Genomic DNA, 54,068 nt, shown 5'->3' with positions numbered 1-54,068 from the left:
CACTATTCTGCTGCTGGTGCAGTCACTGTGTAAATACATGACATTACTTATCCTGTACTGATCCTGAGTTACATCCTGTATTATACCCCAGAGCTGCACTCACTATTCTGCTGCTGGTGCAGTCACTGTGTACATACATGACATTACTTATCCTGTACTGATCCTGAGTTACATCCTGTATTATACCCCAGAGCTGCACTCACTATTCTGCTGCTGGTGCAGTCACTGTGTACATACATGACATTACTTATCCTGTACTGATCCTGAGTTACATCCTTATTATACCCCAGAGCTGCACTCACTATTCTGCTGCCGGTGCAGTCACTGTGTACATACATGACATTACTTATCCTGTACTGATCCTGAGTTACATCCTGTATTATACTCCAGAGCTGCACTCACTATTCTGCTGCCGGTGCAGTCACTGTGTACATACATGACATTACTTATCCTGTACTGATCCTGAGTTACATCCTGTATTATACCCCAGAGCTGCACTCACTATTCTGCTGCTGGTGCAGTCACTGTGTACATACATGACATTACTTATCCTGTACTGATCCTGAGTTACATCCTGTAGATCTTTTATTAAAATATATAAAACATAACAATAACACAAAACAGAAACCAAACATTATATACAATATATACAAAATATTTACAACTCACCTGCTGGTCCAGCCTCATTCACACCTAGCACCCGTTTTTTTTTTTTTTTTTTTTTTTTTTTTATGAATGAGAAAAACATAACACATACATCTAAATATTGCAGTCACTGTGTATATACATGACATTTACTTATCCTGTACTAATCCTGAGTTACATCCTGTATTATACTCCAGAGCTGCACTCACTATTCTGCTGCTGGTGCAGTCACTGTGTACATACATGACATTTACTTATCCTGTACTGATCCTGAGTTACATCCTGTATTATACTCCATAGCTGCACTCACTATTCTGCTGCTGGTGCAGTCACTGTACATACATGACATTACTTATCCTGTACTGATCCTGAGTTACATCCTGTATTATACCCCAGAGCTGCACTCACTATTCTTCTGCTGGTGCAGTCACTGTGTACATACATGACATTACTTATCCTGTACTGATCCTGAGTTACATCCTGTATTATACTCCAGAGCTGCACTCACTATTCTGCTGCTGGTGCAGTCACTGTGTACATACATGACATTACTTATCCTGTACTGATCCTGAGTTACATCCTGTATTATTCTCCAGAGCTGCACTCACTATTCTGCTGCTGGTGCAGTCACTGTGTACATACATGACATTACTTATCCTGTACTGATCCTGAGTTACATCCAGTATTATACTCCAGAGCTGCACTCACTATTCTGCTACTGGTGCAGTCACTGTGTACATACATGACATTTACTTATCCTGTACTAATCCTGAGTTACATCCTGTATTATACTCCAGAGCTGCATTCACTATTCAGCTGCTGGTGCAGTCACTGTGTATATACATGACATTTACTTATCCTGTACTAATCCTGAGTTACATCCTGTATTATACTCCAGAGCTGCACTCACTATTCAGCTGCTGGTGCAGTCACTGTGTATATACATGACATTTACTTATCCTGTACTGATCCTGAGTTACATCCTGTATTATACCCCAGAGCTGCACTCACTATTCTGCTGCTGGTGCAGTCACTGTGTACATACATGACATTACTTATCCTGTACTGATCCTGAGTTACATCCAGTATTATACTGCAGAGCTGCACTCACTATTCTGCTGCCGGTGCAGTCACTGTGTACATACATGACATTACTTATCCTGTACTGATCCTGAGTTACATCCTGTATTATACTCCAGAGCTGCACTCACTATTCTGCTGCTGGTGCAGTCACTGTGTACATACATGACATTACTTATCCTGTACTGATCCTGAGTTACATCCTGTATTATACTCCAGAGCTGTACTCACTATTCTGCTGCTGGTGCAATCACTGGGTACATACATGACATTACTTATCCTGTACTGATCCTGAGTTACATCCTGTATATTACTCCAGAGCTGCACTCACTATTCTGATATCACACATATTTTACAGCTCCAGTAGATCCATATAAGAAGGTCCTTGTCTGACACCTTCTGGTTATCAGTGGTACTGTGGCAAATCATTTCCTCTAAATTTTGTCATGGGGTGGAGGAGGTCTTTGTGCCTTAATAATTCTTTATTTAATAATAATTCTTTATTTATATAGCGCACACAGATTATGCAGCGCTGCACAGAGCATGTCAAATTGGTCCCTGTCCCAATGGGGCTCACAATCTAAACAACCTAACAGTATGTAGTTTGGGAGGAAACCCACGCAAATATGGAGAGAACATACAAACTCTATGCAGATGTTGACCTGGGTCAGATTCGAACCCAGGACCCCAGCGCTGCAAGGCAGAAGTGCTACCCACTCAGCCACTGTGCCTTTGTCTCCCCTTATATATGTGGAAACTTTAGCCCGAATCTTATGTTGTTAGAGCCTGTGTAATGTATAACCTAAGGCTGAATTCACACGGCCGTTCAGGGGGCGTATATATGGCCAATGTATATACGGCCGATATACACCTCCAGAGACGGCAAATGGTGCATGGCGCCCAACGGGAGCTGTACGGTGCTGCACAGGTTCAGCACCATACTGCTCCATACCCCGTGATAAGATAGGACATGTCCTATCTTTTCTCAGCATACGGCGCAATGCGCCATACATCCCTATGAGGAGGGGCGGGGGTGAGCAGCGCCTCCTCCTCTCCCCGGCGCCTCTCCTCCTCCTCTCCCCGCCATGCTACGGCCGGCAATGACGTTGTGAATGCGGCCTAAGCCTGTAGATTCACCCCTCCACATTCTATACATAGATGACGTCCTCCCGCCAGGGCCTGACCTTTTGGTGTGGAGGCAACTGGATTCCCCTGGTACCTGTGTGGTCGGCTTTGGCACGGCCTAGCACTAGTCAGGTCACCGGTGGCTTGGTCCAGGTATACAGGGAGAAGCCCCAATATAATGGAGGTTTCCCTCTGGGGGACTCCCGGTGTATGTGTGATGCAGGGGTCCCCGGGCAGATGGTGAAGGGCAGGCCCATGATGGTAGAGACAGGCAGGGATAACACGTGGAAAAGTTATAAACATCAAAACTCACAGTCTCTTAATTCCAAGAGTCCAGCACAGCATCAGGTTTTCTTCCTATCTCTCTGACCGCACTTTCAGTGTCTCCTTCTCTGGATCTCTCTCTTCCTCTCATCCTCTCAGTGTCGGGGTTCCTCAGGGCTCAGTCCTAGGTCCTCTTCTCTTCTCCCTCTAAACTGCCCCCATCGGACAAACCATCAGCAGATTTGGGTTCCAGTATCATCTCTATGCTGACGATACCCAGCTATATACATAACATCCCCCCTGCCTTACTCCAGGACACCAGTGACTGTCTCTCTGCTGTCTCTAACATCATGTCCCCTCTATTCTGACACTTAATCTTTTTAAGACTGAACTTCTTGTATTTCCTCCATCTACTAACTGTGTGAATACGGGATGCGTGGATCCACTGGACCACCACAGGAGGTGGCACCTGGTCTTCACCAGAGCCCGCTGTAATGCAGGATGAACTTGCTCCCCCTTTGCGCCCGCGATCTGAGACAGGGATTGCAGGAGCACCTGTGACACTAACTGACCCAACCCTGACCTGTCCACCACGGTCTGTGGGATCACTATAGCACCGGGGCAGTAGGCCGATGTCTTGGGGTTGTGCTGGACCCAACCTCCAAAGTTTCAAACGTGCTCTTAACCCCATCTCTTTAGGCAGATCTATAACACTCGCTACCTGCATGATATGTCACCTCTCTTTCTTTTAACCAATTCCCGCTAATCCCTCTGTCTGTTATCCAGAAAATAACAGGTACCAACCTCCCGGCTTCTCTGCAGTCACTTTCACCATGGACTTTGTATATAAGATGGAGGCATTTTTATTAATTAAATTATTTTTATTACATTTTCCCCCTCATCCTCATAGACTGTAAGCTCTTGTGTCACCCCCTCATCCTCATAGACTGTAAGCTCTTGTGTCACCCTCTCATCCTCATAGACTGTAAGCTCTTGTTTCCCCCCCTCATCCTCGTAGACTGTAAACTCTTGTGTCCCCTCCTCATCCTCATAGACCGTAAGCTCTTGTGTCCCCTCCTCATCCTCATCCTCATAGACTGTAAGCTCTTGTGTCACCCCCTCATCCTCATAGACTGTAAGCTCTTGTGTCACCCCCTCATCCTCATAGACTGTAAGCTCTTGTGTCACCCCCTCATCCTCATAGACTGTAAGCTCTTGTGTCACCCCCTCACCCTCATAGACTGTGAGCTCTTGGGTCATCCCCTCATCCTCATAGACTGTAAGCTCTTGTGTCACCCCTTCATCCTCATAGACTGTAAGCTCCTGTGTCACCTCCTCATCCTCATAGACTGTGAGCTCTTGGGTCACCCCCTCATCCTCATAGACTGTAAGCTCTTGTGTCATCCCCTCATCCTCATAGACTGTAAGCTCTTGTGCCCCCCCCCCATCCTCATAGACTGTAAGCTCTTGTGTCACCCCCTCATCCTCATAGACTGTAAGCTCTTGTGTCACCCCCTCATCCTCAGACTGTAAGCTCTTGTGCCCCCCCCTCATCCTCATAGACTGTAAGCTCTTTTGTCACCCCCTCATCCTCATAGACTGTAAGCTCTTGTGTCACCCCCTCATCCTCATAGACTGTAAGCTCTTGTGTCACCCCCTCATCCTCATAGACTGTAAGCTCTTGTGTCACTCCCTCATCCTCATAGACTGTAAGCTCTTGTGTCACCCCCTCATCCTCATAGACTGTAAGCTCTTGTGTCACCCCCTCATCCTCATAGACTGTAAGCTCTTGTGTCACCCCCTCATCCTCATAGACTGTAAGCTCTTGTGCCACCTCTCATCCTCATAGACTGTAAGCTCTTGTGTCCCCCCCTCATCCTCATAGACTGTAAGCTCTTGTGCCACCTCTCATCCTCATAGACTGTAAGCTCTTGTGTCACCCCTCATCCTCATAGACTGTAAACTCTTGTGTCACCCCCTCATCCTCATAGACTGTAAGCTCCTGTGTCCCCCCTCATCCTCATAGACTGTAAGCTCTTGTGTCACCCCTCATCCTCATAGACTGTAAGCTCTTGTGTCACCCCCTCATCCTCATAGACTGTAAGCTCTTGTGCCACCTCTCATCCTCATAGACTGTAAGCTCTTGTGTCACCCCCTCATCCTCATAGACTGTAAGCTCTTGTGTCACCCCCTCATCCTCATAGACTGTAAGCTCTTGTGTCACCCCCTCATCCTCATAGACTGTAAGCTCTTGTGTCACCCCCTCATCCTCATAGACTGTAAGCACGTGTGTCACCCCCTCATCCTCATAGACTGTAAGCTCTTGTGTCACCCCCTCATCCTCATAGACTGTAAGCTCTTGTGTCACCCCCTCATCCTCATAGACTGTAAGCTCTTGTGTCACCCCCTCATCCTCATAGACTGTAAGCTCTTGTGTCACTTCCTCATCCTCATAGACTGTGAGCTCTTGGGTCACCCCCTCATCCTCATAGACTGTAAGCTCTTGTGTCATCCCCTCATCCTCATAGACTGTAAGCTCTTGTGCCCCCCCCCCTCATCCTCATAGACTGTAAGCTCTTGTGTCACCCCCTCATCCTCATAGACTGTAAGCTCTTGTGTCACCCCCTCATCCTCAGACTGTAAGCTCTTGTGCCCCCCCATCCTCATAGACTGTAAGCTCTTGTATCACCCCCTCATCCTCATAGACTGTAAGCTCTTGTGTCACCCCCTTATCCTCATAGACTGTAAGCTCTTGTGTCACCCCCTCATCCTCATAGACTGTAAGCTCTTGTGTCACTCCCTCATCCTCATAGACTGTAAGCTCTTGTGTCACCCCCACATCCTCATAGACTGTAAACTCTTGTGTCACCCCCTCATCCTCATAGACTGTAAGCTCTTGTGTCACCCCCTCATCCTCATAGACTGTAAGCTCTTGTGCCACCTCTCATCCTCATAGACTGTAAGCTCTTGTGTCACCCCCTCATCCTCATAGACTGTAAGCTCTTGTGTCACCCCCTCATCCTCATAGACTGTAAGCTCTTGTGTCACCCCCACAGGCCTGATGGAGGAGACGCCCTCTCAGGGGAGACAGCAGCTGAAGACCTAGTGATCTGGTAGAATCCTTGCAAGGAGCCTCCTCATATAAACTTTAGCAGGAGCTCATCACAAGACATGCTGTGGTCACCAACCAATGACTGGCCTCGCTGCAGTGGAGGATTACATAGTTGTAAACATGGTAAACATTAACCCTTCCTTTCACAAGCAGATGACAAAATAGCTGCAATACCATAAATCACCATTAGATGGCAGAAAAGACTAAGGCTAAATGACCTTAAAATGATGTCCAGAGGTGCATGAACTACTTATCATATAGGAAGCTTATAGGAGCCGCCATTATAATAGCTAATCTTTAATCTTTATCTTGGTTAACCATCAACCATGGGAGGCACCGAAGATATACAGGCAGGGGGCAGGGCTGTGACTACCCCTCACACAGGATATACAGGCAGGGGGCGGGGCTGTGACTACCTCTCACACAGGATATACAGGCAGGAGGCAGGGCTGTGACTACCTCTCACACAGGATATACAGACAGGGGGTGGGGCTGTGACTACCTCTCACACAGGATATACAGGCAGGGGGTGGGGCTGTGACTTCCTCTCACACAGGATATACAGGCAGGGGGTGGGGCTGTGACTACCTCTCACACAGGATATACAGGCAGGGGGTGGGGCTGTGACTACCTCTCACACAGGATATACAGGCAGGGGGTGGGGCTGTGACTACCTCTCACACAGGATATACAGGCAGGGGGTGGGGCTGTGACTACCTCTCACACAGGATATACAGGCAGGGGGAAGGGCTGTGACTACCTCTCACACAGGATATACAGGCAGGGGGAGGGGCTGTGACTACCTCTCACACAGGATATACAGACAGGGGGTGGGGCTGTGACTACCTCTCACACAGCATATACAGGCAGGGGGTGTGGCTGTGACTACCTCTCACACAGGATATACAGGCAGGGGGCGGGGCTGTGACTACCTCTCACACAGGATATACAGGCAGGGGGAGGGGCTGTGACTACCTCTCACACAGGATATACAGGCAGGGGGTGAAGCTGTGACTACCTCTCACAGGATATACAGGCAGGGGGTGGGGCTGTGACTACCTCTCACACAGGATATACAGGCAGGGGGTGGGGCTGTGACTACCTGTCACACAGGATATACAGACAGGGGGCGGGGCTGTGACTACCTCTCACACAGGATATACAGGCAGGGGGCGGGGCTGTGACTACCTGGTGTCTATCTAGCATATATTTACTAGATTTTGTCCTGTGTCATCGTGGTTTTTACTAAGCTTCATCAAGTCCTGTTTTTGTCTCTTTCTGATCAGTTGATTTTCTCTGTGTAGACGCAGTAGTACTTGCGGTTTCCGTGCTTGTATTTGGAGAATTTGAAGAATCTGACGAGTTTTCTGAGGTTGGTGCTATAGAAGTGTCGGTGTCTGAAAATCCGGACTTTTGTTTCCCCGTGTTTGCTGTGTTTGCTTGTATTGCCTTTATTTTTAGCATAGATTTTTTAGTTCCTGGACCGTATGCAGAATTTCTCTTTCTTCTAATTTCTCGACACCATATTTAGCGCATAATCCTGGGGGTCACGTTCACATTTACTCCGTTTCTTATTTGTAATAGTATCTTAAATTTTATAAATGTTTTCTTAGATTTTCTCATCTAGCTTCTCAGGCCGTGGTCACACGCCCCCTGTGCGCTAGCGTCGCGTTATGAACGTGTGACCGCGGCCTCAAAGTCCGGTGAGGAACTATTGCTTTAATCTTTTAATAGTTTTGCGGACTTCACTCAAAACTATGGGGTACATTTACTAACGGTCTGCGGAACGCATTTCCGTTGGGTTTCACAAATTTTTCTGTTTTGCGCCACATTTAACAGAGGTTTTTGGTGCACGCATTCCAAATTTGGCACATCGGCGCCGGCTTTCACGCGACACACATCAGGGGGCATGGCCGCCAGACGATCTGACGGATTCGGACTGAGCACAGGATTTAACATCTTAAATTGTGTCGCAAGACATGCACTCACATGCACCAGGAAGAAGAAGGTGAACTCCTGGGACCTGAGCGGGGAAGCGTTACATGCAGGATATCGGGCGTACGATCTTGGTGATCCCGCCGGACTTCATCTTCGTCAGACCGTCCGGATCGGGGATCGCGCAGGGACCGGGTAAGTCAATGTGCCCCTCTGTGTTCCTGTCTTGCGATTAATATCCATTAGTTTTATAGAACAGTGTGAGGGTTGTATTCCATTGTTCCATAAATTCTGGGTTATACACCGTTGCTGGCAATGTTTTACTTCTGAGGCCCACTCAGTACCATGTTTTCTACATATGATTTTAATGTTACTGAGTCCCACCATATTTTTAACTCATTAATTAGCAGTTCTTCCCATTGGTTCATCTTAATTTTTAATAACAGAGAACCTTCTTGTTCTTGGCTGTCACTTTGTATATCAAAAATACTTCCTGCTTTATTCATTCTTATAGACCAGTCATTCATATCTGCCAGAAAGGTGAGCTGTCTAATCCAAAATCTAATCCAGAAATCCTGCTCACTGAAGTTGTAGGATTCCTGCTGCTGCGCTTGCCCCATGTGTCCAGCAGGTGTCACCGCACTCACACATCTCTGGCTGCGGGACTCCCCCTCCAGGACAGATCATAGTCCATTCCTTGGCATAGAGACAGCTGGGGCTGAGTCAATACATTCCACACATGGAGGGGGGGATTCCCCATAACATTACTCAGCTGCCCCTCACCCACAGACCTTTGTACCCTCACTAACTGCTTTATAGACTTGGCCACCAGATGGTCTCCACTTACACAATGACCCTGCGCTCCTTAACCCTCTGAATCCCTTCCCTGCAGCGAGGGCCCAGTGTAGACAGTGGGGGCCCTGCAGACATGGCTTGGGCTTGTAGAATCTTTTACTGTATTTTAAGGATGAAAATGATTTTGTTTAATCACTTGTAGCAAAGGTGAAATTCTGGCCATGACCTGTGGATGGCGCTGTCCATAGAGATGTTAGGTGTGAAGTGATATCATAGTCCCGTCTCGGGTGTCTCCTGTGTGCGGGAGGGTTCAGCCGTCTCATAACTCGTTAACCTGCAACAATAAAGCGTTATATAGCGGGAGGCGGAGATTCCCGATCCAGGTGAGAGGCCGCAGGGTCAGGGAGATAACTCCATCCACATCTCATACATTAATAGCATTTCACACTCATTTTCTTTATGTTTTATGTCATTTCCCAAATCTCTGCTTGCTGTCAGTGAAAGGGAACATTCTCGTCTCCCATTGGGACTAAAATCTGGGAAGAAAAAAATGTAAAAACGGAAAGAGAAACTGTGAGAGAAAGTGACAGTAAAGATTTATGGGCATAAAACTGGACACCGTTCCTTAGCGCCCAGGGAGGACAAGAGAATCTTCATCTGCAGAAAATCTCCACTGGAGGAAACAAAAGCTTCATGTGAAGAGGCGCAGACATTGCCCCCACCAGCTGTCATGTGCGGAGAGCAGACCCCGCCATGTCATTACACCATCTCCAGTAGGAGCACGATCATCCCAAAACATCTGATGATGTTACTGCAGCGTCACTTCTGGTTCTTCTCAGTCGCGCCGCAGGGGGGAGGAGTCGTTCTGATAAGCCACCTCCCACTAACTCTTTGCTCCTACGCAATCATCTACAAGTGAGGAGACGCCCATCTGCTGAGGAGATGTCAGGACGGATAAAAAGATGTCACACTACCATAATCTTCAGTGTAGTCCCAGAGGTTGGGCTTTGGATGCATTTCAAAAATCAACATGTGACTTGTCTGTGCTACTCAATCCTCAGCTATCAGCCCCCACCTTTGTGCTCCTGTACAGCTCCTCCCCGAATGATGTCAGCTCACCAGACTGTGACCTCGGTGCAGGAGATGTATGGGAGGTGGGGGCTGAGAGCTGAGCAGTCACATGTTGTTTTTTGAATTATATTGTAATGCAAATGCTTACAGAAGGCAGAAAGACATACGTTATATACTTGAGTATAAGCCGACCCAAGTATAAGCCGAGGTACCAAATGTACACAAAAAAAAAATTGGAAAAAATATTTACTCGAGTATAAGCCGAGTGTAGGGAATGCATTGGTCAAAGCCTGCCCCCTGTTTACAGCCAGCCAGTGCATGCCCCCCAGTATACAGCTTACCCTACCCCCGAATATATAATCTTCAGCCCCTGCCCCCAGTATACAGCCTGCAGCCCCCTGTCCACAGTATACAGCCCCTGCCCCCAGTATACAGCCTGCAATCCCCTTTCCTCCAGTATACAGCCCTTGCCCCCAGTATACAGCCTGCACCCCTGCCCCCCGGTATATAGCCTGAAGCCCCCTGTCCACAGTTTATAGCCTGCAGCCTCTGCCCCACAGTATACAGCCCCTGCCCCCAGTATACAGCCTGCAATCCCCTTTCCTCCAGTATACAGCTCCTGCCCCCAGTATACAGCCTGCACCCCTGCCCCCAGTATACAGCCTGCACCCCTGCCCCCCGGTATATAGCCTGAAGCCCCCTGTCCACAGTATATAGCCTGCACCCCTGCCCCCCGGTATATAGCCTGAAGCCCCCTGTCCACAGTATATAGCCTGCAGCCTCTGCCCCACAGTATACAGCCCCTGCCCCCCAGTGGCGTCGTTAGGTGAGTACACCTTTTTTTTTTTTTTTTAATAGCCTCGAGTATAAACCGAGTTAGGGTTTTTCAGCACATTTTTGGTGCTGAAAAACCCGGCTTATACTCGAGTATATACGGTATGTGCAATGCAGCTGTAATAGGCTTCAGCAACCTGTCTTTAGTGAAAATGAGGTCCCTGGGGACAGATTCCCTTTAACTAATCAGATAAAGATTGGTACATAAACATATCCATGCTGATATTAAATAACATTTCAAAAAGGATTGTGATTGGCTGCTACGGCTTGGGAGTTACTATAAGTGATGGGATCCTGTGTCTGTTCTATTAATAGAAGTGGCCATTTCCTCTGATCCCTCACATCCGCTCCCACATCCTCACATCCTCCTCGCCCTGAAACAGAGGGGATAATGGCAGAGAAGGACGAGAGAGCCCCCACCTGTCAGGGAACACAAAACAAGGACCACATTTATTAAAGTGTTACGGCTGCTGTGTCCGACAAGACAGAAAAATTCTGCCCCACATTTATTACTCACATGCGCCACAATTTTGCAGCATGAACAAAGTGCACCAAAAATTGGTGACACTTCCAGAGCAGTGCAGGGGGGCGCCAGATTCATGAAGGCCAGGCGCCAATATTCAATAACCTGCCACCCCCTGCACACTCCACAGGCAAACACTTGTGTGACATCGTCCTGTCCAGTTATGAATCATTACTGATCCACGTGAATCCATTTCTTCTGCTGAAAAGGAGCAGATAATAGGTAGAAATGATCCCTATAAGGATCTGTGGGTGGTGACCACAGACCATTTCTCTCTTTTGATCACTTTTGCATCTTGACATTGCTCTCACCCCTAGAGGTGCAGTCTACAACCCACAGAATTAGATCAGATAGTGCAACATGTCCAGTATGGCACATCAATACAAGCTATGACAAGAATCTGTGACTGTCAGCTCAGGGTCCAGAGAAATGGAAGAGGAGCAGATACCAGGAGACAGGCCAATTCACCAGGAGACAGGTCAATACACCAGGAGACATGGAGGATATACCAGGAGACAGGCAAGTACACCAGGAGACATGGAGAGGGGGCAGATACCAGGAGACAGGTCAGTACACCAGGAGACATGGAGGATATACCAGGAGACATGGAGAGGGGGCAGATACCAGGAGACAGGTCAGTACACCAGGAGACATGGAGGATATACCAGGAGACATGCCAGTACACCAGGAGACATGGAGGATATACCAGGAGACATGCCAGTACACCAGGAGGCATGGAGAAGGGGCATATACCAGAAGACATGCCAGTACACCAGGAGACATGGAGAGGGGGCAGATACCAGGAGACAGGTCAGTACACCAGGAGACATGGAGGATATACCAGGAGACATGGAGAGGGGGCAGATACCAGGAGACAGGTCAGTACACCAGGAGACATGGAGGATATACCAGAAGACATGCCAGTACACCAGGAGACATGGAGGATATACCAGGAGACATGCCAGTACACCAGGAGGCATGGAGAAGGGGCAGATACCAGGAGACAGGCCAGTACACCAGGAGGCATGGAGAAGGGGCAGATACCAGGAGACAGGCCAGTACACCAGGAGACATGGAGGAGGAGCAGATACCAGGAGACATGGAGAGGGGGCAGATACTAGGATACATGGAGAGGGAGCAGATACCAGGAGACATTGAGAGGGGGCAGATACCAGGAGACATTGAGAGGGTGCAGATACCAGGAGACATGGAGGAGGAGCAGGTACCAGGAGACATGGAGGGTAAGCAGGACAACAACCGAGCAGGAGGACCACTACCAAAGAGGAGCAGGTAGAGCCCTGCACAGAGAGCCTCAGCAGCCACTGATATCCATGAGGGAGGTATCAGGACCTCCACCACTTAGTGTTCTGCTTACAGCCCAACATCGTGCAGGGGGATCGGCTGTTGCCAGAGAAAACCAAGACCGTGAGATTGGACATCGGCATCTTGTGCTCTTCGTGGAGGAGAGCAGACACCATGTGTGACCAGACCCTTACCGCTGTCCCTGGACTCTCAGCCCCCCCCCCCCCGAGTCACTGATCTCATCCATTATAAATCGTTATCACTGTGATGTCATCGTGGCCTCAATGACGGAGCAGACGTTCCCGTTATGTTTTCATGATTATTATAACACAAACATGAGATCTGCCTGTGGATGATATAAGGTGCATTGTCCTGGTAATATTATAATCAGACCTGTGGGGGGCCTGGTCAGAGTTGACACCCTGTTCTTGGCGACATCACCCAAGTGCTCCGTCCCCCTACACCCGTTTGTGACAGATGACACTTTCTTCCTTGTTGAGTCCCAAGAGCTGACGATCATTTAGCTGGAGGGTCCAAGTAGAGGTGGTGCTCTCTCGGCAGCGTCCCCTTCCTCCGCTGGTAATGATGGGGGTTGGAGTCGCTAACCTTCTTCAGGGCGTGAAACTTCCAGGCCTGAGCGATCTGGATCTCCTGATAATGATAAGAAACAGTCAGAAGTCTGAGGTCATAACTTAGGATGAGACAGGCCCTGCCCGAGGCGCTCACCGGGATCAGCTCATCTTTGGCGTTTTCCCGCTCCAGCGTTGTGAGCTCGTCAGGTGACAGGAGGACAAGCCGCAGATCCCGCACCACATCCTGAGCGACCACCGACACCGGGACATCCAGCACCGCCTTACAGGATGAACATAGAGTTATATACAATCAGTGAGGCGCGAGGCACAGGTATAACCTCATGTCACCAGGGGACCTTACGGAGCTGACATACGCCCATTCCCGCACCGCCTGGATAAGGGGGACCTCATCAATCGCCAGATGATCGCTCTGCAGAATACTGACAAGTCCCAGGTCAGAGAGTTCCCGAAAACTCTGTGTCTTAATGATTTCCTGTGCGGATGACAAGAGGTCAGCGCTGAGAACACGAATCCAATCATAAGATGTCCCGCACACATCCTGTTTATACAAACCCCACCCAGGAGACAGAAGACCCCCGACCCACATCATCATCCAATTACATCACTGGCCACCATATCCTTCTGCAGCTACAACAAGCTCCTACCTCAAGTGTAAGGGTAGTCACAGCCCCGCCCCCTGCCTGTATATCAGGTGAAAGGGGTAGTCATAGCCCCGCCCCCTGTCTGTATATCCTGTGTGAGAAGTAGTCACAGACCCGCCCCCTGTCTGTATATCCTGTGTGAGAAGTAGTCACAGCCCAGCCCACTGCCTGTATATCCTGTGTGAGATGTAGACACAGCCCCGCCCCCTGAATGTATATCCTGTGTGAGAAGTAGTCACAGACCCGCCCCCTGCCTGTATATCCAGTGTGAGAAGTAGTCACAGCCCAGCCCACTGCCTGTATATCCTGTGTGAGATGTAGTCACAGCCCCGCCCCCTGAATGTATATCCTGTGTAAGAGGTAGTCACAGCCCCGCCCCCTGCCTGTATATCCTGTGTGAAAAGTAGTCACAGCCCAGCCCCCTGCCTGTATATCCTGTGTAAGAGGTAGTCACAGCCCCGCCCCCTGCCTGTATATCCTGTGTGAAAAGTAGTCACAGCCCAGCCCCACGCCTGTATATCCTGTGTGCGAAGTAGTCACAGCCCCACCCCCTGCCTGTATATCCTGTGTGAGAGGCAGTCACAGCCCCACCACCTGCCTGTATATCCTGTGTGAGAGGTAGTCACAGCCCCGCCCCCTGCCTGTATATCCTGTGTGAGAGGTAGTCACAGCCCCTCCCCCTGCCTGTATATCCTGTGTGATAGGTAGTCACAGCCCCACCCCTTGTCTGTATATCCTGTGTGAGAGGTAGTCACAGCCCCACCCCCTGCCTGTATATCCTGTGTGAGAGGTAGTCACAGCCCCACCCCCTGTCTGTATATCCTGTGTGAGAGGGAGTCACAGCCCCTCCCCCTGCCTGTATATCCTGTGTGAGAGGTAGTCACAGCCCCTCCCCCTGCCTGTATATCCTGTGTGAGAGGTAGTCACAGCCCCGCCCCCTGCCTGTATATCCTGTGTGAGAGGAAGTTACAGCTCTACCTCCTGCTGATGACATCACTGATATTATATCATAGTCAAGGATTAAGCGCTACGGATTGTTATATGGAGGCTGATCCTTATAGTGTCTTATGAGGTGGATGTGGCGCAGTATAATGTGGAGCCTCCATCTTGTGGCCTTCTCTATGACACAACTAATCACTAGCCTGAGGCATCTGCACCAGAACAAAATGGCCGCCATCTGCAGCTAATTGTTCCTTTATGTGACAAATAATACAATAAACCCAGGCTGTTTTCTTTCAGTTTTTTTTCCTTTCTATTTGCCGCTCGTGTTGTGGCTTTAAATATCGTTCACCCGGCAGATGTGAGTCGCCCGGCCTGACCCTAGAACACAATGAGACCCGACAAGAAGACAATAGGAGGGGGAGGAGGCCTAACAGATCCCTCACAGCCTGAGCTAAAGTGATAGGCCTGACCTCTAGCCTTATCCCTCACATTAAAAGAGAGCCAGGAATACTCCACAGCTGCAGAACGGGAGCGCTACATGTGAACTGCGCCCTAGTAGCCCCTCAGGTCACTTACCTGCGTATAAAGCTCTATAAACCCCAGGCACTTCTGACGCATGTCGCCCTGACCATAAGTGACTGCAGCCTGAAATACAACGAGAACACGTATGAGACTTGGATACATCAAAAATATCAACATGTCGGCTCCCCACCCCCGCCGTGACAATGGCGACCATTCACACGACTGTCCACATCTTTCTCTAGACGTGTCAGTTTTCACTGCAGTTCTGAAATTATATGTATGAATAAAACAAAAAGCTGCCCCCACAGCAAAGGATTGTGGGAGGACAGACATGGTGATACTTCTGTGGCGGAGATGTATTGGGGCTCCACCGCCGCAGTTTACAATATCTGGTAGAATTATTTTATTACATGGGAGCTGCAAGCTCCAGTACAGGGACAGGATAGGATTAGATACAAAGCTCAGCAGACCGTATCACACAGGATAGGATTAGATACAAAGCTCAGCAGACCGTATCACACAGGATAGGATTAGATACACAGCTCAGCAGACAGAATCACACAGGATAGGATTAGATACACAGCTCAGCAGACAGTATCACAAGGATAGGATCAGATACACATCTCAGCAGACAGTATCACACAGTATAGGATTAGATACACATCTCTGCAGACAGTGTCACACAGGATAGGATTAGATACACAGCTCAGCAGACAGTATCACACAGTATAGGATTAGATACACAGCTCTGCAGACAGTATCACACAGGATAGGATTATATACACAGCTCAGCAGACAGTATCACACAGGATGGGATTAGATACACAGCTCAGCAGACAGTATCACACAGTATAGGATTAGATACACAGCTCTGCAGACAGTATCACACAGGATAGGATTAGATACACACTTCTGCAGACAGTATCACACAGGATAGGATGAGATGAACAGCTCAGCAGACAGTATCACACAGTATAGGATTAGATACACAGCTCTGCAGACAGTATCACACAGGATAGGATTAGATACACAGCTCAGCAGACAGTATCACACAGGATGGGATTAGATACACAGCTCAGCAGACAGTATCACACAGTATAGGATTAGATACACAGCTCTGCAGACAGTATCACACAGTATAGGATTAGATACACACTTCTGCAGACAGTATCACACAGTATAGGATTAGATACACAGATCTGCAGACAGTATCACATACAATAGGATGGAATACAACAATCAGAAAATTTGACTTTGCACTGGATCTCAGCCACTGATCTTGTATCTTGGATGTATGGAGCCCCTGGGTGTGAGATGATCTGCAGCAGAATTCTTTATCACCCCCATCCCCACCATGTGATACAGGTCGGGGGTCATCCATCTTCTACCTGTAGAGCCTCACAGGCCAGCTCCACCGTCAGCGTCTGACCGATGAAATCCACACAGAGCTGGGAAAGGACAGAAGACAAGAGTGAGAGGTCAGGGTACACCCCTCATCATCCACCACTGCGGCCATGGAAAGTACAGTTACCCCCCACCCCCCATGCTGTTATAAAGGGGGGAGGCTTGATACACAGGTGATTTAAGTCACACAGAGATGTCTGAACTGTACAAAGACACAAAATACAGACCCACCACTAGGGGGAGCTCACTACATACAGATTATACACCATCACTAGGGGAAGCTCACTACATACAGATTATAAATCACCACTAGGGGGAGCTCACTACATACAGATTATACACCATCACTAGGGGAAGCTCACTACATACAGATTATACATCACCACTAGGGGGAGCTCACTACATACAGATTATACACCATCACTAGGGGAAGCTCACTACACACAGATTATACACCATCACTAGGAGGAGATCACTACATACAGATTATACACCACCACTAGGGGGAGCTCACTACATACAGATTATACACCACCACTAGGGGAGGCTCACTACATACAAATTATACACCATCACTAGGGGAGGCTCACTACATACAAATTATACACTCACCGGCCACTTTATTAGGTCCACCATGCTAGTAACGGGTTGGACCCCCTTTTGCCTTCAGAACTGCCTCAATTCTTCGTGGCATAGATTCAACAAGGTGCTGGAAGCTCCTCAGAGATTTTGGTCCATATTGACATGATGGCATCACACAGTTGCCGCAGATTTGTCGGCTGCACATCCATGATGCAAATCTCCCGTTCCACCACATCCCAAAGATGCTCTATTGGATTGAGATCTGGTGACTGTGGAGGCCATTTGTGTCCAGTGACCTCATTGTCATGTTCAAGAAACCAGTCTGAGATGCTTCCAGCTTTATGACATGGCGCATTATCCTGCTGAAAGTAGCTATCAGATGTTACAGGGTACATTGTGCTCATAAAGGGATGGACATGGGCAGCAACAATACTCAGGTAGGCTGTGGCGTTGTACCAAGGGGCCCAAAGACACCATGACACCACCACCACCAGCCTGAGCCGCTGATACAAGGCAGGATGGATCCATGACACCACCACCACCAGCCTGACCCGCTGATACAAGGCAGGATGGATCCATGACACCACCACCACCAGCCTGAGCCGCTGATACAAGGCAGGATGGATCCATGACACCACCACCACCAGCCTGACCCGCTGATACAAGGCAGGATGGATCCATGCTTTCATGTTGTTGACGCCAAATTCTGACCCTACCATCCGAATGTCGCAGCAGAAATCGAGACTCATCAGAGCAGGCAACGTTTTTCCAATCTTCTACTGTCCAATTTCGATGAGCTTGTGCAAATTGTAGCCTCAGTTTCCTGTTCTTAGCTGAATGGAGTGGCACCCGGTGTGGTCTTCTGCTGCTGTAGCCCATCTGCCTCAAAGTTCGATGTACTGTGCGTTCAGAGATGCTCTTCTGCCTACCTTGGTTGTAACGGGTGGCGATTTGAGTCACTGTTGCCTTTCTATCAGCTCGAACCAGTCTGCCCATTCTCCTCTGACATCAACAAGGCATTTCCGCCCACAGAACTGCCGCTCACTGGATGTTTTTTCTTTTTCAGACCATTCTCTGTAAACCCTAGAGATGGTTGTGCGTGAAAATCCCAGTAGATCAGCAGTTTCTGAAATACTCAGACCATCCCTTCTGGCACCAACAACCATGCCACGTTCAAAGGCCACAAATCACCTTTCTTCCCCATACTGATGCTCGGTTTGAACTGCAGGAGATTGTCTTGACCATGTCTACATGCCTAAATGCACTGAGTTGCCGCCATGTGATTGGCTGATTAGAAATTAAGTGTTAACGAGCAGTTGGACAGGTGTACCTAATAAAGTGGCCGGTGAGTGTACATCACCACTAGGAGGAGCTCACTACATACAGATTATACAGCCATCACTAGGAGGAGCTTACTACATACATATTATACATCACCACTAGGAGGAGATCACTACATACAGATTATACACCACCACTAGGGGGAGCTCACTACATACAGATTATACACCATCACTAGGGGGAGCTCACTACATACAGATTATACACCACCACTAGGGGGAGATCACTACATACAGATTATACACCACCACTAGGGGGAGCTCACTACATACAGATTATACACCACCACTAGGGGGAGATCACTACATACAGATTATACAGTCACCACTAGAGGGAGATCACTACATACAGATTATACACCACCACTAGGGGGAGTTCACTACATACAGATTATACGCCACCACTAGGGGGAGCTCGCTACATACAGATTATACACCACCACCACTAGGGGGAGATCACTACATACAGATTATACACCACCACTAGGAGGAGATCACTACATACAGATTATACACCACCACTAGGGGGAGATCACTACATACAGATTATACACCACCACTAGGGGGGGCTCACTACATACACATTATACACCACCACTAGGGGGAGATCACTATATACAGATTATACACCACCACTAGGGGGAGATCACTACATACAGATTATACACCACCACTAGCGGGAGCTCACTACATACAGATTATACAGCCATCACTCGGGGGAGCTCACTACGTACAGATTATACAGCCACCACTAGGGGGAGCTCACTACATACACATTATACAGCCACCACTAGGGGGAGCTCAATACATACAGATTATACCCCACCACTAGGGGGAACTCACTACATACAGATTATACAGCCACCACTAGGGGGAGCTCACTACATACAGATTATACAGCCACCACTAGGGGGAGCTCAATACATACAGATTATACCCCACCACTAGGGGGAGCTCACTACATACAGCTTATACAGCCATCACTAGGGGGAGCTCACTACATACAGATTATACAGCCACCACTAGGGGGAACTCACTACATAGATTATATACCACCACTAGGGGGAGCTCACTACATACAGATTATACAGCCACCACTAGGGGGAGATCACTACATACAAATTATACAGCCACCACTAGGGGGAGATCACTACATACAGATTATACACCACCACTAGGGGGAGCTCACTACATAGATTATATACCACCACTAGGGGGAGCTCACTACATACAGATTATACAGCCACCACTAGGGGGTACTCACTACATAGATTATATACCACCACTAGGGGGAGCTCACTACATACAGATTATACAGCCACCACTAGGGGGAGATCACTACATACAAATTATACAGCCACCACTAGGGGGAGATCACTACATACAGATTATACACCACAACTAGAAGGAAATCACTACATACAGATTATACACCACCACTAGGAGGAGCTCACTACATACAGATTATACACCACCACTAGGGGGGAGATCACTACATACAGATTATACACCACCACTAGGGGGAGATCACTACATACAGACTATACACCACCACTAGGGGGAGATCACTACATACAGATTATACACCACCACTACTAGGGGGAGATCACTACATACAGACTATACACCACCACTAGGGGGAGATCACTACATACAGATTATACAGCCACCACTAGGGGGAGATCACTACATACAGATTATACACCACCACTAGGGGGAGCTCACTACATACAGATTATACACCACCACTAGGAGGAGCTCACTACATACAGATTATACACCACCACTAGGAGGAGCTCACTACATACAGATTATACACCACCACTAGGAGGAGCTCACTACATACAGATTATACACCACCACTAGGGGGAGATCACTACATACAGACTATACACCACCACTAGGAGGAGCTTACTACATACAAGGTTTTTCCCTGTTTCTCAAATATGTGGATATATTAGTGTTTTTCTGTCGGACACATCTCATTCTTGTGAGAATTTTGACTTTCGGATACAGACGCCGCGGACAGCTCTCCCATTTTACCTTTAATCCCTTAGCCTTTAAGGTTGGATAACCCCTTTCAGAGCCATCTGCCCCTTCTACCTCTCCCGTGGGTATCCCAGGTCCTGGAAGAGACGATCTATGTATGTGATGTATTATGTTAGATGTAACTTGTGTAGATACATTGTGAGGGGCTGTTTCTGACTGGCTGCTCCCCTGGAAAGTGCCAGAGACAAAGGTGGCCTCTGCCCCAGGTCCAGGGTCTGTTCTCCTACAGATGTAGGGTCTTGGGTCTTGTGCGGAGGGGATCTACCCCCAGCAGCCTCATCATGTCTGGATGACCCCTCCCCCACACTGTATATACAACCACCGCTATACTCCCTAGACTACTGCTCCCTGGAATCAGCCATTTCACATTGACTCTCACTGGTCCGCGGAGACTGAGGAAGTATTCCCGCTCTATGGCTTCCAGTAAGGAAGTTGTACTGAGCAGGACGAGGGCTCATCCTCTGTAATGACAAGCAGCTGTGAGCAGAGGAAGTGATGATCTCATGGCAGGGAGACCCCTGACCCCTCATCCTTAATATCACATCAAAGCCTCTCAGACCTCGTGAGACATCCGGCGGAGCTGGGAATAGATCCTGCATGATGTCATGGCGGCCGCTGCTCCACATCTGCTCCGGGATCTGCTTATTGTGACGCCTCCTGCACAGTTTGTTATGTAAAAAGAAACTGGAGGAAATGTCCAGGGACAATGACATCCCCTCCGAGGGCGCTGCTGGTGAGCGGTCATACACAGCCAGACCCCCGCACATAGGAGGGGCCGCACCCCCCCTCCCCCCATCATTTGTATGGGATAAGGAAGTATCTGACACAAACAGCAATTCTCTATGACACTGATGGCAAACCTATTAGAGACCGAGTGCCCAAACAACAACTAGTACCCACTTCTTTATTGCAAAGTGCCAACATGGCAATTTCAGTAATTTCAGTAATAACTTATAGCTCCCTGCTTTCAATCGTATCAGCGTCCTGATGACACTGATACAGTAGAAAGAAATTCTGGTATCATTTTAGCTTTCCTCCAGGGTCCTCTGATCAATAAGAAACACAAGGCCTGGATTTGTAGCTCTAATGGTCACCCAGTTGTGTCCACACCATCTCTCTCCTCCTGTAGTCTCAGGTCCAGGATGTGTTTGAAAATAGAACAAAGAACAGAATATTCTGGGTTTCCTTGGACTGCAGGCGGAGGCCATGAGTCTTGTATAGCAAACTCGGGGCTAGGGTAACAGCCTGGGTGCCCACAGAGATCGCCCTAAGTGCCACCTTTGGCACCCATGTCATAGGTTCGCCACCACTGCATGTGATAGGGGTATTATATAATATAATCTATACCCTGTACTCATCCTGAAGTACATCCTGTATTATACTCCAGAGCTGCACTCACTATTCTGCTGCTGGTGCAGTCACTATGTACATACATGACATTACTTATCCTGTACTGATCCTGAGTTACATCCTGTATTATACCCCAGAGCTGCACTCACTATTCTGCTGCTGGTGCAGTCACTGTGTACATACATGACATTACTTATCCTGTACTGATCCTGAGTTACATCCTGTATTATACCCCAGAGCTGCACTCACTATTCTGCTGCTGGTGCAGTCCCTGTGTATATACATGACATTACTTATCCTGTACTGATCCTGAGTTACATCCTGTATTATACTCCAGAGCTGCACTCACTATTCTGCTGCTGGTGCAGTCACTGTGTACATACAGGACATTACTTATCCTGTACTGATCCTGAGTTACATCCTGTATTATACCCCAGAGCTGCACTCACTATTCTGCTGCTGGTGCAGTCACTGTGTACATACATGACATTACTTATCCTGTACTGATCCTGAGTTACATCCTGTGTTATACCCCAGAGCTGCACTCACTATTCTGCTGCTGGTGCAGTCACTGTGTATATACATGACATTACTTATCCTGTACTGATCCTGAGTTACATCCTGTATTATACTCCAGAGCTGCACTCACTATTCTGCTGCTGGTGCAGTCACTGTACATACATGACACTACTTATCCTGTACTAATCCTGAGTTACATCCTGTATTATACTCCAGAGCTGCACTCACTATTCTGCTGCTGGTGCAGTCACTGTGTACATACATGACATTACTTATCCTGTACTGATCCTGAGTTACATCATGTATTATACTCCAGAGCTGCACTCCCTATTCTGCTGCTGGTGCAGTCACTGTGTACATATATGACATTACTTATCCTGTACTGATCCTGCGTTACATCCTGTATTATACTCCAGAGCTGCACTCACTATTCTGCTGGTAGTGCAGTAAAGGTGTACATACATGATATTACTTATCCTGTACTGATCCTGAGTTACATCCTGTATGATACCCCAGAGCTGCACTCACTATTCTGCTGCTGGTGCAGTCACTGTGTACATACATGACATTACTTATCTTGTATTATACCCCAGAGCTGCACTCACTATTGATACTTGATGCTATTACTATGATACTTTAACAGTATGAATGCTTTGATCGGAAGTGTTACCTTTCTCAGCTCGGTGAGGCCATACTCCACCGCCGCGGTGAGAACTTCCAATACCTAAGTGAGAGAAAGGGTTAATCACTATGTGAGATAATTTGGTGGCTAAGAACCTGCAATCACCGGTGTGGCCCGCTGGGTCATGGCTCGCCTCTGATCCAGACCAGATTCCTCCATATGACCTCATATGAAAACGGGTCAGGGGTCACCTCCTTTTAGATATAGCACTAGCTCCGCCCATCACGCACATTAGGTGATATCACTCAGAGATTGTGGAATGACCTCCTTCTTGTGTAACCCCTGGTGTGAGGATGATGCTGCAACGGCTTCCTAAATGTGACCCCTATAACCATCAGGGACAGTCCCACCCTATTGTCTGAGAAAGCTTTTCCGGGACAGGTGTAACATTGTAACAACATTGTACAAGTTCATGGGGTGACGATAGTGGAACTGCTCCATCCCCGGCAGCCGCCACTTCCTGCTCTGTCACATCAAAGAAACACGAGGTCAGCGCCAATCTCTGCGTCCCGGACCCTCCATAACGCATTCTCCTCACCAAAGGTTACACTCATCCTGAGCTCCCTGGTTCATGAACAGATTAACAGAACCACAGTAATGACCGACACAGGAGGAGAGAGGAGAAGGGAAGAAGCACTAGTGTAACTAAGAACTAAGTGACTGAGGATGCTGGGAGTTGTAGTGCACAGTCACAGACACAACAGCATCCATACACTGCAGGATCCTTGGGGGTCTCAAAGGTAAGGAAAGACTGGAAAATACAATGAGTCCTAAAAGGTCACCCCTCCTCCATTTTATAGGATGAACCAGACAATTTGAATTGGATTATCAATCCCTGAGATTAAAGAATGAAAAGTCGCCAAATCCCACCTGAGGACACATCCCAGTGCATTCGGAGAAGCTACAATCCAATAATGTGAATCCATATATCACAGTCCCGCTGCTACTAACAACATACACAAAGGTCTGATTACACATCCCACCAGGGACAATACATAACACTGGCTGTAAAGAGCACAGAGCTCAGCAGTGTGAGGTCTGATTACACATCTTTCCAGGGACAATACATAACACTGGCTGCAGAGAGCACAGAGCACATCAGTGTGAGGTCTGATTACACATCTCTCCAGGGACAATACATAACACTGGCTGCAGAGAGCACAGAGCACAGCTGTGTGAGGTCTGATTACACATCTATCCAGGGACAATACATAACACTGGCTGCAGAGAGCACAGAGCACATCAGTGTGAGGTCTGATTACACATCTCTCCAGGGACAATACATAACACTGGCTGCAGAGAGCACAGGGCACAGCAGTGTGAGGTCTGATTACACATCTTTCCAGGGACAATACATAACACTGGCTGCAGAGAGCAAAGAGCACAGCAGTGTGAGGTATGATTACACAACTCTCCATGGATATTATATAACACTGGTTGCAGAGAGCACAGAGCACATAAGTGTGAGGTCTGATTACACATCTCTCCAGGGACAATACATAACACTGGCTGCAGAGAGCACAGAGCACAGCAGTGTGAGGTCTGATTACACATCTATCCAGGGACAATACAGAACACTGGCTGCAGAGAGCACAGAGCACATCAGTGTGAGGTCTGATTACACCTCTCTCCAGGGACAATACATAACACTGGCTGCAGAGAGCACAGAGCACAGCAGTGTGAGGTCTGATTACACATCTCTCCAGGGATAATACATAACACTGGCTGCAGAGAGCAAAGAGCACAGCAGTGTGAGGTATGATTACACAACTCTCCATGGATATTACATAACACTGGCTGCAGAGAGCACAGAGCACATAAGTGTGAGGTCTGATTACACATCTCTCCAGGGACAATACATAACACTGGCTGCAGAGAGCACAGAGCACAGCAGTGTGAGGTCTGATTACACATCTCTCCAGGGACAATACATAACACTGGCTGCAGAGAGCACAGAGCACAGCAGTGTGAGGTCTGATTACACATCTCTCCAGGGATAATACATAACACTGGCTGCAGAGAGCAAAGAGCACAGCAGTGTGAGGTATGATTACACAACTCTCCATGGATATTACATAACACTGGCTGCAGAGAGCACAGAGCACATAAGTGTGAGGTCTGATTACACATCTCTCCAGGGACAATACATAACACTGGCTGCAGAGAGCACAGAGCACAGCAGTGTGAGGTCTGATTACACATCTATCCAGGGACAATACATAACACTGGCTGCTGATAGCACAGAGCACATCAGTGTGAGGTCTGATTACACATCTCTCCAGGGACAATACCTAGCACTGGCTGCAGAGAGCACAGAGCACAGCAGTGTCAGGTCTGATTACACCTCTGTCCAGGGACAATACATAACACTGGCTGCAGAGAGCACAGCAGTGTGAGGTCTGATTACACATCTTTCCAGGGACAATACATAACAATGGCTGCAGAGAGCAAAGAGCACAGCAGTGTGAGGTCTGATTACACATCTCTCCAGGGACAATACATAACACTGGCTGCAGAGAGCACAGAGCACAGCAGTGTGAGGGCTGATTACACATCTCTCCAGGGACAATACATAACACTGGCTGCAGAGAGCACAGAGCACAGCAGTGTGAGGTCTGATTACACATCTCTCCAGGGACAATACATAACACTGGCTGCAGAGAGCACAGAGCACATCAGTGTGAGGTCTGATTACACATCTCTCCAGGGACAATACATAACACTGGCTGCAGACAGCACAGAGCACAGCAGTGTGAGGTCTGATTACACATCTCTCCAGGGACAATACATAACACTGGCTGCTGAGAGCACAAAGCACAGCAGTGTGAGGACACAAAGGTATGATTACACATCTCTGCAGTAATAATGGTGACACCTGCCGGCAGGTTCCTTTTCACCCTGTGCTTGCCATCCTGCTCGCATATGAGGGGCCGTCACAGTGGCATCAGTGTGGTTCTGGAATACTCACTATGACACTGTCCAGGGTCACGCTGTTGGTGTAGATAAATTCTATGACGGCCAGAAAGACCTCAGGCTGCACATCTGCCAGGATGAAGGGGACCTGCATCTCCTTGGGCGTCTGCGGCTGGCGGCTGAACATGCGCTGGAACACCTTACAGCGGCACATGAGGATACAGCGATGAGCGTGGACCACCTGCCGCTGCTTGCCCACCACGAAGGAGACGTCACTGGAGAACAAAGAGGGGACAATGAGACCCCATCCGCACACTGTATCTAGGCCTATCCTATGTGACACTGCCTGAGTTGTGTATCTAATCCTTTTGTGTTATACAGTCTTTAGAGCTGTGTATCTAATTCTATCCTGTGTGATACTGTCTGCTGAGCTGTGTATCTAATTCTATCCTATGTGATACTGTCTGCTGAGCTGTGTATCTAATCCTATCATGTGTGATACTGTCTGCTGAGCTGTGTATCTAATCCCATCCTGTGTGATACTGTCTGCTGAGCTGTGTATCTAATCCCATCCTGTGTGATACTGTCTGCTGAGCTGTGTATCTAATCCTATCCTGTGTGATACTGTCTGCTGAGCTGTGTATCTAATCCTATACTGTGTGATACTGTCTGCTGAGCTGTGTATCTAATCCTATCATGTGTGATACTGTCTGCTGAGCTGTGTATCTGATCCTATCATGTGTGATACTGTCTGCTGAGTTGTGTATCTAATCCTATCCTGTGTGATACTGTCTGCTGTGCTCTGTATCTAATCTTATGTGTGACACTGTCTGCTGAGCTGTGTATCTAATCCCATTCTGTGTGATACTGTCTGCTGGGCTGTGTATCTAATCCTGTCCTGTGTGATACTGTCTGCTGAGCTGTGTATCTAATCCCATCCTGTGTGATACTGTCTGCTGAGCTGTGTATCTAATCCTAGCTATCGCGTGTGATGCAGCCTGCTTTGCCACTGTATCTAATCCAGTTTTGGGAACATGAGAGATAAGACGCAGGCGGCGGTGACTTGTACCATGAGCCGTAGTTAATAATTCCTGAGATTCCGCTGGGGATATGATATTATCAGATTATTATTAAATATTAACAGAATAGATGGCAGAGAACATCCACACGGCATCCACTCAGGGGTGATCCCCCACACACTGTGTGACAATGTTATCTGTAACTGGGAAAGCTGGGTGACACAATTACACCCTCAGGCTGGAGTCTGCACTCAGCTTTCCCAAATTAGTTAGGTGTATAAGTATTGGGAATTTTCTGGGATTTTGGAATGGGGGGGGGGGTTCTTTTCCCTCCCATTGTTTAACCCCTGCAGTCCCGGAGGCTGCTGCAGCCAGTCTTTCTATCAGCAGCAGTTAGGACACACTGGGGGACATTTACTATGGCGTTTCCGCCAGTTTTGTGGCGCTCTCACCACATGTTCTGCTCTCCGACCTATTTATTAGCTGTCGGGGACAGAAAAAATGCCTTTTTCCGTCTGCTCCGACTCTTCTCCGAAAAGGGGCGTGGCTTTGGCGGAGTGGAAACTCAGACAGAATTACTATGTGTCGCAGCCCTTTTTGGGCGGTGTAAACTGACGGAAAGTAGACCAAAAGAAAACTGGTCTAGCAGGGACTGTTGGACACATTTCTGATGCTCGGGACAGATTTTGTCCCAGGGACAGAAAATAGTCTCGGCGCCAGAAATGTCTCTGACAGCTCTACAATATTAAATGTGTGTCTTCTTACCGAGAGCAGGTCGGTAACAAAGCCAATGCAGACACCGACACTGTAAGTAAATGTCCCCCACTGTGCCGAAACCACAGCAAGAGCAACACAGGAGGAAGCGGAGGTGAACAGGAGGTGATTAACCCTCTCATCACCTGCCTTTAATTGTTAATAACTAGACTTGACGACCCCTTGACTTTTGAAACATAAAGGGGCACAATCCCCTCCACTGTTACTTGTCACGGATGTCTGATGAGAAAAGACAGGCTGGGGCGCTCCACTGACACCATTCCCTGCAGAGTTTAATGGACCCGAATGTGGGAGGAGCTTCCCAGTGCTCACTGTTGCCCCTGCTGGTGGCACACTGACAAGGGAATTATAAGTGCGGCCACAGGGAGCCCCCGAATATGGCGGCTCCAGCAACACCGCCCGCATAATACAGCAGCCCTCCCCCAGCACTGATTGCGGCCTGCACTGTCCTACCGCCCCCAACCTGCACTGCCCCCTGCCGCCCCCCTACCTGCACTGCCCCCTGCCGCCCACCTACCTACACTGCAGCCTGCCGCCCCCGTACCTGCACTGCGCATTGTTAATGAGGCCCCTCAGAGCGGCGGGAAGAGCAGAACCGTCCCCCTGCAGGAGGGAAGAGACCACCGGAGCCCGAGACATGGAGAAGAGAAGACCCCACAGAGGAGGAAACCCTGGAGGAGGAGGGAACCGGGGCGGGACACTGTATCTTAACCCAGCATGTGTGATACTGATGGCAGAGCTGTGTATCTAATCCAATCCTGTGTGATACTAACTTTTGAGCTGCGTATCTAAGCCTATCTTGTGTGATGCTAACTCCTGGGCTGTGCATCTAAGCCCAGCCTGTGTGATACTGTCTGCTGAGCAGTGTATCTAATCCTATCCTGTGTGATACTGTCTGCTGAGCTGTGTATCTAATCCTATCCTGTGTGATACTGACTGCTGAGCCGTGTATCTAATCCTATCCTGTGGGATACTGACTGTTGGGCTGTGTATCTAATCCTAACCTGTGTGATACTGTCTGCTGAGCTGTGTATCTAATCCTATCCTGTGTGATACTGACTGCTGAGCCGTGTATCTAATCCTATGCTGTGTGCTACAGTCCCCTGCCAGGGGGGTCATCTGCTGGTCATTTTTGGGGTGACACTGTAGTTTGCCTGACAGGAGGAGTCGGTTCCCAGCAGCACAGAGTATTTCAGGAGATACGTGCAGAGGTGACTATTGGTAAATGTTTCCCAATCATCCCCATCAGGGAGACAATGGCGGGTGCTGTGGCCATGGTGACCCTGTGCTGGCATCTGCTCCCTGGCAATGATTTACAGCGGCCGTAGGAATCATTCATGTGGGAATCGCGGGGCGAGCCTGGGCATGCTGCCGCCCCAGGGCCCTATAAGACTCAGCCTGGAGGGCACCAGAGCTGAGAGGAGACGCACACGTGTGCCACCCAGCTCCCGGGCACAAGCACCCGATTACCCCAAAGGTGACCGCAGCACCACCACCGACCACAGGTACAGGGGTATGGAGGGGGCAATAACCCATCTGCAACAGGATTAGATACACATTCAGCAGACAGTATCACACAGGATAGGATTAGATACACAGGTCAGCAGACAGTATCACATAGGATAGGATTAGATATACAGCTCAGCAGACAGTATCACACAGGGTAGGATTAGATACACAGCTCGGCAGACAGTATCACACAGGGTAGGATTAGATACACAGCTCTTCAGACAGTATCACACAGGATAGGATTAGATACACAGCGCAGTAGACAGTATCACACGGGATAGGATTAGATACACAGCTCAGCAGACAGTATCACACAGGATAGGATTAGATACACGTTCAGCAGACAGTATCACATAGGATAGGATTAGATACACAGCTCAGCAGACAGTATCACACAGGGTAGGATTAGATACACAGCTCAGCAGACAGTATCACACAGGGTAGGATTAGATACACAGCTCAGCAGACAGTATCACACAGGATAGGATTAGATACACGTTCAGCAGACAGTATGACATAGGATAGGATTAGCTACACAGCTCAGCAGACAGTATCACACAGGATAGGATTAGATACACAGCACAGCAGACAGTATCACACAGGGTAGGATTAGATACACAGCTCAGCAGACAGTATCACACAGGGTAGGATTAGATACACAGCTCAGCAGACAGTATCACACAGGGTAGGATTAGATACACAGCTCAGCAGACAGTATCACACAGGGTAGGATTAGATACACGTTCAGCAGACAGTATCACATAGGATAGGATTAGATACACAGCTCAGCAGACAGTATCACACAGGGTAGGATTAGATACACAGCTCAGCAGACAGTATCACACAGGGTAGGATTAGATACACAGCTCAGCAGACAGTATCACACAGGGTAGGATTAGATACACAGCTAAGCAGACAGTATCACACAGGATAGGATTAGATACACAGCTCAGCAGACAGTATCACACAGGATAGGATTAGATACACAGCTCAGCAGACAGTATCACACAGGATAGGATTAGATACACAGCTCAGCAGACAGTATCACACAGGATAGGATTAGATACACAGCTCAGCAGACAGTATCACACAGGGGCTCTCTTTGTGTCTCTGTAGTGACATCTGATGGTTAATCTCTTGGCTCCGGATCTTCTCTACAAATATTAGACATGTTGTAACTTGCTACATCTTATCTGCCGTTATGTTTCAATGACAGGGAAGTGTATCACAGGCTGTACACCTGTGCTATATACCCTCCTCTATATACCTCCCCCTGCTCTATACACTCCTCTATCCCCCCTCCCCCTCGCTGTATACCCTCCTCTACATACCGCCATCCCCACTGTATACCTCCATCTATACACCCCCCCTTCCCGCCTCCTTTTACCCTCCTCCATATACTGTACTACTTATATTTCCAGCATAGGAGACACAAGCCGTTTATGTCATGTTCTTATGGTGGTGCTGGTTCTGATGATGTATTTGTGGACCTCTTCTCAGGGCAGCACCATGGCTGACATCCCCCTGTCTCCATCTGAGGACATTGTGGTCCTGGCAGGCGCTGGTGATGCCCATTCCCGGTCAGGTCCTGTGTCGTGTCGTCGCCGCTCTCACTCCATAGAGATGCCCCCGCGGCAGCTGACTCGCCTCCGGAGCATCGATGAGCGGTCCGCTGTGCACTCGCGCCGCAGCTCGGTCGTCAGCAACATGAACGGCCCGTTCTCCCGCAGGAACTCTTTGTGCCCCATTGCCCTGAGCAAGCGGCTGTCCCTGGGGCCCTGGGCGCACTATGGACGGGTCAGCTTCTCAGGGCTCCCCCTCTACCAGCCCATAAAGGAGATTCAGTATGAAAACACCTACAAGATGGGCCCCGACCTGGACTGCAGGTTTAACCCCTGCAGGGCCCAGAAGATGCTGGAGACCATCCTGAGGACCTACCTGGCGGACACCAAGTACAACGCCCTCACCAGCGGGCAGCTGGCCCAGAACCTGTCAGAACTCATCCGCAGCAAACTCAAGGAGTCCAGCCCCAGCCGCTACAAGGTGGTCTGCAGCGTCCTCCTAGGCCAGATGTCCCACCAGGGGGTCAAGGTGTCCAGCCGCTCCCTGTGGGACCCCCACAATGATAGTTTTGCCTCTGCCTCGTATTCCAACACCACATTATTTGCAGTGGCCATGGTCCACGGGCTGTACCATGAGTGACCAGTAGGTGAGGTCAAGGGCCATCCCATTGTTAGTTACCCATAGCAATAGGTGCAGACATGTCTGACCATGCACCAAGTCCCTTGTACTAGAGATGGTGCGGAGGTCACTTGTCACCCATCTGCCATGACGCACCCTCCAGTCATGTTTGGAATGAGAGTACCTGGAGCCAGCACTTGGGGGGGACATGACCTTTGCCTTATGTTATGTTTAATGTTGGAATAAAGCTTCCGTCTCACTGGATGTTTGACTCAATTTGGGGGGAGGGGGGGGGGGGAATCCTCTGCCTAAATCCTGCCTAGTGAACGACAACTAATGACCAGCAGCCCCCCCCCCCCCTTAGTACTACATGTACCCCCCAGTATTATACAGACTTCCCATTGCTTCAGTACTGCATAATTTCCTCCAATTGAGCAGGGGGTGTGCGGTCCCGAATACTCTCACCCCTCATATCTACAATACACAGGATTAGAACAAGACAATTAACAAAGAGTTTCAGTACGGAGCCACCATTGTGTGACTTCAGGGCTCAGATTACACAAATCCTTCACTTTGATAAATCTAACAAAACAAATATATCTAACACCCCCCACCCCCAAACATGAACTACGGTTCTGTCTATTGGTTTTGTTTGGTATGTGGTCAAAGTGCACACAGGCACCAAAAATCATACAGCAATAGCACAGGCAGTCCCCGGGTTACGTACAAGATAGTTTCTGTAGGTTTGTTCTTAAGTTGAATTTGTATGCAAGTAGGAACTGCATATTTTATAACCCCAGACAGAATTTTTTTTTTGGTCTCTGACAATTGAAAGTTTGATTGTCATAAGAACCAGGATTTACGATAAAGCTTCATTGCAGATGCCTTTGGTAACTGTTACAGCGGATCATTGCAGCCTAGGGCTAAAGTACAGTAAATTACTAATATCCGGAGGTCTGTTTGTAACTAGGGGTTGTCAGTAAGTCGGGACCACCTGTACTGACCCACTATTCTGCCACTGGTGCAGTCACTGTGTACATACATGACATTACTTATCCTGTACTGATCCTGAGTTACTTCCTGTATTATACTCCAGAGCTGCACTCACTATTCTGCTGCTGGTGCAGTCACTGTGTACATACATGACATTACTTATCCTGTACTGATCCTGAGTTACATCTTGTATTATACTCCAGAGCTGCACTCACTATTCTGCTGCTGGTGCAGTCACTGTGTACATACAGGACAAAGCTTGCACTTGTCTCTATAGACTCGACAATCTTTCTTCATGGATTCCCGATTGAGCCAGAACAGATGATTTTTTTTGCAATTTTCAGAATAAAGTTTATTAGTAATTTTTGTACAAAACTTAATTTTTTGCCGATTAATGAGAATCTAAGAAAAAAAAATACATTAAAAATAAATACCATCTTTATAAATAAAACATAAATAAATGTCATTATGGAAGAACAAACAGTTGATGTGGGGCCCTCACTGCTCTTGCAGGGCCCGTACCATGAAACCAAAACAAAGATACATTTCAAGTAGCAGCCTGAACTCTTAGGTCCTTTTCAGTCTGGAGGAGTCCGGGCTCATCGCAGGGGGAGGAGCCAGACTCATATGTAGCATATAGGAAACAGGAGGGGGTGATGGTGCGAGGGGGGCGGGGGTGTTAAAGTGCTGTGATTATATGGAGCTCCATTTAACCCTTATACACATGGAGCTCAGGATTCACAGATTTAACCCTTTGTCTCTGGGTGCGAGTCACAAGACCAAGACACCGTGTAACGTTTAAGTGAGAAATTCTGCAATTTTTTTTGCTTACAACAGCAAAGTCAAAAAAAAAAGATTAAAAAAAGCCTTTGGTAGTAATGTAGTGCAGTCAGTGTGGGAGGGGGCCCGGTGAGGTTATTGAAGCTCCGCCCTGCACTGTGTATCCCATGCAGAGGAGATGTATCAGCCCCCAACTATTCCATTAAATCTGGACATCTCATTAAGGCGGCGTGTAGCACACGATCATAGCTACAGAGCGGTAATCCAAGTATATGGCAGATGCAGGGGTCTATGGGAGGACGTGCCCCCCAGCAAATGACTGGCGGACTGGGTGGGGATCACAGTTCATTACATTGTAGAAAACACAAGGGAAACCAGGTGATGGCCCCTGGCACAGGAGCAGCTGGTGGCCAGTTCCTCCATCAATAGACCCCAGACCAGTGTGAATAGGGCAGCCCCCCAGCAGCTGCTCTTATTCCATCAATGACACCCTGATGAATGGAGCGGGGGAAGGGGAAGCTCATGTCCCCAGTGCAGATCAGAGTAATCCTCTTGTGTGCAGCGAGGTGACAAAAATCCACTATTGGATGACAAGTCATAGCATAACAATCCCCTAGTGACATGACCACCACGAAGGACGTGTCCGCACCAGACGTGGCATCACCACTTCATTCAAGTGAAGGCAACTTCAAGATTTCCGCTACAGATAAGATTTTGCAATTCAAGCACCGAAAAGCTCTGAGGAGCCTCAGATTGTTCAGCTTGTGGGGTACGGTCACCCCCAAATAAGATTATGCCCATATCCCGGGCACATGGTCCAGACAGTCCATACAACATTGGCACCAGGGAGATCAGGGCATGGCGGGCAGGGGCTCTAGGATTCAGCCTTCTGCTCCAGAAGCTTCAGGGTGTACTTGAGGCGATGGTACATGTCTGAGGTGCAGCCGCTCTCCCCCAGGGAGCTGAGCAGGAAGGTCTGAGAGCTGCGGTCACGGTTGATGTAGGTCAGCAGGTAGGTGTCCTGAGGTTTGCTGAGGATCAGCTTTGTGTGATCATTGTAGAAATTCACCTGGGAACAAAACAAAGCAGTCAAGACAAGAAGCGGATGGAATCTACCATAAGCAACAATAGACGAATGTTATTCCGTATTCTGTGTTCCTCTCCATGTACAACATTCACCTTCCATCAGTTAATGGAAACCATGTTGAAATCAGACTGGAGATTACATTAATTTCTGCAAAAGTGTTAGTCCCGTGCAGGAGTTTTCCCCCCTCATCCATCCAAAAGCTGGCAGCGCATAGCAGAACTGCTGGTGCAGCTCAGACATCTCACTGGAGCAGCTCTGGAGGCTGCAGCTGATATGTCTCCTCCTACCCAACTCCCAGGTATCAAAACTGTCCCGTCACATGGTGACAAACCCTGAAGCCAACATACATTTTGCAATTGATCTGCATCAGTTTTCACGGATTCTCAGGAATAGTGATCAGACAAGGACAGGCCGTACTGTAGCAGAACAGCAACCATTATTCCATCTCTTTAACCGTTTGTTGACCCAAGTCAATTTTCCATGATGAAGTTAGCACAGGGTAGAGGGAGCTGCAGGTGATCTGATAACTACAGCAGCAAGACTACTACAACTCACAATCTTCCCACCACCAAATATATTGAGATTTTTTTTTAGCTTACTCAGAAAATAAAGTTTGTGTGACCTTTGAACTAGAACTTTTACACTGATCCTGCTCACAGTTAATGGTCTTGTTTCAGTGTATGGACCTGCAGGTGCTGATCCATTGTAACAAAACCTGGAGAGGACTGCATTATATAACGGAGGGCTGGTATATAACGTACACTGTCCGCTCTCCTCACCTGGAGGGTGCCATTGTTGAAAAGCATCAGCAGGGCATGCTCCGTCTTCACCCACTGTAGAAGCAGCAGCAGCGGGGGTGGCGGCCGGACCCCTTCATTCTGACACGGAAGATCCCCTCCCTAAAGAAAGGAATGCGTTAGTCACTGGACGTCTTGGTTAGGTTACAGTTAGTTGTGAATGGCAGTGATCCAAGTGCTGAAGAGGTGAGAGACTTCCATAGATGAGCCCGCACTTCCCACCACTTCCACTGGATCCTCAGAACCGGTTCTGTCACATTCCTGACCTCTGAGCAGCCAGAAACTGCCGACATAAGGCAAGAAGTTGCCAAGTGCTCAGCGATGACCGCACCCCAAGACGTCACCTACTAGTCACAGGGCAAGTGATGCCTACAATGGGCCACTGCCAGCACATGGCACGGCTCATCCTACCCTATCCAGGCCCGTACCCTCACTGCTCCGCAATACCAGCAGAAATGTGTAGGGACTATATAGCAGCTCACTGCACACAGCACAGCAACAAAAGCTACAATCCTGGAATATAAATCCATCTCTATGTTCTGGGAACTAAGCAAAACAGTTTTCCAAGGTGCTAATGGTATTAGTGGAGCATCTATGGCTTTTAGTCTACACACGCCTATAAGACGGCCTTAATTAGCAAGCTCTCCAGAAGGAGAACTCTTACTTTGACCCATCTCTGTTCTGCTGATACAAACGTACACAAAGGTCTGATTACACATCTCTGCAGGGACAACACTTAACACTGGCTGCATTCTGTATGTTCCCCACCTGCTGACAGATCCCTTTAAGAACCCATTAACACCACAAAAGGTTTGTGGACAAAGAACAAGCCTCATTGTGATGGAGTAAGTCCAGCTGCACAGTTTTGCATGAGTCCTGGGGTGGTGATGGAAGTGTATTTGACATGCAAATTCAGCCTATCCAAATATCTTATCTGCATTGATGAGCGTCAGCTCTGACAACAAGGCTCATGCAATGTGATCTGAATGCCCCAGACACTCACCTTCATCAGGTTTTGCTCCATGTATGTTGCAAAGTACTGCAAGACACTCATTTGGCCCTGGAGCTGCTCGGGGACAGCGGAGGCCGCGAACACAAAGTGGCGGCTGTTTGTCAGGTTGTAATGGACATTTCTGTGGAAGGAGGAGGAGATCATACGAGCGATTAGACTACAGATGCACTGGAGGAGCCCTATACATAGGTGTATGGGAAGGAGACCTCCAAATAGAGAAGGCAGAACCTCACCTGCGGCTGGCGGGCAGAACCATGTGAGTGCCATTGTTGAACAGGACCCCGATGCTGCGGTTAGATAACTGATACCCAAATCCATATTTGTTAGAATAATCCACCCACTTAGACACCCAAATGAAGTCTTCGTGTCTTGAGAGAGGGGTGGGCTTCCCTTCACCTGTGGGGTCAAGAGAGCAGAGATTATATGAAGCCACTCAAAAGAAATAGACAATTACACAAGAAAATAATGGGATACTTACCTACGGGCATAGAAGACAGGCAGCCCTTGAGGACCTCTAGAGCTGTCTCCATCACCCCAGAGGCAGAGACACAGTCCTCAAAATCTGTCACAAGGAACAAATCAGGAATGATCAGAGACCAGTTCAGAGAACCGCCAGTAGCAGCAACTATACAGGGTAACGGGCACTTACCGTCACTGCCGACCAGGCTGCCGCTGATGGATCTAGACACAGATTTCCCAGATGCCTCCTCTGTTAGGGTCTCCACAGGACAGCAGCTGCCGCTGAGGGCTTGGCCAGTGACTGGGGCGGCCTGCTGGGGGGACAGGGTACAGGGTTAATGTGATGCCATCCTCCTAGAGGGACCCCACAGTGGAGACCTGGAAGAAGCTTATAGAAAGATCGAGGATAGATCTAGATTTTTGAGCTAGGAGACATCAGCAGAAGATGAAGTCCTTCATATTGATTATCCCATCATTGGCTCATGGCAGCAAAATCTGCAACAAAAACTCAATGTGCTTCTCCAGCATCAAAACATTCCCCCAGTTAAACTTGACATCGCTCCATGTAAATATAGGGGGACACTTATCCACTGCACAAGAAAGAATCTGGGACTCATTTGGGGGTTCTATAGATCAGACTTCTGGGTGCAATTTTTGGTTTCCCTTCAATTTCCTTCCACAACTTTCTCCTTTACAATGTCTCCTCCATTACCTCATTCCCCTCCACGGTTTTATAGCTGAGCTGTCGGCAGATGGAAGTCTTCACCAAGCCCGTCACTAGCTTAGATAAGTCGTCCTTCTCCTCGGAGGAGCTTTTCTTTGCTGCAAGAGATTCGAATTGAGACCAAAATCAGCAGTTTGTGGGAACTCATCAGAAAAGGGGGAGCAAAGAAAGGTCAGGGCTTGGTGGAACCCAAAAGACCAAAATGACAAATACAACATGTCAGACATCAGGGTTCATGCAGAAATGAGGATACTACCAGAGGAGCGAGAGCAATGGTGTCACGGGGTCATAGGCTGCAGATCAAGATTACCTTTTGACTTTCCTTTTCCAAATAAACTCTTGGCAACTCTGGTGAGGAGGCTCTTGGCCGGGTTGGGTGGGTGCAGATCAGGGACCATCACGCAGCTGCTTGGAGGCAACTTTTCTGGGGTGTAACCCTAAAGGAAGACACAAGAGTTAATCTCAGGCCGAGACAAAACGGAAGAGACTAAAAATCTGTGGCCTGGAGGGGAGGCCGCACCTTGGTGAAGAATTCATGTTCAATGATTTGGTCGAGTGTCAGCCGCTCACTGGGGGTGCGTTTCAAGATGCCCATTATCAGCTGCTTGGCAGAGGACGAGAGGCAGGCGGGCAACGTGTACTTCACCTGCTTGATACAGCGGTATGTCTCCTTTAAATCTGAAGTCTCGAAGGGTGGAGTGCCACAGAGGAGCGTGTACCTGCAGAGAACAAGGTCCATTCAGTTTATTTGTGTCACATACAATGCAGAACATGGAGGTGACATTTGTGAAGACTGTGGGAGGCAGGTTACCAGCTGGCACCGTCTCTACGTTTATTGACGCCAACAGGAAGTAAAAAAAAAAATTAAATATAGGTCAATTACCCACAGGGGAGACCAGAAATAGCAAAGTGTATTCCACATGGGTGACACTTCTCTCCAGGGAGGAGCCAGGCACAGACTATACGATGTCTAGAGCCATCGGGGAGCGGAACGTTGTGCAACATTAGTAATAATTTCCTGTGACACCAACAAGTGATGCAGAACGTTCCACCACAGCCGGCGCCCACAACATCCCAGCATCCGGGACAGCTCAAGATTTCCCTTTTAAATGCAAGTGAAAAGCTGAACCTACATGACGCATCCTAGGGACCAGACATCCGACTCGGGGCCGTGACCGTGTCTGTGCAGGACTTCAGGGGCCAAGTAATTTGGGGTACCGCATATTGTTCTGTGAAAGAGCAGAGAGCAAAGTTACCACAAAGCAATGCACCCAAGTAGTGACATTACACAACCCCCACCCCCATCCCCTACACGGGAATATCCTGCACCTCCCCCCAGGTCCCTTAACTACTCACTTCTTCCTCTGCTCCGGTGGCTCCAGCCTTGCTGCCAGCCCAAAGTCACCAACTTTCAGCTCCATGTTCTCATTGATGAAGAAGTTTCCTGCAGAACCAGAAGCAGATGAGCACAATCCAAACCTTTGTATGGAGCCACAGCATCTGGACACCTGGAGGGTGCGCCCCTTACCTAACTTCAGGTCCCGGTGAATGATCCCCTTCATGTGCAGGTACTTGAGGCCGGAGATGATCTGTTTCAGGTAATACCTAACCTCGGGCTCTAGCAGCGTGTGGCGCGCCTTCCAGATATGTGCGAGAGACTGCAGAAGACACATTCATTGTATTGTAGCAACAAAACCTTAAAATCTTAAGCCTCAGAGGCAAACAATCCCCTGCACAAATAACTAGCAGGAAACAATGACTGCAAGAAACATATCTGGAAACATAAACATGACGTTACATCCTACAGTATGACTGATCCGAGATCTCACTATTACTGGGGGGAGAAATCATCTGACATGAGGGATGTGCGCTCCATTTGTAATGTGGGGGCAGCACATTGCACTCGTCTTCTCTGCTGACTATGAGCTCACATCTGTACTGGGTCTGGAGAGGCTCAGGGCCACCATTTGAGTCTTCCTGCAGCTGCTGCGAGGGCTCTTTGTAGTAGCGCAGGGCTACATCTGACAGAGCTGGGGTTAGGTTACACTTATCTTACAGGGGAGGGGGCCGGGAACATGTAACCTGCACAAAGGGCCAATTCTAGGGCCGGTTGCTTGCACTAGCAGCTGCCTCAGCACCGGATAAACCTTCTATGATGGCACCAGAGGCTGGAGAGTCCCCATGGTGGCCACTGCACATGCACTTACTTTGCGGCTGCAGATCTCGAGGAAAATGTAGATGTTCTCAGAGTCTTCAAAATGGTGGGAGAACTTGACAATGTGTTTATGATGGAGCTGCTGGTGCAAATCAATCTCATTCACAATCTAAGGAAGGAAATGGGGAGAAATGTAGAAAATTGCGTAAAAGTAAAGTTCCTGCCATCCGACAACTCGGCAGCAACAGGCATCTAGGCTCATCCAATAATCCAACATCTGAAGCCGATTACAGGAGTTTATGGCTCTTGCATTGGATTCTCACACCAGGTTAATGTAGTATAAAACACTTTTTGTAACTTGAACTCTCATCTCCTCATTCAGGGAGTGTCCGGCCACAATAAAGGAATTACGATGTTTCAAGCTGTCTCTTCCTTTGAACATCCCAAGAAAACAAAAGGCTTGTGTCCTGTGACTGCAGCCTGTGAATCCAGGGCTGGGCCATTAACCCCTTGCTCGCACCATTAGGTCGTCAGAGCTCAAGGTTGGTCCCCCAGGGGGTCACGAGTCACTCACCTTCTCGCGCTGATGTGGCTTGGCCACACGACTGTGCGGGATGACTTTCACAGCATAGGTTTTATTGGTGGAGATCTCAGTCATTTCATAGCAGCGAGCAAATCCTCCCTGGAACAAAGAGGAAAGGGTTAATAAAGTGCACCCCAAAAATCAACACTATGGGGCAAGTGCAACCCCAGTGCATATCACAGAAAGCAGAGATATTATCTGATTATAAAGTGAACCTTTCAGAATTAAAGCTGAATTCACACAGGTGAAGGTTCGTTACAGTGTACTTGTAGGCATAAGCCATCAGCCTGAGACCAAAGTACGTTTAACGCTACAGAGGATTGTCTACATTGACAATTTAACAAACCCATCAGCTGAGAGAGGACTAGGTCATCCCCAAATCATGAGGAACTAAAACCTTAGAAAGTTCCACATTTCTCGATGAGAGTTTTCTTAGGACCCAGTCGTGTGACCCTAGTACTGCTCTCATGGGAGGAAGTGTGATCCGGACTGACCCTTCCCCCACCTCAGGAAGTGTCCAGACTGATACACAGTGACGATACCTCCTGCTGTGAGTGATAATCAATGAAGAGCTAAATATAACCAGTGGTGACCATAGAGCTTCCTCTCCGCCAGACATTTATACCCCCCCCCCCCCCCTTCTCCGATGATAAGGGGTCGCGCTGCGTCTGCAGAGGCTGCAGTAATGGACGCCGGCTGCAGACAATGCGCCCAGATTAATAACAGCCACTCAGTCCAGTAATGGCTGCAGGATTCCTGAAACAAACCCAGAAAAGCCATGGGTTAAACACCACTAAATCGACAATAGTCAGATGGGGTCAGATGAGGGACCCCAAAGCAACAGTCAACACTCCTTTCTTAACAGAAGGCTTAACCTTGTTGCATTAACCTAGAATATTGGGGTAGGGGAGAGTGCAGAATCTACATCACAAGCTCCGGCCCAGCATCAGAAACTGGAACAAGTCTCCAGCAGACACTGAACCTGTAGATCTGATACATTGTAGCGACCACCTCCCATCACTGTGGCGCCTGCCCCCTGGACATCGATACAATGTAGCAGAACAACCAACATACAAATCAGGAGAACATCATGAAATCAGTCAGAACGACCAAAACCCACGATAAATCCTGATCTGTCCGACACATTGTAGCAACACAGACCCAACAACAGAAACCAAGGAGACGGATTCCCGGGCCATGAGGAGTCGTATCCTCATCATCCTCCACACCTCATTCAGGGAAAGGCCGTGACTCAGGCACCCGCCTGCTGCCCTCTGTGCCCGTCACCACCCGATATAGCAGATGTACACAGCATGGCGACCCTGCACCCATTACAGACCCCCATAGTAACCCAGGTACAGAACCCTGCTAGGGGCACCAGACCCCCACTAGTGTATTCAGCTTGGGGTGCCCTACACCAGAGTCCCCCTAAATAGTGATCCATTCACCACAATACACAGGGGGCGCCACAGAGCACAGCACAGGGGGCTCCGCCATCTCCTGCAGGATCATTGATATTCCAGAACCGTCACCACTGCAAACACCAGCGCCATGAGGGGACAGACATGACACATGTGCCCCACACCCCAGGACTGCAGGGGTCCACACATCATACACACTGGGGTAGGAAAGATGGGAAATGGGGGCTCCAGGGACACACATGATACATGGAGGATATGGGGGGCAATGCTGCACCTCCTGTATCCCAGATCTGAGCACCTCCTTCCTCCCCCATGTATAGCCACAGCAGGAGCAGGGGATGCTGGAACTTGTAGTGCACCGGGCTAGTCCTTGGGGTTGGGAGCATCTCTCACCTTGCCCAGGGTTCTGCCCCTCGCGTAGCTCCGTCCTGTCAGGGGGTCGGTGATGGTTTTGCTGGGGGGCTGCTGTGCGGGTTTGGGGGCGGCCTGGAGGTGCTCCGGGAAGGGCTGGATGTAGCACGCGCGCTCCATGGTCTCCGCCGCTGCTGCTTCTCCTTCGCCGCCCGCAGCGATACTGTCCCCGCCCGACCGCACACGCGTTATATCAATGAGACCAAGGTGACGTCAGGCGCATGCGCGGTGGACTGAGGGGCGGCCGCGCGCTGGAGCCACGTGGACCCCCAAACTCCTCCCGCCCCTTCTCCAGGCCCCGCCCCAGAATATTCACCATGATAGACCAGTGTATAATGGATAGACCCCAGTACAGGAAGTGTAATATATACCCCTCCTTATATAATGTACAGACCCCAGTACAGAAAGTGTAATATATACCCCTCCTCATATAATGTACAGACCCCAGTACAGGAAGTGTAATATATACCCCTCCTTATATAATGTACAGACCCCAGTACAGGAAGTGTAATATATACCCCTCCTCATATAATGTACAGACCCCAGTACAGGAAGTGTAATATATACCCCTCCTTATATAATGTACAGACCCTGGCACAGGAAGTGTAATATATACCCCTCCTTATATAATGTACAGACCCTGGCACAGGAAGTGTAATATATACCCCTCCTTATATAATGTACAGACCCCAGTACAGGAAGTATAATATATACCCCTCCTTATATAATGTACAGACCCCAGAACAGAAAGTGTAATATATACCCCTCCTCATATAATGTACAGACCCCAGAACAGGAAGTGTAATATATACCCCTCCTTATATAATGTACAGACCCTGGCACAGGAAGTGTAATATATAACCCTCCTCATATAATGTACAGACCCCAGTACAGGAATAGTAATATATACCCCTCCTCATATAATGGACAGACCCCAGTACAGGAAGTGTAATATATACCCCTCCTCATATAATGTACAGACCCCAGAACAGAAAGTGTAATATATACCCCTCCTCATATAATGTACAGACCCCAGAACAGGAAGTGTAATATATAACCCTCCTCATATAATGTACAGACCCCAGTACAGGAAGTGTAATATATAACCCTCCTCATATAATGTACAGACCCCAGTACAGGAAGTGTAATATATAACCCTCCTCATATAATGTACAGACCCCAGTACAGGAATAGTAATATATACCCCTCCTCATATAATGTACAGACCCCAGAACAGGAAGTGTAATATATAACCCTCCTCATATAATGTACAGACCCCAGTACAGGAATAGTAATATATACCCCTCCTCATATAATGTACAGACCCCAGTACAGGAAGTGTAATATATACCCCTCCTCATATAATGTACAGACCCCAGTACAGAAAGTGTAATATATACCCCTCCTTATATAATGTACAGACCCCAGAACAGAAAGTGCAATATATACCCATACCCCTCCTCATATAATGTACAGACCCCAGAATAGGAAATGTAATATATACCCCTCCTCATATAATTTACAGACCCCAGTACAGAAAGTGTAATATATACCCATACCCCTTCTCATATAATGTACCTACCCCCATATATAAGGTACAGATTATATACTCATTACATTTTTGTAATTCTACATGTGGGCTACAATGGACCCCCCTAAGGGACCCCCACTTTATGAGAAACTTGTCTGCATCTTCCATCTACTAATCATCTGTTTTCACTTCACCACAGAAATTCTACAATGTGGGAACTTTGTAAAACTGCTGCCTTAGTATCATTAGATTGTCAGCTCTGCGGGCCACGGATCTCCTGTGTTGGATATTTGCCTTACTGCACTGATACATTGTAACAAGATGAGGACGAGATACACTGCAGCAAACCCTCACATGTAACACGTTGTAGGTCACTGCAGGTTATTAATGTTCCCACTGACTGAATCCCTGACAGCAAGCAGAGATGTGGAGAGTGAGGCGGAACTGAATATATGTCACAAATTTTGTACAATAATTTAACGTTGACGTTAATAGAAGAGCAAAAAGGATTGAGAGAGAGGGTCGTGTGACTGCTGGACCAGACTACGTTGTAGTCTGTTACCGTGGAGACACATGGCTCTGCATTGGACTGAGGACTATCTGGGGAAGGGGGGGTTCTCAACAGCTTTAATGTTCTATTTCCTCAGAATACAGTGCGGACAAATTGGGATAAAGCTTAAGGATCTCATCCGTCTGGAGCAGGAATGTGACTGATAATCACATAACGTTATCATCGTCCTCTGTGGACTCCACCGCCCAGATACCAGGGAAGGGGCTGCACATCTCTCATCAGCCATTCTGTCTCTTTCACTCTTTCATTTTATGGGGAAAAAATCATTTATTAAATTATGTATTTTTCGGAAAATAATTAAATAAACATCTAAGCACTTGCAGTACTGGTTATGACCAGCGGGCGCAGTGTAGAGGATCTACTCCATGTACATTACTATCCCTTTAAGACAGTGTCACCCTTTGTACATGTGTAGTCAGAGCTCATCCATTATCAGCTGATAACGATCAGGGGGGGGGGGGGGTCGTCACTCTTCTCCGGTCACTGGTCACAGATCCGGTTTACAAACCTGTTATTTCAGTATGAGACTTTTTTTGCTGCTTTTTATGAGTTTTGTGTTTTTTTCCCCTCTCTGAAGGTCACTTAGTCTGTAAATTCTGGTGCTAAAAATGTTTCCTCTAAGTCTGGGGTAACCTCATGGCGGGAGGGCATGTCCTGACCCTTATGGGCCACTCCAGAAGGGGCAGCGAGGAGCCCAAAAATCAGCCATTATAGTGACATGAGGAGCAAAGGGGGAACAGTGAGGGGGCGAGGAGCCCAGGGACAGCAAGGACATGAGGAGCCAAGGCGGAAGAGAAGGGGCGAGAACCCTAAGGGGCAGTGAGGGGGCAGAGGGGGGATGAGGAACCAAAAGGGCAGCAACGACTTGAGGAGCCAAGGGGGAAGATGGGGGGGAGTGTGTGTGTGTGGGGGGGTACAATGGGACAGCGAGGGGACATGAGGAGTCAATGGGGCAGGGAGGAGACATTGAGCCAAGGGGGCAATGAGGGCATGAGAAGCCAATAGGGCAGCAAAGGGGCGAGGAGCCAAGGGGAAGAAATGAGCCCAGGAGCCAAGAGGAAGTAAGGAGTAAGGATCCAATGGGAAGTAAGAAGCTAAGGGGCAGCAAGGCGGTCAGGAACAAAGGGGCAAAAAGGAGGTCAGAAGCCAAGAGGAAGTGAAGAGGATGAGCACTGGGGATCTCCTTCAATAATAGGGTGAAATTTGTCCACCTTAGGGGGTCAGATCCTGATGTTGGCCCCCAAAATCCTGCAGAAGACTGAAGCAAGAAACTGATGAGACCTAAAAGACAAAGAATTTTCATAGAATTTTAGGGGAATTTATTTTAGGGGGAAATATTCTTTACTGTCTCTGAATAAGGGGAAGTTGGGGCACAATGCAGGAGCAAGTCACAACAGGGGAAATCTGGTCAGTGGAGAAGAGGGAAATACTCTCCATGATGTGACTATGGAGGGGGGTCCTGGCCTCATCACACAGTGCAGGAGCCTGAGGACCCTAAAGCTATGTTCACACTGCAGGACAAGGTACAAGGACCTGTGGACACGCTGTGGATACAGGAGCACCCACTGCTGGACACTGTGATCATGGACTGTAGTGTCTCACAGCCCCCCCCCCCCCCCCTTGCTGGACACTTTGATCATAGCCTGTAGAATGTCACAGCTCCCCCTGCTGGACACTGTGATCATAGCCTGTATAATGTCACAGCCCCCCCTGCTGGACACTGTGATCATAGCCTGTAGAATGTCACAGCCCCCCCTGCTGGACACTGTGATCATAGCCTGTATAATATCACAGCTCCCCCTGCTGGACACTGTGATCATAGCCTGTAGAATGTCACAGCTCCCCCTGCTGGACACTGTGATCATAGCCTGTAGTGTCTCACAGCTCCCCCTGCTGGACACTGTGATCATAGCCTGTAGAATGTCACAGCCCCCCCTGCTGGACACTGTGATCATAGCCTGTAGTGTCTCACAGCTCCCCCTGCTGGACACTGTGATCATAGTCTGTAGAATGTCACAGCTCCCCCTGCTGGACACTGTGATCATAGCCTGTAGAATGTCACAGCCCCCCCTGCTGGACACTGTGATCATAGCCTGTATAATGTCACAGCCCCCCCTGCTGGACACTGTGATCATAGCCTGTAGTGTCTCACAGCCCCCCCCCCCCCCCCCCTGCTGGACACTGTGATCATAGCCTGTAGAATGTCACAGCTCCCCCTGCTGGACACTGTGATCATAGCCTGTAGAATGTCACAGCTCCCCCTGCTGGACACTGTGATCATAGCCTTTAGAATGTCACAGCTCCCCCTGCTGGACACTGTGATCATAGCCTGTATAATGTCACAGCTCCCCCTGCTGGACACTGTGATCATAGCCTGTATAATGTCACAGCTCCCCCTGCTGGACACTGTGATCATAGCCTGTATAATGTCATAGCTCCCCCTGCTGGACACTGTGATCATAGCCTGTAGTGTCTCACAGCTCCCCCTGCTGGACACTGTGATCATAGCCTGTAGTGTCTCACAGCTCCCCCTGCTGGACACTGTGATCATAGCCTGTAGTGTCTCACAGCTCCCCCTGCTGGACACTGTGACCATAGCCTGTAGAATGTCACAGCTCCCCCTGCTGGACACTGTGATCATAGCCTGTAGTGTCTCACAGCCCCCCCTGCTGGACACTGTGATCATAGCCTGTAGAATGTCACAGCTCCCCCTGCTGGACATATTGTATTTGAAATCACTAGAGCTGCAGTGCTGGTGCATCGATTGAGAAGACATTCACTGATACATGAATGTTGTTTGTAGTTCTGAGAAATTTCCAATTATTTTGACTTTTGGAAATATTGAAGCTGCAAATTTCATCATTGATGTCTGAGACAACGGGGAGGGAAGTGAGAGCAGTGCAAGACGATGCAGGTTACATATACAGCACCGCAGCAGCACATATACAGCACCGCAGCAGCACATATACAGCACCGCAGCAGCACATATACAGCACCGCAGCAGCACATAATACATATACAATACATGTTTTCATGCTTTCCTAGAGACACAAAGAGAACAATGACAGCTGAGCTTTATGTTCAGTGATTTGATAGGACGGGACATGCGTCAATGTAATTGAGACCCAGCAGAGGAGACCTGGAGGTGACCTTTATGTGTAGGGGGATTATCCTCAATTATCAGGATTGCTATAATGTTTCTAATTATTACACTTTCCCCATTATCAGGACACATAAAGCCTCATTCCCCCTCTCCCAGCAGGGCTGCGGGATACACACATAATCTCGTTTGCACTTGTGAGTGATGATCACACGATATTCACCCCACACAATGGACACTTTGTCTGGATGTAAATGACCCCTGAGGATAAGAAGGGAGAAAGACCCAGTGGTCGCCTATGGACATGAGTACAGATCCATAGCTACAATATTTATCACCCAGCCTTAAAGGGGATGTCACAGACACATGGCTGCCACACCTCTCCACAGGATGTGTCTGGTCCTGCAGCTTCAATCATTGGAATAGAAGACACAATACCACATGCATCCTGTGGACAGAGGGGGCGCTGCTATTGTACGCCTGATTTTAGACATCTCCTTTAAGTCTACAACTCAAGGAAGACATTAGGGCGAAAAATAATGTCTGTCATTCAGCTTTCCCAGAATCAGACATTAGTATGTGATTTGTTACAAAGTGTCAGAAGAGACGTCTGCAAAGGTCTGTGACTTCCAGAGGAAGTGGTGGCCAGTCACCAGTGTCACCTGCCACCAGGCAGAGCTTTCATATGGAAATGTGTGAGGTGTAATGACATCCTCCAAGAGACAATGGCGCAGCTCACATCCCTAATTACTTCCTAGTTACCTCCCTCTCCGCATGTCTGGGACATGGTGCATATTGTGGCCCATATCGACTAAGCAGCTCACACCATATATAAATATGTATTGGAGATGAGGCACAGCGGGGGAGCCATTGGCCTTGCTTCAGGCTCAGATCACATAATTCAGAGGCTTTCTGCTGTTGCCCGGTCTTTGGTGAGGGATCTAAGTGTCACCACCAATGTCACCAATACGAAAATGCTGACAATAATTACTGTAACTGATTAATAATAACTGATGACAATAACCACTCCGCCTTAAGTTCACTGTATCACAAGCACATAAGACTTGTCTCACTGGACACTGGAAATAATACTAGACTCGGTGAGTTGTCACACACTACAAGGTTAGTCCGTGTCTTGTAATAGCTTATCGCTGCAGCACATCTCCCACACTGCGCCACTAAACATACCACAGTCACTTATAGTATAATGTCACCAGGATAACAGAAATGTCCCACACTGTGCTCCTAATTTTTAACCCCACAACACAACTGATCACATTGTGACCCCACATATATCAAATGCACTCCCCATAACGACACACTATCCCCCAGCGTAAAATTATATTGTGACTTTGCCATTTATATACTATCACTATCAATAAATAAAACTGTACCATTAATAAAATTGTGCCTTCAGATAATAACAGAATATTATCCCTTTATTGATAATTTTATATCTAGCCCCCTCCAGAGACGGTGGCTCCTGCCATGTCGCCGGTGTTGGGGGCCACCAGAGGATTCAGCTGGGGTCTATACAGATCATAGGGGGGGCTACATACACTGCTCTGATACATGTGTGTATCATATTACTATACTGCCTAGTCTAGGCTTCCAGCAGCACCAAGTCTAATAAGGCAAACACTAATTTCTGCCAGTTTACACAGCAAAGCTGAAAAGTGATCTCCAGAGAGCAGGAAGTGTCAGTCATTCATCTGCTAGAGGATGGGGCTTCAGTGATAATGTTATGTGTAGTCTCAGGAATATTAGATGTAGGTGGCATGTGGATTGGTCGCATGGCACATCAACAGTCCCCAACAAGGAGACTAAAACTCTGTTCCCAGAGATGCCCAGAGCTTCACAGACGCCTCATCAAACAGACCTACAGAGGTGAGGAGAACAAGCAAAGATGGCGCCGGCTTTCCACCACCCTTGATACTGGAGCTCTGCAGTTCCTGCACTCACCTGATAGAGCCTAGCGACCTGCTAGATGCCCCCAGGTCCTCTCTCCTGTCTTTATAAAACCACTACCATCGGCCATCACTGAGTGTCCCACATAGAAAAGAAAATGTAGCAATTTGTAAGGGACGACAATGTGAAAGAAATACAAGCAAAACTTACAGACTCTGAAGATAAAAGAAACAACATAAAGCTGCGGGTGATACCAGAAGTTGTACTGAGCCCCAACTCAAAACCAATGTACAGTGTTGACTGTATAGATCCAGAAGGTAAAACACAAACAACACCAGAACTAAGACAAATATAGATGATGAATACTAACAAAGATACAATCAATCAAATATAATCCCTATACTAATCAAAGGATGAATACTAGAGATGAGCGAACACTAAAATGCTCGGGTACTCGTTATTCGAGACGAACTTTTCCCGATGCTCGAGTGCTCGTCTCGAATAACGAACCCCATTGAAGTCAATGGGAGACTCGAGCATTTTTCAAGGGGACCAAGGCTCTGCACAGGGAAGCTTGGCCAAACACCTGGGAACCTCAGAAAAGGATGGAAACACCACGGAAATGGACAGGAAACAGCAGGGGCAGCATGCATGGATGCCTCTGAGGCTGCTTAATCGCACCATTATGCCAAAATTATGGGCAACAGCATGGCCATGACAGAGTGACAGAATGAAGCTAGATAGCATCTAAAACATCCAATAATTGACCCTGACACTATAGGGGACGGCATGCAGAGGCAGCGGCAGCAGGCTAGAGAGTGTCATGGCGACATACCCTAAATGGACTCAGGCTTCAAACCAATGGGTGGCAGAGAGGAACCAAAGGAGGTGAGCAAGAAGCGCTCAAATAATATCGGTACATGATAAAAGTTTGCCAGTATATTTTGTGGATTACACAGCAGGGTGGCGACAAAGTTAACATGGAAGCCATGAAAACAACCCAAAATTCTGCCTGACACAGCTCGTTTGATAAGGGGACCATGTATGGAGGCAGTGAACTAGTAGTAGATTAAAGGTGCTGCAGTTAAAACTATGTTAGTTGGATCTTGGCATGGAGCTGGCGCTCCGCTGCCAGGCGAGCTTTCGCCAATCCAAGCCCCTGTCTCTAGGCTACTCCCCAAACAGCACTTCTAAGAACCTTTTGTATAAGATCAAGTGTAGTAGCGTTCTTATAAGTTTAGGATATGGCGGGTGAGGGGAATGTAAACAGATGCGCAAGAAGCGCTGAAATAATATCCCTAAATGGTAAAAGTTTGCAAGTATATTTTGGGGATTACACAGCAGGGTGGCGACAAAGTTAACAACTTTGATGTGGAATGCCCTGTAATAGCTCTTGGGCGGTGTGCCTTTTATCGCCTAGGCTCAGCAGTTTCAGCACCGCCTGCTGTCGCTTAGCGACGGCACTGCTGCTGTGCCTAGAGCTACCGACTGATGGCGCCATGCCCACGGATGGTAATTCGGAGGAGGAGGAGGTGGAGGAGGGGTGGGAGGAGGTATAGTAGGCCTTTGAGACCTGGACCGAGGTAGGCCCCGCAATTCTCTGCGTCGGCAGTATATGACCAGCCCCAGGGTCAGACTCGGTCCCAGCCTGCACCAAGTTAAGTGTAGTAGCGTTCTTATAAGTTTGGGATATGGCGGGTGAGGGGAATGTAAACAGATGCGCAAGAAGCGCATGATGCGCATGGAGCTGGCGTTCCGCTGCCAGGCGAGCTTTCGCCAATCCAAGCCCCTGTCTCTAGGCTACTCCCCAAACAGCACTTCTAAGAACCTTTTGTATAAGATCAAGTGTAGTAGCGTTCTTATAAGTTTAGGATATGCCGGGTGAGGGGAATGTAAACAGATGCGCAAGAAGCGCTGAAATAATATCCCTAAATGGTAAAAGTTTGCCAGTATATTTTGTGGATAACACAGCAGGGTGGCGACAAAGTTAACAACTTTGATGTGGAATCCATGAAAACAACCCAAATTTCTGCCTGACACACCTCGTTTGATAAAGGGACGATGTATGGAGGCAGCTATATGGACGACTTTTGGAGGTAGCAATGGAGACAACGTGTGGAGGCTGCTATGGAGACAATTTAATTTGGATAGTGCCTGTATGTGGCAGTCCCAAACATTTTTCAAACCAGAGGAGCAGGTAGGTGGCCCTCCAGTAAAATGGGATAGATTGAGTGCCTGTATGTGGCAGTCCCAAAAATGTTTCAAACCAGAGGAGCAGGTAGGTGGCCCTCCAGTAAAATGGAATAGATTGAGTGCCTGTATGTGGCAGTCCCAAAAATTGTTCAAACCAGAGGAGCAGGTAGGTGGCCCTGCAGTAAAATGGAATAGATTGAGTGCCTGTATGTGGCAGTCCCAAAAATTGTTCAAACCAGAGGAGCAGGTAGGTGGCCCTGCAGTAAAATGGAATAGATTGAGTGCCTGTATGTGGCAGTCCCAAAAATGTTTCAAACCAGAGGAGCAGGTAGGTGGCCCTCCAGTAAAATGGAATAGATTGAGTGCCTGTATGTGGCAGTCCCAAAAATTGTTCAAACCAGAGGAGCAGGTAGGTGGCCCTGCAGTAAAATGGAATAGATTGAGTGCCTGTATGTGGCAGTCCCAAAAATTTTTTAAAACAGAGGAGCAGGTAGGTGGCCCTCCAGAAAAATGGAATAGATTGAGTGCCTGTATGTGGCACTCACAAAAATTGTTTCAAACAGAGGACCGGGTAGGTGGCCCTCCAGAAAAATTAAATGCATGAAGTACTATAGCAAGAGCCAGTGGGCCCTGTCAAAAAATAGCCATTTTCCTCTGCTTTACTGTACAAAGAGGAGGAGAAGGAGGAAAATGAGGAGGAGGAGGAGGAGTGGATCAATTATTCAGGTTGAGCTTCCTTCACCTGGTGGAGATTGGAAATTCTGAGAAATCCAGCCTTTATTCATTTTAATAAGCGTCAGCCTGTCAGCGCTGTCAGTCGACAGGCGTGTACGCTTATCGGTGATGATGCCACCAGCTGCACTGAAAACCCGCTCGGACAAGACGCTAGCGGCAGGGCAGGCAAGAACCTCCAAGGCGTACAGCGCCAGTTCGTGCCACATGTCCAGCTTTGAAACCCAGTAGTTGTAGGGAGCTGTGTGATCATTTAGGACGATGGTATGGTCAGCTACGTACTCCCTCACCATCTTTCTGTAAAGATCAGCCCTACTCTGCCGAGACTGGGGACAGGTGACAGTGTCTTGCTGGGGTGACATAAAGCTGGCAAAAGCCTTGTAAAGCGTACCCTTGCCAGTGCTGGACAAGCTGCCTGCTCGCCTACTCTCCCTCGCTACTTGTCCCGCAGAACTACGCACTCTGCCGCTAGCGCTGTCAGAAGGGAAATACTGTTTCAGCTTGTGCACCAGGGCCTGCTGGTATTCATGCATTCTCACACTCCTTTCCTCTCCAGGGATGAGAGTGGGAAGATTTTGCTTGTACCGTGGGTCCAGGAGAGTGAACACCCAGTAATCGGTGCTGGAATAAATTCTTTGAACGCGAGGGTCACGGGATAGGCAGCCTAGCATGAAATCTGCCATATGCGCCAGAGTACCAACGCGTAAGAATTCACTCCCCTCACTGGCCTGACTGTCCATTTCCTCCTCCTCCAACTCCTCCAACTCCTCTTCTTCTGCCCATACACGCTGAACAGTGAAGGACTCAACAATGGTCCCCTCTTGTGTCTCGCCAACATTCTCCTCCTCTTCCTCCTCATCCTCCTCCACCTCCACCTCCTCCGATATGCGCTGAGAAACAGACCTCAGGGTGCTTTGGCTATCAACAAGGGAATATTCTTCCCCCGTCTCTTGTGACGAGCGCAAAGCTTCCGACTTCATGCTGACCAGAGAGTTTTTCAACAGGCCAAGCAGCGGGATGGTGAGGCTGATGATGGCGGCATCGCCACTGACCATCTGTGTTGACTCCTCAAAGTTACTCAGCACCTGACAGATATCAGACATCCACGTCCACTCCTCATTGTAGACTTGAGGAAGCTGACTGACCTGACTACCAGTTCTGGTGGAAGTTGACATCTGGCAGTCTACAATCGCTCTGCGCTGCTGGTAAACTCTGGATAACATGGTCAGTGTTGAATTCCACCTCGTGGGCACGTCGCACAACAGTCGGTGAGCGGGCAGTTGGAGGCGGCGCTGCGCTGCCCTGAGAGTGGCAGCATCTGGGCTGGACTTCCTGAAATGCGCACAGATGCGGCGCACCTTCGTGAGCAAATCAGACAGATTGGGGTATGTCTTGAGGAAACGCTGCACTATCAGATTTAACACATGGGCCAGGCATGGCACATGTGTCAGTCTGCCGAGTTGCAGAGCCGCCACCAGGTTACGGCCGTTGTCACACACAACCATTCCCGGCTTGAGGTTCAGCGGTGCCAGCCACAGATCAGTCTGCGCCGTGATGCCCTGTAATAGCTCTTGGGCGGTGTGCCTTTTGTCGCCTAGGCTCAGCAGTTTGAGCACCGCCTGCTGTCGCTTAGCGACGGCACTGCTGCTGTGCCTAGAGCTACCGACTGATGGCGCCGTGCCCACGGATGGTAGTTCGGAGGAGGAGGTGGAGGAGGGGTGGGAGGAGGAGGAGGCATAGTAGGCCTGAAACACCTGGACCGAGGTAGGCCCCGCAATCCTCGGCGTCGGCAGTATATGAGCAGCCCCAGGGTCAGACTCGGTCCCAGCCTCCACCAAGTTAACCCAATGTGCCGTCAGCGATATATAGTGGCCCTGCCCGGCAGCACTCGTCCACGTGTCCGTG

General features: G+C 48.5%; 3 protein-coding genes across 7 annotated transcripts; 1 reads left to right on the top strand and 2 right to left on the bottom strand.

Moving 5' to 3' along the window:
• Window positions 1–12,993: 12,993 nt before the first annotated feature.
• On the bottom strand, window positions 12,994–28,719 carry BTBD19 (BTB domain containing 19). Of its 3 annotated transcripts, XM_072129128.1 has the most exons (8): window positions 28,561–28,719; window positions 26,279–26,498; window positions 23,299–23,352; window positions 16,773–16,832; window positions 15,439–15,507; window positions 13,620–13,751; window positions 13,413–13,538; window positions 12,994–13,337 (listed from the first exon to the last, which is right to left on the bottom strand). In XM_072129128.1, the coding sequence occupies exons 1-8, from the start codon at window positions 28,653–28,655 to the stop codon at window positions 13,203–13,205; spliced, it is 891 nt and encodes a 296-aa protein (XP_071985229.1). In that variant the 5' UTR covers window positions 28,656–28,719; the 3' UTR covers window positions 12,994–13,202. The 3 variants fall into 3 exon arrangements, with proteins under 3 accessions (XP_071985229.1, XP_071985230.1, XP_071985231.1); XM_072129129.1 differs by lacking the exon at window positions 23,299–23,352; XM_072129130.1 differs by lacking the exons at window positions 16,773–16,832; window positions 23,299–23,352.
• DYNLT4 (dynein light chain Tctex-type 4) lies at window positions 26,413–31,973 on the top strand. Of its 2 annotated transcripts, none has more exons than XM_072129132.1 (2): window positions 26,413–26,573; window positions 31,026–31,973. In XM_072129132.1, exon 2 carries the CDS (start codon window positions 31,035–31,037, stop codon window positions 31,725–31,727), a length of 693 nt encoding a protein of 230 aa, XP_071985233.1. In that variant the 5' UTR covers window positions 26,413–26,573; window positions 31,026–31,034; the 3' UTR covers window positions 31,728–31,973. The 2 variants fall into 2 exon arrangements, with proteins under 2 accessions (XP_071985233.1, XP_071985232.1); XM_072129131.1 differs by lacking the exon at window positions 26,413–26,573 and adding an exon at window positions 26,926–29,521.
• A 1,086-nt stretch (window positions 31,974–33,059) lies between these two features.
• On the bottom strand, window positions 33,060–42,310 carry PLK3 (polo like kinase 3). 2 transcript variants are annotated; one of them, XM_072126766.1, is made up of 15 exons: window positions 42,111–42,310; window positions 40,288–40,395; window positions 39,766–39,882; window positions 39,087–39,216; window positions 38,915–39,002; window positions 38,692–38,787; window positions 38,079–38,277; window positions 37,869–37,995; window positions 37,547–37,656; window positions 37,025–37,145; window positions 36,854–36,937; window positions 36,609–36,771; window positions 36,367–36,496; window positions 35,346–35,465; window positions 33,060–34,548 (listed from the first exon to the last, which is right to left on the bottom strand). In XM_072126766.1, exons 1-15 carry the CDS (start codon window positions 42,246–42,248, stop codon window positions 34,354–34,356), a joined length of 1,926 nt encoding a protein of 641 aa, XP_071982867.1. In that variant the 5' UTR covers window positions 42,249–42,310; the 3' UTR covers window positions 33,060–34,353. The 2 variants fall into 2 exon arrangements, with proteins under 2 accessions (XP_071982867.1, XP_071982866.1); XM_072126765.1 differs by having other exon boundaries at window positions 37,025–37,148; window positions 42,111–42,309.
• Between the last annotated feature and the right edge of the window lie 11,758 nt (window positions 42,311–54,068).

Source organism: Engystomops pustulosus, chromosome 10, assembly GCF_040894005.1.
Source record: "Engystomops pustulosus chromosome 10, aEngPut4.maternal, whole genome shotgun sequence".
In the NCBI taxonomy this organism is placed as follows: domain Eukaryota; kingdom Metazoa; phylum Chordata; class Amphibia; order Anura; family Leptodactylidae; genus Engystomops; species Engystomops pustulosus.
This window is presented reverse-complemented; position numbering and strand designations above follow the sequence as displayed.

What these genes read in the sequence shown, in the direction of transcription:
- DYNLT4 (XM_072129132.1), top strand. Translation starts at nt 31,035, where the DNA reads ATGGCTGACATCCCCCTGTCTCCATCTGAGGACATTGTGGTCCTGGCA.
- BTBD19 (XM_072129128.1), bottom strand. Translation starts at nt 28,655, where the DNA reads ATGTCTCGGGCTCCGGTGGTCTCTTCCCTCCTGCAGGGGGACGGTTCT. An exon ending in GCCTCACCGAGCTGAGAAAG is followed by an intron (nt 16,833 to 23,298) that starts GTAACACTTCCG and finishes GTCCTTTCCCAG; the next exon opens with CTCTGTGTGGATTTCATCGG. An exon ending in TTATAGAGCTTTATACGCAG is followed by an intron (nt 13,752 to 15,438) that starts GTAAGTGACCTG and finishes TCATCCGCACAG; the next exon opens with GAAATCATTAAGACACAGAG.
- PLK3 (XM_072126765.1), bottom strand. Translation starts at nt 42,248, where the DNA reads ATGGAGCGCGCGTGCTACATCCAGCCCTTCCCGGAGCACCTCCAGGCC. An exon ending in AGCCACATCAGCGCGAGAAG is followed by an intron (nt 39,883 to 40,287) that starts GTGAGTGACTCG and finishes TTCCTTCCTTAG; the next exon opens with ATTGTGAATGAGATTGATTT. An exon ending in TCGAGATCTGCAGCCGCAAA is followed by an intron (nt 39,217 to 39,765) that starts GTAAGTGCATGT and finishes TGTCTTCTGCAG; the next exon opens with TCTCTCGCACATATCTGGAA.